This window comes from Bactrocera oleae, chromosome 5 (genome assembly GCF_042242935.1).
Source record: "Bactrocera oleae isolate idBacOlea1 chromosome 5, idBacOlea1, whole genome shotgun sequence".
Lineage (NCBI taxonomy): Eukaryota > Metazoa > Arthropoda > Insecta > Diptera > Tephritidae > Bactrocera > Bactrocera oleae.
Genome location: NC_091539.1, coordinates 37704385 through 37776473, shown reverse-complemented (window position 1 = coordinate 37776473; position 72089 = coordinate 37704385). Strand labels below are relative to the sequence as shown.

The 72089-nt window shown below is 35.8% G+C and overlaps 2 protein-coding genes and 3 pseudogenes across 2 annotated transcripts; all 5 read left to right on the top strand.

Moving 5' to 3' along the window:
• The first annotated feature begins 14595 nt into the window (after positions 1 to 14595).
• On the top strand, positions 14596 to 20990 carry LOC118681379 (odorant receptor 7a-like; annotated as a pseudogene).
• Positions 20991 to 23001: 2011 nt separating this feature from the next.
• LOC106625659 (odorant receptor 7a) lies at positions 23002 to 24862 on the top strand. The gene is made up of 3 exons (XM_036365676.2): positions 23002 to 24110; positions 24179 to 24536; positions 24618 to 24862. The coding sequence occupies exons 1-3, from the start codon at positions 23347 to 23349 to the stop codon at positions 24696 to 24698; spliced, it is 1203 nt and encodes a 400-aa protein (XP_036221569.1). The 5' UTR covers positions 23002 to 23346; the 3' UTR covers positions 24699 to 24862.
• An 8967-nt stretch (positions 24863 to 33829) lies between these two features.
• On the top strand, positions 33830 to 35323 carry LOC118681380 (odorant receptor 7a-like; annotated as a pseudogene).
• Positions 35324 to 39128: 3805 nt separating this feature from the next.
• LOC106623724 (odorant receptor 43b-like) lies at positions 39129 to 39898 on the top strand. Its single transcript, XM_036368689.2, has one exon. The coding sequence runs from the start codon at positions 39131 to 39133 to the stop codon at positions 39896 to 39898; it is 768 nt and encodes a 255-aa protein (XP_036224582.2). The 5' UTR covers positions 39129 to 39130.
• A 251-nt stretch (positions 39899 to 40149) lies between these two features.
• Positions 40150 to 71542, top strand: LOC138857517 (uncharacterized; annotated as a pseudogene).
• The last annotated feature ends 547 nt before the right edge of the window (positions 71543 to 72089 follow it).

The window sequence follows — 72089 nt, the reverse complement described above, 5'->3', positions numbered from 1 at the left end:
AAAAGCCAAGAAATACAAAAAAGTTGTGTATCGTTTACAACAATAATAAGCGCTACGATGAATACCGTTTTGGGTAAATATCGTTTGCTTCACAAGTTTCGTTTGGCGAAATGCTTATTTTTTTCTCCACACCACATGCTATCACCACCCACGAAAGGATGTATTGTTGTTGTACCGTTAAATGGGTGGCATGTTGTTGATTGTGGGCACTCAATGTTGCATGCCACCGCACTGTCAATTGTTCGGCGCATTGTTATGTATGTATCATTTTTATACAATATTTCAATCGTTTGAGTGTCGAATTGTTTGGCGCCTTTTTGTTGTAGTTGTTGTTGTTATTTCAATTTGATATTCTTTCCGAGGCGAGTATGTGTGTGTTTACTTAGTTATGCCGTCAATCACAATTGTTGTCAAACGTCATTTTGAGTGGCTTCATTTAGCGTGCGCGCGTCTCTGGTTTGTGTTGTTGTTGTGGCTGCTGCCATGCTGCGGTACAAACTTTCTGTGTTTGTGGCATTTGAGCGTGTGTTGTGGGCCTTTTATGGCAATCAGACAGTCATTCAGGGAGTTAGTTTGTATAAACCGATTGCGACTCATCAATGGATTTTTTGTGTATCATGAAGTGATTTATGCTTTGGTGTACATACGTATGTATATACATATGCATGTATATAAGAAAATGTCTACATAATGAAGGACGCTGACGGATATGCGACTGCACATGTATGTATGTGTGTATTTTTATCAATAAAACTTTCTGCGGAGATCGAATTTAGTCGTTGACACTCTTCGATTACTTCTTTTCCATGTGGGGGTTTTCAACACTAATTCAATGTTATTATGTGGCACGTCTTGTAATGCTCGAGTTCCAAGATCTGAGTTGCTTCTAACAGGATTTGAAAATCAATTTTTTCGATCAACATACATAAGTACAGGTTGGTTGAAAAGTTTTTGCGTTCGAAATGAAAAAATACAATTTTTGGTACGAAATAGATTGTTTTATTCAATAGAATCCCCCTTAACTTCAATACACTTATTCCAATGATCCTCCAATAATTTTATGCCATCCTTATTATGACTTTCCGGAAGCTGTGCAAAATACCCGTTTACGGCTGTAATTACTTCTTAAGTCGACAAAAAACGCTTTCCATGAAGGAATTGTTTCAGGTTTCTGAAGAGGTATTAGTCGCTGGAAGCCAAATCAGGTGAATACGGTGGATGCTCAAGTAATTCGTTGAATTACGTCACTGTTAAAACACATTAGTGAGCAGGTGCATTGTTTCGATGAAAAATGATTTTTTTGTGCTACAAACCAGGAATTTTCTCATGAATTTATTTATCCAGCTGATGCAAAAGGCTACAATAATTTTCAGAGTTGATTGTTTTACAATCAATGTTTTAAATCAACAAAATTCTTTTTGCATCCCAAAACCTGATGCCATATCCTTCTTTCCTGGTCGTTGTGACTTCATATGGTTTGGAGCTAAACAACCAGCTTCAGCTTTTTGTTGAATTGTTAACGTGTGCGGCACTAACTTTTTCATATGTAAGTCTCCATGTAAAATATGAAGCACTCGTTCGTCTGAGATGTCTGTGGCATTAACAATTTCACGTTAGTCAAACTTGGATCTTCACTAACAATATTATGAACTTGCTTAATGATTTCTCGTGTGGTTGCTGTTTTTGGTCGTCCTTCGCGTAGATCGTCTTCAAGCCTAGTACGACTACGTCTAAATTCACCAGCCCAAAATTCAAGGGTACGTGTTGAAAATGAGAGCCCCTTGTACACTTCTAACAATTGTTCATACATTTTCTTTGATTTTAAACCTTTCAAAACAAAGAATCCAATCACTGCGCGATATTAAATTTTTTCCATATTAAAAAAATACTCTGACACGTGAACTTCAAATGGCTTTTAAACAAAGAATTAATTGATAAAATGACTTGTAAATGTGCATGTGTTCTCACGACAAATGTACTAACTTTAGAAAACAAAATTAGAGCTAGTAATGCTATGTCTTGGTGACAGCAGACACTGCAAAACCAGCCTGTATATCTGTTTGTCTGCAGAAATATGTATCGTTTTGAGTGAGACTTAAGTTTCTAATTTCATGATAACTATGAAGCATATGAATATGTTTCGGAGGTTGCACAGATCAAATTGTTTGCATTGAGGAACTTCATCGGAAGCACTGGATGATTCAGAGAGAACATGATAGAGTGATGAAATTTTAGTCCCGCTGGGTTCACTATAGGCCTCCTAAAGGCCTAGGTGTGTTGTCAAACATATCCTTTTCTGTTATAAAGCTTCTGTAACCATTAACCTATTTTTCGATGGATCTATAGTCATATTTTTCATTAATTAGTATACGGTAAGTACTTTATGTGATCTATATTTGAGAAAAAATAATTTCTTGATTATTCATATTACATTTAAAATGTCGATTTGGAATATAATTTGGTGTATCGACACCCAACAGCGAACCTCCGAGCATTGATTACCAGTTTTTCGATACAATTTATTAGTACAATAATAATATGCTTCAAAAGAGAGCTCAGTATCGGCAATTTCTTTCCAGCGTTTTACTGAAGTCTAGAAGCAGACACTAGGGTATATTTTTATTGTTATCAATGATTTGAAGCATTATCACGTTTGTGAACTCACGCCGCAGCCACTTGGTGTGTATCCAGTATTTCCTTTAACAATGCATTCTTTGTAATGCCAACTATCTCAACCAACTAGCCACAAAGGCCATTTTCGTCGGTAACAGCCCCTTTTGAATGTATATTTGGTTCACCGTCTTCCGTTCTTATATGCATTCTCTTTTCATTTCCCGTAATAATTCAATTCACAAAACTATGAACTTTGTATTATACCTGTTATGTAGCAATAGACCGAACCACGTACCTAATAATATTTTAACTCTTTTCTTCCTAGGGTTTCACACGGACAACGTGGTTCAGAAAATAGATAGGCACGTAATCTTCTATAGATATTTATTTGAATCATCTTAAGGGATAATTCTTTCAAATAAGTTACAAAGTTAAACAATTGCGTATTCCAAAACAAAATAACTGTTATTTGATTCTAAATTCCATACATAAGGAGCTAGTGTAACACCAGCGGCATGTAACGGGTTTTCCAATATGATCTGTAATTTTTGTCATTGTATTCAGTAATGCTTACAATTTCATCATGGAAAGATATATGCAAGAACTACGTTTACAAACTTTTAAATTTTATTATCGAAATAATCTTTCCCAATTGCACCTTTTGGTGCTCTTTTGCCATTTTATGGTCGTATTAATCGTTAACATGTGCTCGCTATGCGTTGAATTGTTGAAAATTTTGAGCGTGCATTTTCTTTACATAATGTTCAAGTGCCAATAAGACAAAGAACCGCTTGAAGTAATTGTTGCTGTAGACCGCAATTTGTCGATTCCAAGAAGTTCTCAAGAATTGGGACTGTTTCAAACCACAACCTGGTGGATTTTGAGAAAGGATTTGCGATTGCCTCCGTATAAAATTGTTCTCACTCAAGAACTGAAGCCATTGGACCATCGTGGACGTCTGATTTTGCCTTGGAACAACTTGAAAACGATAACGATTTTTTATAGAAAATGATCTGATGAGATTCACTTTCATCTGAGTGGTGCGGTAAATAAACAAAACTGTCGATTCTGGTTGTTGTGGGTTATTTGAAGTTATTGTTTTTTAGCTATAAACCAGGCTGTCTACAAGCTTTAGAAGTCAATATTGAACGTGCTATTCATGACATACGGCTTGATTTAGTAGAAGAAGTACTCGAAAATTGGGTTCAACGAATTCGTTACTGCAAAAAATGGTCGTGGAGGCCATTTGAATGATGTTATATTTAGATAGTTAATTGCATCGATTGTACTCCACACTAAATAAAAAATATTTTAAATTGCTTAACAATTAATGTATTTTCTTTTTTTAATCATATCACTCTTATTGGAAAGCCCTTTACAAGTATACATCAACATATAATATTTACTTACAGGGTTTTATTCATAATCTCGTGTTTCACATGACACATGGCGGTAGGTGTGTGTTTTAGACGATGCTCGTTGACTGGGTTCATGAAACTCATTAAACAGTTATATCGAATTCATTAACTTTACAGCTCACAGCTCTTCATATCGATACTTGTCGGTGGTGTTTAGCGACTGAAAAAAGCAACCACAATTTTAACAGTAATACGGGAAAAAAATTCAACGAGCTCACATGCAAATGCTAATGACGCAGTTAAGAAGCGTCTTGCTGAAATGTGCGCCATTTGGCAGATAAATCGTAAGCTTATCAATTATCCTTGCGCATCTCTAACGTATGTCGAGTACTTAATATTCGATTCTTTTGCGTATTCATTTGATTTTTCGAACCATTTGCTTCGTTTTTCATCCTTATTCTGCACACATGCTGGCCCTTACTCTCTGCTGTCAGACAAAAACCAAATTTCGTAAAGTTCTCAACTGTTACCTCCAAACCGAAGAGTACGAACCGTAAACCGAAAATGTATCATTGCAAATAACCCATTATTGGACATTATTGTTAAAATTTCAATGGATTCTTTGATTCGCTTTCTTGGTTTTCAACTGATTCCACTATAAACACCAGTCGATTTATACATTAGGGTGGGTTAAAAATGATTTTTTTTTCGTTTTGTCTCTTTTTTCATCCCGTAACAATTATGCGCTCATACTTAGAGAGTATTATGTATCCTATATTGTACGTATGTAAGCATTGATACTCGTTTTAATTAAATAAGTACATACATATGTATGCGTTTGCAAAATTTATGCATGACTTTATTTGGCTTGAGAATCAGCTAGTAACGCCAGTTGCTGGATCTTGTCATAACATTTCACAATTCTAAAATAATTTGGAGAATTTAATTTTTAGTTGCAACCCTTGGTTTGGTCTACCATCTTCCCTTTCATGTATAGATTCTAGCACATGTGTTTTACCTTCTTATTACAACAAAATTACAATCTGAACAATCAGAATCAAGTTCTTATAAAAAACATTTGGTTCTTGGGAAGGGTATTATAACTTCGGTGCAACCAAAGTTAAGGTTATTTTGTTTTTATTTGACATAAAGCACATAAGTTTAACAAATTTTCTCAGAAATGGGATATCCCATATATAAATATTATGTGTGTAGATTGCATTCGCCAGCACAATAATGTATATGAACATATTCCTGTGATATACTTACAAACCTCTTTGTACATATGTATAAACATACATACCTGCTTGTATATACCATATAATCAAAAATACTGGGTAGAAATTGCTCATCATCTAGTTGGAAAAGTGGACCCAACTGGTCGGGTGGTTGTCTCTTTTCCACACAAACAAATGTAATTCTTACAAGTTGATAACGTATAAGATTTAAACTGTCAGATTTTGTCAAAATTGTACCAGTGTCATACTAGTTTAAATTTTAAAAATAAAAAAATACATAATTGTATTTGAGTGTTTATTTTGTAAAGTCGTGGAAAACACGTAAAATGACTCATAAATTAATCGTTTTTTAACTGGTACGAGTTTGGTCTTTATCCACAATTGAAATACGACTGAAATTACATGTGGTATTAAATCTGAAGGCGTCAACATTTCCAAACAATTTAGTGCTGACGACTGTAAATGGCGAGTTGAGTGGAGAAAAGAGAAAGAATTTTTACTATAAATGAGTTGCGGCAGTGATAAGAGAAACTAGAGCTCCTGCTGTTGGCTTTTTAGCTTCGACTATATAAAAGTCGATAAAATAAAAATACAAATCTTACAATACTGTTTTGCTTATATACTGCGTCTTTAAAACTATTTTATTTTATTTTGTTTTGTTAATATTCGCAAGTTTAGAAGTAATGAAAAATAATTTTTAAATTTTAAGAAATTGACTAACGATTTGATTTTGTGGTATTTTGTCACAAACTGTACTCGTTTTTTTGTCATATTACTAACCGAATCACATCCTTTATTTGCCAGCCCCAGTCAAAAATTAAAGTTGCTGGGAATATCAAGGAATAGCACAAAATATCCGATGTTGCTATATCCAAGGAGATGGAGGAAACTGGCATTGCAAAAGTCCATCTCAAACTGTTTGGAACTTCTTCCAGAGAGTAATTAAAATTAATAATTTAGCGGGTAGGTACTTGTATTATGCATATTGTTCTACCATATTCATGGTAATTCATTGCAAGCAAAATGTGTGACCATCATCTCAACATACAAATGAAATATGCAGCACGCAGTGTTGCGCAGTCGAACCGCACAAATATTTGTGAAAAGGAATGCAGAAAAACTAGACTCGAGTTGCTGGACTCTTTTTGACCGTGTGAATGCCCAGAGCGACACCAAAAGAAAATTTGAAAAAAATGAGACTCTTTTGAGTCCCCGTGTAAAAGCACACTAACTTTATAAAATACGAAAGATCCATTAGCGCGTTTCACTTGAACGAAGGCGAAATCAGTGCAGCGGTTTAGTTCTTATCAACAGTTCTTACACGACAGTTGGGAAGCGACGTCATTCTGAATAGAGTGTGTATAAAAAGCTATAAAAAGTTGCGATATGGCCAGTAATAAGCATCCGTATGTTGGCATAGCTGAATTGCCAGGCGAAATGAGCAATGCGTCGGCACCGCCACCAGCCTACATGCAAACTGACTATGTACCTTTTGCGCAGCCGAGCAATAGCGGTGTACAGATGACAAGTGAGCCTCAGATGCCTAACTTTTCGATAATACTCATGAATCCAAATCCGCCGGTGGGGCCAGAATCTAGCCAAATACGGTGTCCACAATGTAAATGCACCGTGAAGACGACTGTTAGACATCGTTCGACCACAAAAACTCATTTGGCTTGTATACTGCTTTCGTGGACTTGGTAAGGGTCTTATTGAAATATTTACGCTTATATACTCGTATGTACTTATATCTACATTCTTAATGTAAATATGTATATATGTAATTGTTATATATTTTGTATACAGTTGTTGTTGCTGTTTGCCGTACTGTATGAACTCATGCCGAAATGCGAATCATTTCTGCCCCATGTGTGGCACTTTCATAGGCACCTATCAATCATAAGTGCGCATAAAGAGAGCAAAAAAGGAGAGCTTACCAGTAAAACGTGTTATCAATATGTTGTACATGCTAATATATGTACGTTTGTGAACATTCAATAAATAAACGATTATATTTCCATACGTATGTGTTTTTGAGTTTTATTAAGGTAATAAGTTATTTTTATGTTGCTAATTCCAGCTCGACTTGTTTCAAAAAATTTTATTTACCAGTAGTCAGCATTTTGCATGGCATACCGTTAGTATAAAACTAATCCAGATGTTTTTTTTTATAAGTGATAACTGCTATGGCGCTCAAATCCTTTCTTACCTTGAGGAGATTAATATTGATATAATGCAATCGCCAATTTAGCTTCGAAATCGGCATGAAGCCTCTCAGTGGGTTATTTTTTTTTTAAATGAGAATGACCCCTCGTATTCCTAGAGGCTAAATTTATTGGCATATACTTATGTACATATGTATTTACATAAACTATCGGACTCAAAAAACACAAACAAACGTAGTTGACTTTTTGGCAAAAGATTTTAGCTTCAGAAACTTGAAATCAAAAAAAAATTTTTTTTTTAATTCAAAATGTGACATAATGGCAACGATTTAAAAACAATTTTAACCTTGGTTTTGAGAACCACTAAACTAAAAAATCTAAAACTTTTCTTAAAAAAAAAAAAGAGATATGTTTTCAAATTGTATTTTACCTGTGAATACCGTCGATTTACCGCAGAGAATTGTGTATATTGTGTAGTATTGATGCCTGTCTAAATCAGAACCTGAGAGAACAGTTCTGTAAATTTACGTGCTCGTAGCTTTTTAATTAAAGGCAGGCCGGAAAATTAAATAACTGAACAATCGGTTGTGTAGGATATATGAGATATAGGCTTCCGATCCTGACATATGATCAAAAGAATATTAAAATGAACCCATGCACTAAATTTCATTCGGACATCTCAAAAACTGACGAAGAAATTTTCATAATCTTTAAAAGCTAAACTTCCGTGAAACATTACCCTCATTCGCGATACCAATTGCATAGTAACCCTAACAAGATATGTATACCCCACAAAATCGTATACGATTTCAACAAAATTCGAAAGACACAAAATTCTAAGTCACATCTGAAAATTTCTAGAGCGAAATAAATCCTCAGAAAACATAAAGTACTTAGCCGCACGTTGCCGCCACTATTCCCTAGTACATTCTTACAGACGGCTGCTATCAAAATTGCAGGCGAATCGGACTCAGAGTTTTGGTTTGATCGCGAGTCCGTGGATTTTAGAAAAGGAAAAAAGCAATATCGTGCCTCACTTCTTGTTTTTGGAAGATGCTTACCTCATTAAAGCGATACAACCTCTTGCTCTCGGCATTTGATTTTACCGATCTGTTTTATCTATATCAGTCGGTTGTTCGTATCGCTACTCTCTAAGGCTTAGCGAGTTATAATCCTGCAAAATTTTTTGGGAAATATGGCTCACTGGAGTTCATTACTTATGTTTATATATGGATTACTCTATGATCCGCGTGAAGTAAACCTTTGAAGCATTTATATTGTACGGGCCATTCAACAGCCAAATGCAAAGTGCAAATAAATACGTCAGAGACATTAAATTTTACACTAATAGGAGCTGGTGTAAAAATTGGACGGAGGGCGTGGCACCGCCCACTTTTAGGTGAAATCACATATTTCGGGACCTACTAGACCGATTTCAACCAAATTCAGTACGTTACGTTCTTATGATATTTATATGTTACAGCGCAAAATGGGGGAATCGGATCACAATCCCGCCTACTTCTTATATAACACAATTTTAAATACTATATGATTCCTTCACTTTCCGGTATTAAAATCAAGAAAAGATTAATATAACGAGATAAAACTTTGCACGAATAGTCCCTCTAAAGTGTGCCACCTTATGACCAAAAATTGCCGAAATCGAACCGAAAATGTTCAAGCCCCTAGGTACCGAATATGTGGACCCCAGTGCCTATAGTTGACTTTTTACCGTAAATATCAGTCAATGTGTGAGATATATAATTGCAATTCGGAGAGAATATTTTACTAATGATGGTATGTCTGAGTGTCAAAAATGGGTTGAATTCGGTCAATATTTTTTTAATAACAGTGTATCCTTGTACATAAAATAAGTAAAATCGGGTGAAAACTTGCTCTAGCCCCCATATCACTAAACATAAAATTTTCAAACATTTGGTTGATTTTACTCTATATATGTTGGTGACGGTATGTGAGGTAGTTTATCCTACGAGACAGAAATTGTCAGATTTCAAGCAATTGTGTCCAATATTTCATATTTATGCTTAACCACAGATATATGGACTGATAAAGGTATGAAAAGCATGATTTAAAATAATTAGGGGTGTTGCGGAATCTGATAGGTGTCGGAATCAGAATGGAAACCGATAAAAAACTGTAGTAGGTATGATGAATTCAGATATTATTGATTTGATATTCGAACCAGAATTTGTATCGGTTTTGATATCAGTAACAAAACAAGAAGATAAGCGTTAACAAATTTGAATATTGCGTTGTTATTTCTGTGTGCTGTTAGACGGTTGAAAAAATGCAAGTTAACCAATTAGTTTATTTTATTGTTACGATGTAAATTAACTTTATTTTTGTATGGGAAACATTAGAACAGAACACAAAACACTATAATAGTTGAATTTATGAAAAACAAGTAAGGAAGGGCTAAGTTCGGATGTAACCGAACATTTTATACTCTCGCAAAGTCAAATGGTATACTCGTTTGAGATTTCTTTGTGGATTGACTGATATTTTCGGTAGAAGGTCAACTATAGGCACTGAGGCCCACATATTTAGTACTTAGAGGCTTGAACAGTTTTGGTTCGATTTAGACAATTTTTGGCCGCAAGGTGGCATACTTTAATTGCATTATTCACGCAAAGTTTTACCCCGATATAATCATTGTTACCTGATTTGCATAGTGGAAAGTGAAAGAATCAGATGGAATTGAAAATGGTGTTATATGGGAAGTAAGCGTGGTTGTAGTCCGATTTCGCCCATTTTCGCACTATGACATAGAAACATGAAAAGAACGTTATGCACCGAATTTGGTTGAAATCGGTTGAGCAGATCTCAAGATATGGGTTTTCACCTAAAAGTGGGCTGTGCCACGCCCACTGTCTAATTTTGAACGCGGTTCCTATAAAGTCATCTTATACCATCTCAGGGATAAAATTTAATGTCTCTGGCGTGTTTAGTGCTTGATTTATCGCGCTTTTAGTAGTTTTTAACAGTACCGTTATATGGGGAGTGGGCGGAGTTGCCACCCGATTTCAACTATTTTCACACCGTCAATAAAAGTGCTAAAAACATTTGCTTCTAGTGAATTTTGTTATTATAGCATTAGCGGTTTAGGAGATATGCACATTAAACCTATTAGAGGCGGGACCACGCCCAAAAAAAGTTTTAACTGCAGATGCCCCTCCCTAATGTGATCCGGTGTACCAAATAACAGTCTTGTATCTTATTGCGGAGCTTAGTTATGGCAAGTTATTTGTTTTTGATTAATGGCGTTTTGTGGGCGTGGCAGTGGTCCGATTACGCCCATCTGCAATACCAACCATCTTACGGTACCAAGAAACATGTCTACCAAGTTTCATAAAGATATCTCAATTTTTACTCAAGTTAGAGCTTGCACGGACGGACGGACGGACGGACGGACGGACGGACAGACAGTCACCCGGATTTCAACTCGTCTCTTCATCCTGATTATTTATATATATATAACCCTATATCTACCTCGATTAGTTTTAGGTGATACAAACAACCGTTAGGTGAACAAAACTATTATACTCTGTAGCAACAGGTTGCGAGAGTATAAAAATCCAGACATATGAGGATTTATAAAACGCAATAAGCCGCTTATAGATTCATTATGGCAAGAATTAAGGGAATTCCAGGTCCGGAACGTAAAGATGTCAACGGGTGGAAAATGGTAAATAAATAAATTTCAGGGAAACTTTAACTGCAATTAAAACAAACTTATTTTTATAGGTAATAACTGAGTTGAAATGCGAAATCAAAGGAAATTAGCTCACAACAAAATTGAGAGTCGAGCAACAGCGCACTCAAAATGAAGAAACCATCGTGCGGCTTTGTGGCATTGCGCAAACCGTGGAATTTATACCAGGCGTTTCTCTTGGCACTTAACCCGTCAATGAGAATGTAACTGTCGCAATTGCAGAGGTGAATGTACGAGAGATAGATATAGATAGATCGTAGATATAGACTTGTCTTACTCATCGTTAGAGCACCAGGTGGAAATTTTAAGTTCTAATGTATCAACCGACAAAAAGATGTCGACGAAACACCCTCCACGTCACAAGGGCTGCCAGAAAAAAATGCTAGTGTACCTAGAGAGCAAAAATTACAGTACAGCAGATTGTTTAAAAAGGTTTTTAGATGAGGACACTAACAAAAATGGGGATATATTTTTTGGGGATAAAATTTGATGTGGAGAGTTAAAATGCAGTTTGAGGCGTATATAGTATATCAAGCAATAGAAAATAATAATAAAATTGTCGGAAGCGCTTTTAATGAAATGAAAGATGAGTTTGTTACTATAAGTACTTAATTGCTTAAATTTATAGAAAACAAGTAAGGAAGGGCTAAGTTCGGATGTAACCGAACATTTTATACTCTCGCAAAGTTAAATGGTATATTCGTTGGAGACTTCTTTATATATTTTAATAATTAGAAGTAGGAACTGTTGCCTTAGTTATTTACTTTTCACTCACAGTGAAAATAATTAGAGCAATTTAAACTAAATTTACTCAAATTATGACAAATCGTTCTTGTGCTTTTTGTATACGCTTATAATTGATTTTATATAGAATGCATTACAACTGTATTGAGAAGTATGAAAAGAAATCGTTTTTGAACAATGAATAACATTTTTTATTTATTATATCGATATTATTATACATGTTTAGCTTAAAAATAATAAATATTAGCAACTTTAAAAATGATATAATATTATTATATTAATTTGTATATAATATTTACAATATTAAAATAAATTTTTGTAGAGATTCTTATACATATATCCAAATTATATTTATTTTTTCCTTATACTATTTAATTTCTATCATATATTTATACAATAATGTCATATATAATAACAAATTATATATATAATTTAAATTTTCTTAATTAGATTATTTACATATTTTTCTTAAAATTGTCTTAAAAACTACTGTCAAAATTCCTATACCATTCCAATTCGATTATATTTGGAAAAAAAAATGAAGAACTATTGCACTAAGTCTGAAAACTTTAGTTCGAAATAGAGACACAAATACTGTCATGATAGCTGTGTACTGTCTCAAAAGTAATTGCATTTACTCGGGAAGGATCCATGTTTGAAAATGCCCAATCAATTTGTGTACTGGCAGGTGTAGTTGAATATTCTGCACCAAGCAGGGAACTAAAGTTTTTTTCTTGGAGCAGATTTCTTATTGCAGTCCCTGTAGACATTAAACAAATGTTAAAATCTCCAACAATTAGCACATTTCGATTGGCTAACTCAGAAGTAAGGACTTCCTGAAGTTCTACAATTAATTGAATTGAGAAAGCTGAATTTCTATATAGAACCAGAATATTAATATTGAAACATTTAAACAAAACCGCTTCGAAAACTTTGCGGCCTGAATAAATTTTCTTTACAGCCTTTGATTCTATAGAGCAAGCAATACTATGCTTTGCATGTATTATAATGCCCCGTTTATTTCTGTTGGTTGTTTCCGTGCTATCTATCCTCAGCTCGTTAATTGGAGTATATCAAAACTTTCGCAAGGATAACTCCAAGTTTCTACAAAACATAAAATCTCTGAAGATAGCATCAAACAGTCGCTTTTTATATCATTAATGTGAGCGTGAAGACTCTGAACATTATGGAATAAAATTTGATGTCCTGATGTTCGGGAAATCATAAAATTGAAACTTGTTGTCAAAGATTTATTTGTGTTCAATTCCCTCTGTTCCCTAAATACGGGATCCGATTCAAAAAATTTGTTAGGAGGAATGAAATTTCCTATGATGAATAGACTTTCTGCAGAAGTAGCTCGACTACAAGCGACATATATTGAAGCCCTAGGCATTCTGGGTCGAGAATGAACTACAACTTTATTATATGTGGCACCCTGACTTTTATGAATAGTTATTCCCTTAGCCGGAACAACTGGAAACTGATTTCTTTCAATTGAAATTTGTTCATTTCTTTTATATTGAAAAAATTTTAGAACTTTTTCAATTGGTGTCCAAGAACTTTCTAGAGGATGAGGCTTTTTTGATCGTGCTATCAAACCAACAGAAGGTTCCAAAAATTTAATCCACAGAATTGTTGGAAAAGAAGAATGGAAATCAATTTGCATAAGTTGTCCAGCTGCCCCATTAACCAAGCCATCACACGTGTTTATGTTCACTGTAATCATATATTTGGCGGAGGTTTTAGTGTCAATTCATAGGACAGTCCCTGCGTTTCAGAAGTTTTGAAAAGTTTAACTTTTTCCAAAATATTATCATTTTCATTTATACCAATTCCTTTAACTGGGCATGAGCACAAATCAAGTATTCGGATAATCCTTTGCATAATGAGTGCATTTAATGTTGCCATCTCGAATCCAAAAATTGTCGCAATCGGACCATAACTGTTCAAGCCCTTATATATCGAATATGTGGACCCCAATGCGTATGTCTGAATTTTGCCGAAAATATCGGTCAATCTGTGAGATATATGTACAAATCGCCCATTTTAAGCCGTCACACTAAATGTGCCTTTTAATTTCAATCCAGATTTATGAAGCACATTTCGTATGATGCCATTGATTAAAACTAATATTTCTCCACCCTCAATCAACGCCCGACAAAGTTTTAGAATCTGTAAAAAATCCTTTCACCGAAAGCAGTAATTATTTATTGTATATCACCTTTCAATTGCGTTAATATTTTTTCAATTAAATAATTTTTTTTTCTAACATTGCTAAAATACTGGGGTGTCTAAATCTTTATTAAATACAGTAATGTTAAGGGTTTAAATATTGTTAATTATTTCATGACTAAACCACTCTCTTAGTGTTTGTGAACTTGCCGATAAGAAACAACAAAGTCTTCCTCTGTTGCACACATTCTATAGTATGAAATATATGGAATGCATATACATAAGTATACGATAATTTACATAGATACAATTAGTATATAGTTCATGCAAGAGTTTATATCTGAGTCATACAAGCAGCGCTCCTCAAACACCAAGCCATCAATACTAAGCCGACTATTCTCGCTCAAATAACTTGATAAAATACGAAAGATCCATTAGCGCCTTTCACTCGAACGAAGGCGAAATCAGTGCAGCGGTTTAGTTCTAATCGGCAGTTCTTACACGACAGTTGGGAAGCGACGTTATTCTGAATAGAGTGTGTATAAAAAGCTATAAAAAGTTGTGATCTGAATATGGTCACTAATAAGCATTCGTATGCTGGCATAATTGAATTGCCATGCGAAATGAGCAATGCGTCGGCACCGCCACCAGCCTACATGCAAACTGACCATGTAACTTCTGCGCAGCCGAGCAGCAGCGGTGTACAGATGACAGGTGAGCCTCAGATGCCTAACTGTTCGACAATACCCATGAATCCAAATCCGCCGGTGGGGCCAGAATCTACACAAATACGGTGTCCACAATGTAAATGCACAGTGAAGACGACTGTTAGATATCGTTCGACCACAAAAACTCATTTGGCTTGTATACTGCTTTCGTGGACTTGGTAAGGATCTTATTGGAATACTTACGCTTTTACATGTACTTATATGTACATACATAATGTGGATATGTGTATATGTAATTGTTATCTAATTTGTATACAGTTGTTGTTGCTGTTTGCCGTACTGTATGAACTCATGCCGAAATGCGAATCATTTCTGCCCCACGTGTGGCACTTTCATAGGCACCTATCAATCATAAGTGCGCATAAAGAGAGCAAAAAAGGAGAGCTTACCAGTAAAACGTTTTATCAATATGTTGTACATGCTAATATATGTACGTTTGTGAACATTCCATAAATAAACGATTATATTTCCATACGTATGTGTTTTTGAGTTTTATTAAGGTAATAAGTTATTTTTATGTTGCTAATTCCAGCTCGATTTGTTTCAAAAAATTTTATTTACCAGTAGTCAGCATTTTGCATGGCATACCGTTAGTATAAAACTAATCCAGATGTTTTTTTTTATAAGTGATAACCGCTATGGCGCTCAAATCCCTTCTTACCTTGAGAAGATTGTTATTGATTTAATACAATCGCCAATTTAGCTTCGAAATCGGCATGAAGCCTCTCAGTGGGCTATTTTTTTTTTAAATGAGAATGACCCCTCGTATTCCTAGAGGCTAAATCTATTGGCATATACTATGTACATATGTATTTACATAAACTATCGGACTCAAATTTCGGTCCTATGACACCGGTTAATTGAACCAAAAGCTGTGCAATTTTTAATGTGCAATTATCCCGGGGTACTGTATATACCCAATCAGATTATTAGCTATGATGATTATGCAAAGTTATGCGCATGTTAATTTCACCTATTTAAGCTACTAGCAATGATAAATACATAACCCTCCTCTTTTATGCGAAATTTTATTTATTATGTACATAAGTAACATAGATATTACGGAACCGATTGCAGAAAATTTAAACACAAAATATTTCCTTTGACACCACGCAAAATGAATATATAACTTTTGTTCATCTAACGAATGTTTGTTTCTAACATCTCAAACTGATCGAGATAGACGTAAAGTTATATATACATATATATAAAAAAATGATCGGGATGATAATATAGTGTCTGTATGTTCGCCCGTAGGTCTATTCGTGAAAGAAATGACGAAAGAAATGATGAAATCGATGAAATTTGGTACACATGTTCTTCGGCACTATGACGAAAGGATATTGCAGATGGACAAAATCGAAATATTGCCACGTTCATAAAATTTCGTTAAGCGAAAAACTATAAAATACTTTATACTTAACTTAGCCACCAGAGGATCACCTTAGTAATTAAAACCTGTGTTCTCAAAGTTTCTAGACAGGGAACATGAATTTTGCATCTGGGACCATGTAAAAGTTCTGTATTAAACGAGAACCTGGGTGTGTTAGTGCCCACACTTTTTATTTTCATTAGAGCCTTTCGCTTTATAAAATATAATATAAATCAAGCACCAATAGAGATTTCGGAATAAAAATTTTCTCAAAATGGGTGAAATAGAACATAAGTTTTTTAAAACCCCAGATACCTCAATGCCTATCGCTAACTTTGAACCGAAAATAGCTGTCAATGTGTTAGATATCTTACTGAACTTAAGAGGAAATATTTTTCTGATAACAATGTGCACTGATGCTATGTGGCCCGTTGCTATGTGTTTACCCAAATACAATAACTTCTCATTAACTTCTCATTAGAAAAAAAAAACATAAATTGAATTAGCTTCGCTTTTATAATTCCACAAGTTCATACCGACATGTATGAGTAAATATGTGTATAACTTTTTCTAGTAGAAAAAATAATCGCCCGGCAGAGTCAGTCATTCGAGCAAAAATGGATCGGTTTCGCACCACGTTTACTCTAATGGATGATCTTATAGTGCGCACCGAAGACGCTATTGCTGCTGTGGAGCAGAGTATCGAAGATGACCCATCAATCGCGTCGCCCTTTCGGTGAATGGGCCCAAAACTAAATGGTCACCGAGGAATGATTAATGACTTTTTCGTGCCTGAACTTGGGGATGTTGATGTGGACGACCTTTGGTTCCAACAAGACGCTACATGGCATACAGCCAACGCAACAATAAATTTATTGAAGAAAACTTTTGGTGGGCGCAATATTTCGCTATCGTGGGACTTAACACTGATAGACAATTTTTTGTCGGCTTATGTGAAGTCGCTTGTCTACGTAGACAATTGATTGAGAATATTCCGTCTATTACTACTTCATATGTCCTCAATTGCTGTAAAAAGTGGTCGAAAATTGGGCCTCTCGGCTGGAATTTATTCGAGACAGTCACTTGCCCGAAATCATTTTTACAACATAATGGCAAACCATTATTTTCATAATAAATTTAATACATATCTTGAAAACCACATGTCTAAATAAACACCTATTTTTTGCGGGTAAAAATAAACAGAAAATGCTAGTTTACTTAGTTTTCCGCTAATCACCATATAGACGATGACTGTTGTTCTTTTTTCAATTCGATACAAAATAGTTTTAACGTTTTTCCCAAATAGGATATTAGTGACTTTCAACATATACTTTCAATAATGAATAAAAAACCAAAAATTTAATCAACTCATTAGAGAAATAGCATTTTTCTTAGTTGAGTAAGTACTAGCTAAGCTTACAACAGTGTATTTCGTTTTATATTGCTCTTAAAGAAGAAAATTCCCTCCTTTCTTGTTACGATGCTTGCTAACTATAAGTATTACTCTTTCGTCGATCATATTACTAAAGACTTACATATTATATATTTGCGGTTTATTAAATTAATTGCCCATGTATTGACATAATATTCAGAAAAATAATTTATCCAGAGCCTTTATTAACTTTTTAATATAGTACATATTTTTATACCCCTCCATCATGTTGATACAGAGTATGATAGTTTTGTTCACTTAACGGTTGCTTGTAAACTGGGTGATTGTCTGTCCGCCCGCACGAAATTATAGAAAAATTGTTTTGTAGTTCATATTGGTAAAGTTATTGTAGAGAAAGAAAAACTTGTTCTCAAAATAGTTTTATGGATTGCTGCTGTAATAAAAATCCAATGAACAATAACTACAATTTCCGGCTTTACGAACCTTTTAGCTTTTGGAGTCCCAATATGAAGCTATAGTAGCACTTGCGATATACAAGTATGAAAACGATTAACCGAAAGCCCTAAGCACGAACGCAAACCGCTCGGAAAGCGAATACAATAAAGTTTCACAAATATCTTAGGGTGTACATATGTACGTCGATGAAACTACTTAGGTGAGAACAGGGACGCTACATGAATGGGATATCATGTGCTTTAAGATCTTTAGTACTATACTGAACCGGAAAGCCTGAACAAAGGGGTGTGCTGTGGTGTGTGTACGAAAATATCTGATGCAGATTAAAGAGCTTGTGCCGGAACTTCTTTCGTAGAGGATACTTTATCCAAAGACATTATTGGAAATTACATGACATTTCATATAATAAATAAATAATTTTCATTAAAGGATATGTCACTTGCCACCCCACTTCTTTCAGTTGGACAAATGTTGATTAAAATTTTGCAATTAAATCCCGATGTTGCATACACATATAAAATTTTAATTATAGTCCTGTTATAGCGATATTGCTTGGCGCACTTTCGGTCTATTAAATCCGACCAACCATTTATAAGAGCATGTGAAATGAAAACGAAGTGTCAGAAGGGTTTTAGAGTCAAGTCATTCAGACTTTACTCAAGTAAAACAGACAGTGAAATTTATTGTTAGTGGCATTTTGTATATTAATTCAATTTCAATTCAATAGATTTGGGTTATCGAATTGTGAAAACATCATAAGAAGTCTGAAAAGATATCAAAGGTTCCTGGTAAAAAAACTAGCAATACATAATGTGCGAAGTTGTTGTGCTGTAGACAATATTAATACCATTAGATCCATTAAAGGGTTACTTGCAAGCCAGAAAAATTGTGTTTTTTTGTGATTTTTTTTTAAGATAATTAAAATAATGTACATTTACAGAATTTAATATAGACACTTTTCGGACACTCCCGTAGCCGATTTACAGGACGACCCTCGAAAAAGTTGTCTAGCTGCGAGGAATATTTTTCTGCTTGAAATTATCTCAAATCCAAAAAACAAAAAAATTATTATTACTATAAATGAATAAAGGTTGTGATCAAAGTACTTGTTAAAATTTAGATTGTTCGGAAAATAGCGGATTGCCAAAAAAAAAGTTTTGTTGTGAAAAAAAATAAAACTTCAGAAATCGATATTATTATTCTTGTCAATCGGTCAAGCCATTTCGGAGAAATTTATCTCATTGACTCTGGAAACAGCGTTTCGAGAAAATGCGTTTCAGGTTTTAATGTTTTATTGATATAAAGCAGACTTAACCTCAAATAACCTACACTTTTAGCTACTCTCAACCAGTTAAGTGAGATTTTGAATTCGTATTCATATTTGAGTACGTGGGTTCTTCTGGGCCAGGGAAAGTTTCAAGTTGTCAAAAGACGGTCTTTATAGTTGAAAATTGCTGGAATTGTCTAGAAGGAGACGCGTAAATTTATTTCTATAGACTTTTTGACTCTTCAGCTTTCGAAAATTTCGTCGACGATATTCGTCATAATTCCAATGAAAAAGTCAACATTTTTATATCCAATAGGGGTTAAATTGTCTTATTAGATATTATTATTCTCTCGGGTGAGGTGAATAAAGTATCACTGCTGAAGTGAGGTGGTATAATGTGTCACAGCAACAGAAAATATTCCCCTAATCATTTTCAGGAGTTCTGAAAATCCTTGAAAGGATAAAGTTTTGGATCTATACCGGCCATACATATATTGTATATTCTACTGTTGAAGAAATGGAGTAATAAGAAGGTCATCTTGCATTGCCTGAGCGAGATAAATAAATTATAGGTTAGATTAGCAATATAATTCGTTTTTGGTCTTATTAAGACGAGTTAGTTGAGCTGTGTTAACTTTTCTATCAACTAATCCATTTTTTGGTCTATCTTTGCTTTTCTTGATATTTCAAGCGTTTGCCGAATAGTTGTGTTTAAAATTCATCACTCATTCGAAGGCTGGTAAAATTGAACTCCAAACCTTGAGAAGGGGGAACTACTTAGCAAAAATTTTTTGGCGGATGCTTCGTTAAGTCTTATTTGAAACACTAAATAAATAACGGCTTGGTGAAATCTTTTCTGAACACTGAATGAGCGAAAGTTCTCTCTCTATTAAATTAAATTTTTCCATAATTATAGTTCTCTCCGACAGTTTCAGCTTTGTGAGTTTCAAGGAAGATGGTCCCTTTAGTCAGATATCAAAACTAACGATTATTTTCCATCGTTAATTCAATGTTGGGAGTTTACTGGCAGGAAGCTATTGCAACCGAAAAGATTCTCACGCCTATTTCATAACACTTTTAGCTGCGTTGTTATTTCCCTTAGTCCGATATCAATGGGTATTTGTATAATAAAAGCCATGAACGATTCATCGATGGCTGTAATACTGACCAATTTGCAAGCATAGGTTATATTATTGGTTAGTTTTGGTGTTTGCGCTCAATCAAGATACATTTTGGCTTCCTTTTATCGATTGGATACCGTATCAACCCATACGATTCTGTTGACACTTTATTTGCGAAACGTTTATTATACATTTCTTACTGCAAACCAATATGGCTAGTGATACCTTTCCGGTTATACATATATACATACGTGCCTTTCGTACGCACATTACGCTGTTCCGGACCGTGTAAGTCGTTTGGGCACAAATTTCAACTTAAACGACGAGCAGAATTTTCGGGAGTTAGTCAGTTGTACAGCATCGCAAAAGCAGATATTGCAGTGAGTGGTTCCACGTAAGAGTTGTATGTATATATAACATTATTTTATTTATAAGAGTGGCGCAACTCGCAATCGCCGCCATTATTCTATGCGTTAAGCATACATAACAAATTCATATTCGCCGATACGACACACACGGCTATCCCGATTGCAATCTAGATATCTGTGTGTTTTGATGCAAACTGTACCTAGCTGTTATCAAATAACAACGCTCGGGGCGGACAGCGCTAAGTTGCCGAACGCGAAATAATAATATGTGCATTTTACAATGCATATATCATTGTTATAAAAAAAATACTAGGAACAAAGTAGTTCATATTATTTTATAAACTCGTATACATCAGATGCATGCACATATTTAGAGATCATTGCGTACATTTTTAAAAAGTTAACTGAATAAGTCTGTAATTTTTATCTGTTATTGTTCAATTTACAAGATATAACATGCGATTTCATATTTCCTTATTCACACAAAAACTTGTTTTCTGAATAAAAATATGTTTGAAGTTCTTGTATATATTTAAAAATTCAAGAACTGAAAGAGTTACCATATTCATTCTCTTGCTCCTCAACATCAGCGTCATTTAAAACATATCCAATAAACATACGTATATGTATGTATGTATTCAATTGCTTTGCAGAGATACTAACTGCTGCTTATCACAATTGCTGTGAAATATGTATGTATGTGCGGCAATGCTAGATCACTTTTTTAACGAAAGTTTTTTGTACAATTCACCGGGGGAAGTTAAAGGTATGTTTTTTTTTCAATAACACATATTTTTAACCAATTATGCGGAGAAATCAATTAACCGGGGATCAATTAAGCTTGGGATACTGTAGTGTCTTTTAAAGTACTGCTTTCGAACTAAAGACCCCAGGTAATCTAAAATGTAACTAGAACTCTTAGTTTTCTCAGTACAAAAAAACTCTATAAAGTTTCGAAAGCTTTTTGCGAAAGATTTGTAAAGTGCAGTTTTTTAGAGGTATCGGATGACAAGAAGGTTTTATAAAGAGAGAAATATATAACACTATAACACTCAAACAAGGACAAATATTTTTAGCATCCCTGTCGACAGTGTGAAAATAGGTGAAATCGGATGATAACCCCGCCCACTTTCCATGTAACGGTTTTGTTAAAAACTACTTAAAGAGTGATAAATCAATAATTAAATGCGCCAGAGACGAATATTCCATTTGAGATGTGCCACCTTATGACCAAAAATTCTTCACATCGAAGAAAAACTTCTCTAGTTCCCAGACACCGAATATGAACTTTTAAAATATCGGCAAATATGTGAGATATATTATATTATAGAAATTTGGAAAGAAGCCTTTTATGATAATAGTAGGTCTATATGTCAAAAATGGGTTGAATCGAATCAACAATTCCCTTACCTAATAGAAAGATTTTCGAACTTCCAGCTGACTTTATACCATCTAATAACAATGTATCTTGCGCATAAGGTATTTCCCCAGCTTTGATCCTGGCAAGTTCAGTTACACCCGGACTTAGCTCTTCCTTACTTGTTATTTTCTTTGGGTTATATCTAAGGTTAATTTTTATAATTAAGTTACCTTTTGCTTAGTCGAAGTAGTTCTGTACGTTAATCGCTGATCGCGCGGGTCCATTTTATTAATTAAAAATTCATTGCTACTGGAATAAGAGTTGAATAAGTTTAAGAAATTAAACCAAAATAAAAATTATTTCTTATACTGTTCTAAAGTATTCATAATTACACAACATTTTTCGGCGCATTAAGATTTCTCCACCAAACACAAGGTGCTTTTAATATTGTTCTAGCAGAAGATAGAATCGAATCTTAGAACAAACTGCAGTCCAATCTAGTCAGGTTGAGATAAAGTATGCTGTACGTCAGCATGGTTATCCTTGAGTGCGGATGTGAAAGGCACAAGAAATGTGAGAGCTTGAAAGTGGAGCGTGTGCTGAAACCTGAAATAAATTATCAAAAAAGGTTGATCTCATGATTGTTGCGTTATTACTAGTAAGGTCAGGAGCTTCAGGATGGATTTGTGGATTTAATAAATTAAAGTTAATTAAAAAAGGGTATAGATCACTTAGATCATCTTTATTAGGCCTATAAACGTCATACATCGGTCTTGCTTAATATATACACAATATTTGAACAAATATTAATAAGGCATAAACCTTTCTGATTTCGAGTAGGAAGATAGCGACATCTAAAGTTAATGAAGCTACAGCTTGTCACTCTTGCGGAGGTTCTTTCTTGATAGCCGTACTTAACTAATGGTAAAACTAGTGGTAAAGGCGAAAATGGTTGACGGCGCAGTGAGTTTACAAATTTGGCTTCAAGCTAATATTTTTTCTACGGCTACATTAAACCCACAGTCTATATTGGAATCATGACCACAAAAGGCAGCCTTTCAATCTAGTTTCCACAAATCGATGCTTCAATAACAAAATTCAGATTAATTATGATTTTATGATGTCAAGGATGGTTTTTGTTCCTAGTTTTTGTTTTATCTTATTCTTTTTTATAAATAAGTATATGTTTTCGGAATATCTGTAAACGTTTCTTTTATTATTTTTATGTGGTACATCCAGAGCAAAACTTTCGAGAAACATGCGTACAATCTTGGATTTATATTATGGACGTGGTAATAAAAATTTCGAGACAAAGGAATCGTTTCAGCTTATATTTTGGTGTTGGTCACTAATGGGTATAAAACCATTGAAACCCTACGGATTCCGTCGATTATGGCCCATGGCGTTCGGCTGGACTTGGCTGCTCATGAGCCCGGTGGCTTTTAATGTCGGCGTCATGCTAATTATGCGAAATTCATCTATGACCGTTATATTAACTACTCTACAAGCGGCAATCAATGTGACGGGTCTACCGATGAAGGCGGTCGTTGCAGCCTGTTACTTATCTCGTCTACGTAGTGTCGACCCGATTTTCAAAATTTTGGATGCACGCTATCAGACTCCGGAAGAACGTTTAGCAATAAGAGAAAACGTTATACAATCGGCACGCTTATTTGTAACTTTTATCGTTTCATATTTCACTTATGCCACCATTTCTTGGCTACCATCGCTTTTTACGCACACTCAACCGCTAAACATATGGCTCCCACTTGTTGACTGGATTCAACAGCCGACCATACACTTTTGTCTTCATTTTCTCATCGAACTGATTTATATATACTTTTTGCTGACCATTCAATGCATGAGCGATCTATATCCGGTTGTTTATATCAAAGCCGTACGTACACATATTACTCTGCTTACTGAGCGCGTGAGTAGGTTGGGGGAGAATCCGAATCTCACCGACGAGGACAATTATCAGGAATTAATTGATTGCGTGCGGTCGCATCAGGAATTATTGCAGTAAGATTTACCTTTATGTGCTAAGCATTGCTCATTCATAAATCTGTGTTTTCTCTCTCGACTAACAGAATCTCTAGGATTGTTGGCTCTGTGCTATCGCTCACCATCTTTATACAGTTTATAATAGCTGCCGCTGTACTCTGTGTCAGCATGCTCAATATTTTCATATTTGCCGACGCGAGTCATCGGGTAATTTCGATTGTTTATTACCTTTGTGTGTTGTTGCAAACCTCAGTCACTTGCTATCAGGCGTCGATGCTCGAGTTGGACTGCGAAAAGTTGCCCAATGCGATCTTCCATTGCAATTGGTTAGCTTTGGATAAACGTTCGCGTCGTGTGCTGATCTATTTTCTACATCACGCTCAGGAGGAAATCTCTTTCGTAGCTCTTAAGTTTTTTAAAATTAATTTGGGAACTAATTTGTCGGTAAGTCGTGGAATGAGAGTGTATAAAAAACTCTCACAATTTTATAAGAGAGAAATAATTTCAATTCCTGTTTCTTTCAAGATCGCCAAGTTCTCATTTACCTTATATACCTTCATGAACCAAATGGGTGTCGAGCAGAATATAAAGGAGCAATTTGAATAAAGAAGCAAATATATAGTAATAATTTGAGTCAAAAGTGTTGTCTAAGTTGCAAATTATTGTAGGTTTAATAATTTCATTTGCTTTCATTTTAAACATTTTAGTTTTGTATAAAAGAATCGGAAAATGTAGAAATTTATTTTTCTGAAAAATGGATAAAATGTGAACTGTTTCTTTTATTTTGAAATACTTCTGTGATTTGCAGTTAACGTGATCGTTTCCCCTGTTTTTGGAACAATAAAATTAGTTCCTAAAAATCGTTATGCCTCTGTTCCTTCATCGCTTCTGTAACATTTTAAGGAATTTCGAGAAACTCCCCAATAACTTTTCGTCGTTTTTTTCACATTGTGACACCTCTAATCTAATTGATTCTCCACTTAGGTTGTTGTTGTTATAACGATTATCTAATCCCCGTTTGGGTGATAAATTCTAGATTCGTTGTCGTCGAGGTCATCTAACGGAAGGCCCAGGAAATGAGCTGTTTCGACGGGGTCGGACCATAGGGAAAGGGGTGTTAGATGAGTGGGGTTTGTAGGGCATGCAAAGAGGTGGTTAGTGTCATGCGGAGACTCATTGCATGCAGGACATGTGTTTAGTATGTCAGGGTCTATTCTGGATAGGTAGGAGTTTAACCTGCTACAGTATCCAGAACGAAGTTGCGCGAGGGTCACTCTAGATTCGCGAGGCAACTCGAGCTCTGTGTCTGCAATGGGTGGTGGTTTGACTCGTATTACGCCATTCACTGAAAGGGAGTCGGTGAAGGTGTTAATGGCTCCACTGTGAATGGCGGTCAGTGCTTGTCTGAAGTTAGTTGCGTCCGAAGTCTGGTCGACGTGCTGTCTGATGTCGTCGACGTAGTCAAGGAAGGACCTCTTGATGTTCCTAGGAGGCTGCTCCGCTGCAAGCAGGCGTCTGCAGGGGTGGTTTCTGCGAAAACATCCCAGCAGAAACTGCTTGGAGAGGAGCTCATTATGTTCTTTAACCGGAAGCATACGGGCCTCGCTATGTAGGTGTTCGATTGGGGACATCAAGAGGCACCCCGTGATAGTCCGGAGTGCAGTGTTCTGACAAGTCTGAAGCTTCTTATTCTGTCACTGTCTGTGTCACTGCATCCAGGCGACCATATTGCGGCTGCATAATTGAGGACCGGTCGGCCGATTGCCTTGTATGTTGCCAACAACGTTTCTTTGTCCTTTCCCCATGAGCTGCCGGCAAGCGACTTGAGGATTTTGTTGCGGCTCTGTACTTTGGCAGTTATCGCGGTCGTGTGAGGAATGAAAGAGCACAGACTGTCTAAAGTGACGCCTAAAATTTTAGGGTTATTTACTGTCGGAATTTTTGTGCCATCGACTGAAATGTTCAGGTCCAGTCTGTACTCCTTCGTCCAATTGGTGAAGATGGTCGCTGTGGATTTAGTGGGGGAGAGTGTTAAGTTCCTTGTAGAAAAGAAGCGAGAAAGATCGGAGAGGTAGCCGTTTACTTTTGAACACATGCCATCGATTCCATTGCCCGACGTCAATATCGTACAGTCATCTGCGTACGAGGTCATTGAAATTCCCGCTGGTGGCTGGGGGAGTTTCGAAATGTAGAAATTAAACAGTAGCGGGGAGAGGACACCGCCCTGCGGAACCCCCTTTTTAATTTTCCTGAGTTTGGAGTTTTGACCTCGAAATAGTACGGATGAGTGTCGACCGCTCAGGTAGTTCATGGTCCACCGCTTCAGCCCTGGAGGGAGCGTTGATTGTTCCAGGTCCTCAAGTAGCGTTGCGTGATTGACTGTGTCAAAAGCTTTTGACAAGTCCAACGCTACGAGGATCGTCCTCTCGCAGGGTGGCTTCTGGTTCAGGCCATGAACTATCTGGGCGTTTATGACGCTAAGTGCTGTGGTGGTACTGTGCACTTTACGGAAACCATGCTGATGGTCTGCTAGGCTCAGGTGGTGGGTGAATGACGGGAGTAACAAGGCCTCAAGTGTCTTCACTACTGGGGAAAGGAGAGTTATCGGGCGATAAGACTCCCCTTTGTTGGCGGGTTTTCCAGGTTTCAGCAGTGGGACCACTCTTCCGACTTTCCACACATCGGGTATTTGAAGAGTGGATATCGACAGGTTGAGGACCTTGGTGAGGTAGTTTACTCCCGTTGGGCCTAGATGTTTTAACATCAGCATGTTTATTCCGTCAGGGCCGATGGATTTAGACGATTTCGCCTTTTTGATGACACTCTGAACCTCCTCATCGGTGAAAGTAAGTGGTGCGCAGTCTTTTGGCATTTTGCGCAACCGTCGGGTAACACATCGTTTGGCCTTGTCGGTCGAAGGGTGCAGTATAAACTGCCGGCTAAAGTAGCTCGCGCACTTCTTCGGGTCCGAGGAGGCATGGCCATCGAATTGGATTTCAACCCGATCGTCATGTTTCCTCGGATTTGACAGGGTCTTGACAGTAGTCCAAAGCTTACTCACACCGGTGGAGAGGTTGCAGGACTTCAGGTGCTCTATCCATTTTGTCCGCTTATGATGGTTTACCATCTCCAAATTGAGATCCCTTATTCGGGGATCACAGGGATCGGCATGGCGTAAGGTGTCGCGCTCATTTGCTAATACAGCTGCTTCGGCAGGGAAATTAGGGCGGAGTTCCGCTATTCTTCCAGCCGGTATGAAGCGAGCTGTAGCAGCAGCGATCACCTTGCGGAATTGACGCTCGCCAACGATGACGTCCGTAGGAATGGATAGTGCGTTGAAGGTGCTCTCAGTAAATTCTGTGAAGCCGACCCAGTTAGCTTTGTTAAAGTTAACATAGGTGCGGTTATCCACAGAAATAAAGTCAGGAGGTTTCTCGAACGAGATAATTATGGGCAGATGGTCTGATGCAAGAGTTAGCATAGGTCGCCAGGTTATACTATTTATCAGACCACCGCTAGCGATGGTAATATCTGGCGAGCTATTACAGGTGCCCATAATTCTGGTGGGGGCTTCGTCATTCATTGTGCAGAATGTCGAATCATCTATCTGTTCCGCCAGCTCCATCCCCCTACGATCGTTTGACAGGCAGGAATGCCAAAGATCGTGATGCGCGTTAAAGTCGCCTAGCACCAGACGGTTTTCACCACGAAGTAGCGCATCTATATTCGGGTGATATCCTGTTGGGCAACATGTAACTGGGGGGATGTATATATTAAATATTTCGAGCTCGACATCGCCTGACCGGACAGCTATTCCCTGACATTCTAGGGTAGTGTCCCTGCGGTCGATGTCAACATCGATTAGACGATATTGCACGGTGTTGTGCAATATGAAGGCTAGGCCTCCACCATTATCCCGCTCGCGATCCTTACGTAAAACGTTGAAACCTGCACAACTCAGAAGATCTGAGCGGCTGTTTAACTTGGTTTCTTGGACCGCAGCTATCGTTACGCGCTCCCGGCTCATAAATGCAACTATCTCCTCGATCTTGCTCTGGAGTCCGTTGCAGTTAAATTGTAAGAGTCGCGTTTGTCGCGGGTGTCCAGTCGTGATCCTGGGGGTGCTTGTAGGTGGTGGTTGTTGCAGCTGTGCTATCCGCATGGGCGGTTGTCGCACTATGGTGTTGGTTGGCGACGCCACTGCTTGTGATTGCGGGGGCAGACTCCCACAGCATGGGGCAACATACGACGCACTCCACTCTCGTGTGGTGCGCAGGCCAGAACACGACAGAAAGTGACACCAGCCAGTACAAGAATTGCACTTGACTGATGTGACGTTCCGGCGTATTATGGTCTGACACACGGAACAGACTGTGCGAGGAACCAGGAGTTGCTGTGTGGTTCTCGCACGGGGATTGGAGCTGGATGAAGGTGGGGGGGGGGGGGGGGAGGTTGGTCAGATTGGGAGTTGTGCTGTCTTTGTGAGCTCCTTAGGACCGTGGAGGTCCTATCTTGGCCACTCGACTGGAGTGGCAGCGCAGTGCGCGAACATGGTGCAGGTTGCACGGCCGTTGAGGCAGACTTCGCATTATTGCGTTGACAGCATGGGGCCACGTAACTCGTGGTCCACTCCCTGTGTGTCTTAAGGCCCGAGCAGGTCTTAAGATGGCTCCATCCATTGCATGTATTGCACCTAACCGAGGTGGAATTTGGATGGAGCCTTTTTGCGCATACGCAGCAGTAGAATACCTCGGGGCCCGGGTTGGACTCGATGCCAGCACGGGTCAGGAGGATACGGAGCAACCCTGCTGCTAGGCGTTGCTCCAGTGACGACAAACTTAATCTAAAACTTACCGATCCAAACAGGGTTAGATCGTCGAAATAACAGCCCTTGGCCGGATAAAATCCGGGTCAATTCCGGTATCGCAGAACCGGCTGTTGTGGGAATTGAATTCTCCACTTAGGTCCTTCACCGCGGTTTTGTCTTCGATAAATCGTTTCAAATCTTGTGAGTTACTGGTTGTCTTCGATTCGCCAAGCGTTACTTCCCAGCGAATTGAACAAGCTATACCAGTTGCTCAAACAAACGGACAGCGCTTGTGGTACAACCTTGCACTAACGCATGCGCAATAGTGCTATGATGCTTTCTTAGTGGAGAAATTATTTTTTTAGCGTTAAAAAACGTTGATGTAACCATTTATTTGGGTGTTCTATAAATTATTATAATTGATTTTAAATTTGTAATTCCATTTGCCACTTGAACCCTTCACAATAGAAAAAGTGAACAAAAATATGCAAAACAAAACTTGGCAGCATTGCAGATAAAAATTATACTACTTTATAAAGTATCCGCATACACTCCTACTTCAAGTCAACTCGATAACTTTGTTGTTGCTTTTACATGTAAGAGAGCAGAGAAATTACCAATCAAACAGTCACCGGCATTCCTCCCATACTTACCGCCCGTATCAAACCAATTTTGTCAAAAGTAGTTGCAACGCAGAAATCAGCTGTTCTCTTTTGTTTTGATTTCACCAATGTTGCCATGTTCAATTGTATACAAGATTTTGCATACATTTAGTTTTTTAGTTATAATTTTTCATAATAATATATAATTTTCATTCAATAGCTCAAAACTAAAATCCATTATTTTAAAAATAGTCTACCTATTTATAAATAAATGTATTCGTCTGTGATTTTGAGTTATTTTAATAATATTTTAAATATATTCAAGTTCATTTTTTAATTACTACAAAATATCGAGATTGGCAACCCTGCGTTGCAAAAGATTGCTCTCTCACTCTCAGCTCCCTCGTTTCTACGGAAAAAATCCAATTTTCGCGGATATCGTACCGTACAGTCATGCATTGCATGGATAATATGATCCGAAACTCTTTGAATCGAGAGAGCGCTGTAAAAGTCCACATTTTTTATAACATTTGACAGTGGTGCCACTGTGGAAAGAAATAAGTTAGGGAATTTTTATTACATTTTTTGGGAATTTGTAATTTCCACACCACCGCTGAGGTATACAAAAGGCGAGTTACCGAAGTTAGTTTTGGGTGCTCGGTTCCCCCGTAGGCCTATATCACCCATATAGGTACAAAATAAAATCACAATAATTTCCAAAATTCACAAATTAATATAAAAATATACAAAATTCATCATATAAGAAAAAACGTAAAATTTTATAAACAAGATATCACATTCACATAAGTATAATAAAGCTATGGACAGCAAATATTTAAAATAAAAAAATAAATATAACTAATGCCTAATATTTACATATATAGAAAATATCCTACACCCAGTTTACAGTAATAATTAATTATTTAAAACTATAAGGACCGAAAAGAAAATAAGAGCTTTGAAAATAACTCAACTTTATATATTTACATAGGTATATGGGAAAAAAATTCAAAAAATAAAGTTTACACACATATGCTTCCGTAGGGATTTGAAGATATTTTACAACCTACTCAATTTTATTTTATATATAAACACACTATACAAATATTTTTAATTAACAATATCACACTTCTTACGAAAAATAATGAACTGATTTTGTCAGTTAATTTTAACGGGATTTTATCTGGCAGTTCATTGTTTTGGTTGTCATCTGTTTAGTAGCTCATGAACTCGTGGTTTTTCTTGGCAGTACTGAAAGTTCATGAGCTCTCTCGAATGGCAAAGAGATGAGTTTCGGATCATTTTATCTATAATGCATTGCGCTCTCATAAGATAGGTCTTAACAGCTGACGTACGGAAGGGAGGAATGTCGGTGACTGTTTGAGCTATTAGAGTATCCTTTATGCTTTGATTCGCTTTTATGATGTCATTATAAGTTGTCTTATGTGACTCTTCCTCCCTCATCATAAGGGTAAAGCGTGTGCGCACTAGATGATGATTATTTAAATTATTTGATCTCATGAAGCCAGCTGATTTTATAATTTTATTTTTTGTTATTAGTTACTAGATAAGTATTTATGGCTAGTTTCTAGCACCTACGATGTTTTTTGTTCCTAAAACTGGGATTCTAAGCCAAAGGAAAGGTACATTTTTTTTTTATTCATAACTTAGATTTTACCTTAAGTTAAGTTTTTTTTCGATAAATTAATGTCTTAGACAATGTATAATGTTACTAGTTATAAAAAAAATAAAAAATAAGTTTAATTTCTCTGATTTATCTAATAGGTTTTTAAGGTTACGCACGAAAATAAAAGTTAATTGATGAAAATAATATACACGGTGAGTAACTGAACTTTTTGGACATGTATTGTAGTACGTAATGCATATGGGTGAATATATCAGACGAATACTGAGGGTGGCTGAAGAGGTTTTACGTGTATTTAAACTTTCAGTCAACATTTTCGTAACAAAATTTGCATCGATACCAATAATTTCACGGACTTTTTCCACCTATTCAGCGCAATTATATTAGGTCAAGTAAAAGGTTCGTTCAGTTTTTATCTAAGAGATGGCGTTATTGTTCATACTACTAGTGTTACGTGTCGCATCATGTCATATCATGAGCGATCGTCAAAGATGGACACCAGCAAAAAGAAAATTCGCTATATTTTACAATAGTTCTTCGATTCAGGCGAAAAAGCAACCAAAGCGGCTGGAAAAATTAATTTAGTTTATGGGCCCGATACTGTAAACGAAAGTGTAGCACATAAGTGGTTTGCTAGGTTCCGTTCCGGTAATTTCGATGGCAAAGATGCTTCACGCGTCGGGAGGCCTGTTGTCGAAAATTGCGCGATAAAATCATGGAAATAGTGGAAAGAGACCATCACGTGAGCACTTATTTAATTGCTGAGGAACTAAAGATAAGCCTAAAAACCGTTTGGAACCATTTGCATAACTTTGGATTCAAAAAAAGAAGAAGAAGCTCGATGTTTGAGTGCCACACGAACTAACGCAAAAAAACATGATGGACCGAATTTCCATCCGTGAATCGCGGCTGAATCGCAACAAAATCGACCCGTTTCTGAAGCGGATTGTGACTGGCGATGAAAAATGGGTCACTTACGAAGGCAAACGGTCGTGGTCAAAGCTCGGGGAAGCGGCCCAGACGGTGGCCATGACCGGATTGACGGCCAAGAAGGTTTTGCTGTGTGTTTGGGGGGATTGGCAAGGAATCATCTACTACGAGCTGCTCCCCTATGGCAAAACGCTCAATTCGACCCTCTACTGCCAACAACTGGATCGCTTGAAGGCAGCACTCATCCAGAAGAGGCCATCTTTAATCAACAGAGGAACGAATGCAACCACCTTATAGTCCGGACCTGGCACCAAGTGATTACCATATTTTCCTGTCTATAGCGAACGCGCTTAATGGTGAGAAGTTGTCCTCAAGAGAGGCCTGTGAAAATTGGCTCTCCGACGGGAGAGACGCAGTCTTCTACGAAAGGGGTATACTGAAGTTGGCATCTCGTTGGCAACAAGTTTACGAACAAAACGGCGCATATTTGACTTAAATCGGCCAATTGTACACAAAGTTATCATCTTTTGAAAAATCAAAAAACAAACCAAACTTTTTACTCGACCTAATATTACTAGCTTCTGAACGACCATGACGAAATACATTATTTAAATCTTCACGGCCATTGTTGAATCACGTAAATCACTTATAAACTTAAATACGACTCAGACAATCATCACCATAAACTGATTTCATCAATACGAATTCAGCGAATTTAGTTTTTTGAAGTTTAACACAAAATTTTATATAATATTTTATATTAAAAATGTTATTCACTAAATCTTTAATGACGTCAATATAAATTATAGGCTAGATTAAGCCTCATCTCAAAGGCGGGATTACATTTTGGGAAATAGGTAAATTGTGGTAACACAACTAAATATTAACTTAAATTTTGATAAATCGATGAGTGGTCAGAAGGTCAGAAGGAAGTCAGAGGAAGTCTCACTCTGTAGATCTGTGTGGTCACTCAAAGTCATTACTAGTTGAGAAAGAGCTTCCAGGGAAATTTCGTAAATAGTTTGATTCGGCATTATTTTACTTTTTTCAATTTAAATAATAACTAAATAACTTTAATTAAAGTTTATGCCACTAACATACTTGTATATTAGCACTTCCTGAGTTACAAACACCAAATACAATTTTAATTAAAGTACTCTGGTAGCTGCTTATAGGTAGTCCTATGATAATGCTTGACGCACTTTCGTTCTTTTAAATTCGCCAAATATCCTGGATCCCTAACATTTATAAGGAAATATGAAATGAAAGGAAGTGTTAGAAGGAATTGAGAGACAAGCTGCTCAGAAGTTGACTCAAGTAAATATGCCAGAGAAATGTATTGTTGGTGCAATTTTGTAAATTTAAATCGAATATATTGATATAAAGAAGATTGAACCTCAAATAGTCTGCACTTGCAGGTTCTATTCATATTGCAACTTAATTTAAAACTAGCCATTATCTAGATTAAGTCTTACTGGTTGAAAACTGCTTCAATTATCTAGAAGAATGTGGATAGTATAAGCTCCTTACTTTTGACAGTTGAGTTTGTCAAATAGTAAGTATAATTAAAAAGTAAAATTTTTAGATAGTCTAATTAGAATTTAATATTGTCTTGGGAGAGGGCATTAAAGCATCACTGTTTCAGTGAGAAAATATGTTGTTATTTCCCAAATAATTTTGAGGAAGTCGGGCAATCCTTGAACGGATATAATTTCAGATTTTTACCGGTTATATCGATTCGCCTGTTGTAAAAATGGGGTAACGAGAAGATCGTCTTCATTGACTGGACGAGACAAAGTCAAGGATGGAAATCTCGCAGCATCGAGTGTTATTCTGTTACAGTTTAGTCTAAAATTCATCACTCATTCGAAGACGATTTTAAACTGGTGGGTTTTCTGTTTGACTCGTAAAATTAAAGCCCAACCTTTGTGGAGGAAGAACTACCCAACAAACATTTTTGGCCGATGCTTCGCTAAGTCTTATTCGAAATAGTAAATAAATAACGGCTTGGTGAAATCTTTTCTGAAGAGTTAATGAGCGAATGTTATCTCTATATTAAATTACATTTTTTCATAATTATAGTACTCTGCGACAGTTTCAGCTTTGATCAGAGTAGTTGAAAATAAAGAGTTTCAAAGAAGATGGTCCCTTTAGTCAGATATCAAAACTAACGATTATTTTACGTTGTTAATTCAATGTTGGGAGTTTACTGGCAGGAAGCTATTGCAACCGAAAATGTTCTCACGCCTATTAGATAACACTTTTAGCTGCGTTGTTATTTCCCTTAGTCCGATATCAAAGGGTATTTGTATAATAAAAGCCATGAACGATTCATCGATGGCTGTAATACTGACCAATTTGCAAGCATAGGTTATATTATTGGTTAGTTTTGGTATTTGCGCTCAATCAAGATACATTTTGGCTTCCTTTTATCGATTGGATACCGTATCAGCCCATACGATTCTGTTGACACTTTATTTGCGAAACGTTTATTATACATTTCTTACTGCAAACCAATGTGGCTAGTGATACCTTTCCGGTTATACATATATACGTGCCTTTCGTACGCACATTACGCTGTTCCGGACCGTGTAAGTCGTTTGGGCACAAATTTCAACTTAAACGACGAGCAGAATTTTCGGGAATTAGTCAGTTGTACGGCATCGCAAAAGCAGATATTGCAGTGAGTGGTTCCACGTAAGAGTTGTATGTATATATAACATTATTTTATTTATAAGAGTGGCGCATATCGTCGGTTCGATTTTCTCAATGACCATTTTTCCGCAACTCGCAATCGCCGCCATTATTCTATGAATTTGTATGCTTAACAATTCATATTTGCCGATACGACTCACAAGGTTATCAGATTGCAATCTAGATACCTGTGTGTTTTGATGCAAACTGTACCTAGCTGTTATCAAATAACAACGCTCGGGGCGGACAGCGCTAAGTTGCTGAACGCTATCTTTCATTGCATTTGACTGGTTTTAGATAAACGCTCTCACAAGCTCATCATCTATTTCATGCATCGCGCACAGAAGGAAATCTCGTTTACTGAATTAAACTATTTAAAATCAATTTGGCTACCAAAGTATCGGTTCGTAATATAACAGCTGGGTTCACATTTTTGGTGTAATGCTTTTTCGAGCATGTTCTTCTTTCATTGCAGATTGCCAAATTCTCCTTAATATTATACACATTTATAAATGAAAAGGGGTTTTGGCGAGAAATTGAAGAAACGCTTTGAATACACATTCTTATAAAATAAATAAAGTACTGTTTCCACATTAAAGACCTCAGATAATCTAAATTGAAAGTATAATTCTTAGATTTACATTTTTAAGAGCAAAAAAGCTACTAAAGCTTTGCATGAAATATTTGTAACATACAGTTCCATAGAGGTATCGGATGGTTAGGACGTTTTGTGAAGAGAAATATTGCGGAATAAATAATCTATTGTACGATAGCCCTACAAGGTAAACTGCTCATTGAAAAAGTTTTAGCCAAATCAGACAGTTAAGAGATTCGCTACCCTCCCCTCAGTAGTATTGTTCTGCAAGAATATCCAACTGATCGGCAAAGCAGCAGATATTGAGATTTGTCTGCTCTTTGCATATTAAGAAGAGTAAGAGAGACTTGGCAATATATGGCGTTTCAAATTAGTGCCAAATACCGCAGAGATGAAATGACAGTCCGTTACTGTGGACAATATTGAATTCGCTGAGGCGTTTACAGCACCCATCATTGATATAGTTGGGAAAGTTTTGGATCTTGATAGTTCAAACTTAAAAAATTATTTATATATTGTAGAATCATTCCACTGTACGGTTCGCTTAATTTTACTGAAAACAGGAAAAAAGAAACCTCCAACATTTAAGGATTTTGATAAGCAAATAAATCTCTCCCAGGTTTCATTGAGAGATATAATCTTTGAAAATTTTAAAAAAGTTCAGACTTCGGCATTTCTAAATACCAATACTGAAAGTTTAGGATCCCTGGATCAATATCTTAGCTAACAGTTCTAAAAGGTAGAACCTACGCTATCACATATAATATAATCTACAGGGTAGCTCACTTTGAAACCTGTAAACGAATCGGAATGTGTATGCTTTTCCCAAACGCTTGTTTGCTTTTAGCTCTAATAAGGGCGGAAACTGTGTAAACCCACATACGCCCCTAAAGCGCGAACACTAAAGTAGCCGAACATGCATTTTTAATTTATTTCTTTTCAAAAAGTTCTCACTAAGTTATACTAATAACTAAGTAATATTTAAATAATTTAGTTGCATTTTGCTTAGTTGAAATAGTTTAGTTTGTGGCTGACATGCGAGGTTGTATAACCTTAATTAAAAATTCATTGTTACCGGAATAAGAGTTCAATAAGTAAATTAGCATGATTTTTTATTCTTTCCTAAAGTATTTACAATTACACAAAATTTCTTTTGAGTTAACTAATTGTGAGCAATATAAATAACTGTACTTCCTTTTGGTTAGACAGTATTTTTAAAGGTTTGCTTTTGTTACCGACGTCTTTGCACAAAGTAAGGAGTGTCTTCAAGTGCAAGCAGCATACCAATTTAGCAACTTTGGAAGTTATCAATTGTTTAGTAAGTGGAAAGTATACGCAATTATGGATTATAGTGCTTTTCGTTGAGGCAGGCTTTATTTTAGAACAATTTTTGAATATTGTGATTCCAAGTTTTTTCTTATTTGCTCACAGTAATACAGTAAGAAAAACCTATATAGCAAAGGGTTTACAAAATTAGATTTCATCGCCACACAGAAGGCGATTCAGTACTATGTTAGCAGAAGACTATCTTATCTTAAAATATATTGAAGTAAAATCTAGTGAGGTTGATATATAGCATGCATAGCGTCAGCATGATCATCGTTAAGCGATACTATATATGTGAGGACTTGAAAATAGAGCGTGTGCTGATAACCTGAAATAAATTCTCAGACGAAAGTTTTTGGATGTTCCGTGATGATACTGTGATTTTTAAATCCAATAATTAGTTGAGTATCAATCAAATGGCTCAGTTGTAATTGGGCAAAAATTATATTATTGTAACTGAAAGAAGGTGAGAAGATTCTGCCTCAAGGGATCTGCTATCTGGAAGATGTTGAGGGACAACTAGTAAATGCTGCAGCTTCAGATCAAAAACCCTGTCGATCTAACAATTGAAAGTCTCTTTGAGACCTGCTACAACACAATATTTAAGGAAATATTCTTGTTATATACTGATAACGGATATTCGACTTTCAGATGCCCAAAACCTAAATCGTGGGTTGCTTTAATAGTTATAAAAACAAATCAGTTATGAGCTTTTCGCAGTTATTTGAAATATATTAGACGAAGGGCTTACTACTGGTTTAACTTACATGTAAAACTTAAAAAAGATCTCCGTGAAACGCACGATTATATTTCAAGGCCTCTTTGCTGCAACTTGTCACTCTTGAGGGGGTTTTTTCTTGATAGCCCTAGGTGACCATATTTGTCCCGGCGACATTCGGGACGGTGTTTTTATACTCTCGCAACCTGTTGCTACAGAGTATAATAGTTTTGTTCACCTAACGGTTGTTTGTATCACCTAAAACTAATCGAGTTAGATATAGGGTTATGTATATACAAATGATCAGGATGAAGAGACGAGTTGAAATTCGGGTGACTGTCTGTCCGTCCGTCCGTCCGTGCAAGCTCTAACTTGAGTAAAACTTGAGATATCTTTATGAAACTTGGTAGACATGTTTCTTGGTACCGTGAGACGGTTGGTATTGCAGATGGGCGTAATCGGACCACTGCCACGCCCACAAAACGCCATTAATCAAAAACAAATAACTTGCCATAACTAAGCTCCGCAATAAGATACAAGACTGTTATTTGGTACACAGGATCACATTAGGGAGGGCATCTGCAGTTAAAACTTTTTTTTAAAAAGTGGGCGTGGTCCCGCCTCTAATAGGTTTAATGTGCATATCTCCTAAACCGCTAATGCTATAATAACAAAATTCACCAGAAGCAAATGTTTTTAGCACTTCTATTGACGGTGTGAAAATAGTTGAAATCGGGAGGCAACTCCGCCCACTCCCCATATAACGGTACTGTTAAAAACTACTAAAAGCGCGATAAATCAAGCACTAAACACGCCAGAGACATTAAATTTTATCTCTGGGATGGTATGAGATGACTTTATAGGAACCGCGTTCAAAATTAGACAGTGGACGTGGCACAGCCTTTTAGGTGAAAAGCCATATCTTGAGATGTGCTCAAGCGATTTCAACCATATTCGGTGCATAACGTTCTTTTCATGTTTCTATGTCATAGTGCGGAATCGGACTACAACCACGCTTACTTCCCATGTAACACCATTTTCAATTCCATCTGATTCTTTCACTTTCCACTATGCAAATCAGGTAACAATGATTATATCGGGGTAAAACTTTGCGTGAATAATGCAATTAAAGTATGCCACCTTGCGGCCAAAAATTGTCTAAATCGAACCAAAACTGTTCAAACCCCTAAGTACTAAATATGTGGACCCCAGTGCCTATAGTTGACCTTCTATTGAAAATATCAGTCAATCCACAAAGAAATCTCAAACGAGTATACCATTTGACTTTGCGAGAGTATAAAATGTCGTTTACATCCGAACTTAGCCCTTCCTTACTTGTTTAGTCACCGATTTGTTCCATATTATAATTCACTGAAAATCGCGACATATAATAGGTGAGAGAGTAATATAATTTTATTTAATTCATCATTTATTTTTAATTTCTAAGCCCGGGACGGCCGGGCTTAAGACTGCGTCAACCCCACAGTTTAAGCTAGAATCATGACTACAAAAGGCAGCCTTTCAATCCAGTTTCCACAAAACGATGCTTCAATAACAAAATTCAGATTAATTATGATTTTATGATGTGAAGGATGGTTTTTGTCCCTAGTTTTTGTTTTATCTTATTCTTTTTTATAAACAAGTATATGTTTTCGGAATATCTGTTAACGTTTCTTTTATTATTTTTATGTGGTACATCCAGAGCAAAACTTTCGAGAAACATGCGTACAATCTTGGATTTATATTATGGACGTGGTAATGAAAATTTTGAGACAAAGGAATCGTTTCAGCTTATATTTTGGTGTTGGTCACTAATGGGTATAAAACCATTGAAACCCTTCGGATTCTGTCGATTATGGCCCATGGCGTTCGGCTGGACTTGGCTGCTCATGAGCCCGGTGGCTTTTAATGTCGGCGTCATGCTAATTATGCGAAATTCATCTATGACCGTTATATTAACTACTCTACAAGCGGCAATCAATGTGACGGGTCTACCGATGAAGGCGGTCGTTGCGGCTTGTTACTTACATCGTCTACGTAGTGTCGACCCGATTTTCAAAATTTTGGATGCCCGCTATCAGAGTCCGGAAGAACGTTTAGCAATAAGAGAAAACGTTATACAATCGGCACGCTTATTTGTAACTTTTATCGTTTCATATTTCACTTATGCCACCATTTCTTGGCTACCATCGCTTTTTACGCACACTCAACCGCTAAACATATGGCTCCCACTTGTTGACTGGATTCAACAGCCGACCATACACTTCTGGCTTCATTTTCTCATCGAGGTGATTTATATATACTTTTTGCTGACCATTCAATGCATGAGCGATCTATATCCGGTTGTTTATATCAAAGCTGTACGTACACATATTACTCTGCTTACAGAGCGTGTGAGCAGGTTGGGAGAGAATCCGAATCTTACCGACGAAGACAATTATCAGGAATTAATTGATTGCGTGCGGACGCATCAGGAATTATTGCAGTAATAATTAGCTTTAAGTGCTAAATATTGTTCATTCATAAATCTGTGTTTTCTCTCTCGACTAACAGAATCTCTAGGATTGTTGGCTCTGTGCTCTCGCTCACCATCTTTATACAGTTCATAATAGTTGGCGGTATACTCTGTGTCAGCATGCTCAATATTTTCATATTTGCTGACGCGAGTCATCGGGTAATTTCGATTGTTTATTACCTTTATGTGTTGTTGCAAACCTCAGTCACTTGCTATCAGGCCTCGATGCTCGAGTTGGACTGCGAAAAGTTGCCCAATGCGATCTTCCATTGCAATTGGTTAGCTTTGGATAAACGTTCGCGTCATGTGTTGATCTATTTTCTACATCACGCTCAGGAGGAAATCTCTTTCGTAGCTGTTAAGTTTTTTAAAATTAATTTGGGCACTAATTTGTCGGTAAGTCGTGGGATGAGAGTGTATAAAGCACTCTCACAATTTTGTAAGAGAGAAATTATTTCAGTTCCTGTTTCTTTCAAGATCGCCAAGTTCTCATTTACCTTATATACCTTCATAAACAAAATGGGCGTCGGGCAGAATATAAAGGATCAATTTGAATAAAAGCCGAAAATATAAAAAATTTAGTCATAAATATTATTTAAGTGACAAGTTATTGTTTTTTTCTTAGTTTTAATTTACGACTTTGAAGCCTGATATTGTCCTTATTTCAAAGCTCATAGTTTTCCAGTACGAGAGAATGGCATGAGTACGTTTTTTAGTAGATCGGGGAATTAGAACCTTTATTATTATATATATATATTATTTAAGAATTTTGTGAGTTACTATAAATTTAGATTATATAGGTTAGAGTAGCCGTTATGCTATGATATGAGTATGCTGATGCCATTATACAAGTTGTAGGTTGTCTTATATGACTCTTCCTCCCTTAAGTCCCCTTTATTGCTTAATTATATTGGTAAGGGTTTACTTAGATCAAGATTTTCAGAGATTAGAGTGATTTAAGAGCAGTAAGACAGTTGGTATTGTAGAGGGGCGTAATCGGACCACTGCTACAGCCACAAAACACTTTTAATCGAAAATCAATAAATAGCCATAACTCCCTAATGGCTTAGAAACTGCAATTTTAAAACTTTTAAAAGAGGGCGTGGTCCCACCTTTTAATAGGTTTGTGCATATCTCCTAAGGCACTAAATCTATAATAACCAAATTCACTCAAAGCAAATTATATAACGGTACCATATAATGGGAAAATTGAACAATAAGCGTGGCACCGCTCACCTTTAGGTGAATTCACATGTGTATATCGGGGTCGATCAATTTCAACCAAATTTGGTATATAAAATATTTTAAAAATTTTAAATTCCATATGAATCCTTCTTTTTCTGATATACACATCAAGAAGAAATATATATAACGGGATACAACTTTTCACGAATAGTGACTTTGTAATGAAAACATCGGTCAATGTGTGAGATTAAATTTAGAGAGGATTATTTCCTGATACTAGTTTGTCTGTGTGTTGAAAATGGGTTGAATCGGGTCAATACTCCCGTTAGCCCCCATATACATAATATAAAGATTTTTGAAATTCCGGGTGTATATGAGTTATTTCAATAAAAACAAGAAAGCGCGTTTTACTAATAAGAGTCTGTTTGCCTAAAATGGATAAAATTGGGCAAAAATATGATAAATAACTAATATCAGGATTTTCGAGCATCCGGCTGACTTTACTCCATATGATTGGTGATGTTATGTGTGGTTCTGAATGAAACCTAGAAGTATTTTATTAGGTTCTGGCATATTAGTGGTATGTAGTATTGGCAAATTGTTAAATTTGAGTCAATACTATGCCCAACTCTCATATATTATTGATATGATTTTTGTTATCCTAACAAGTTTTATGGCGAATATGTCGGTCAGTAAGTATTATTTATATATAAAATTGCTTCAAAGTATGTTCTCGAGTATAGCTGAGCAATGTCAATATATGATTTCCGTCTTTTCACCTGACTTTAAACCATTCCGGTTGATCAAAGTGTGATATTTTAATGAAACTAAGTGGATAAGTTTTCTTAAAAATTATGTAGTTTAACGCTGAATTAGAATGAAATTATTATATACCTTAGTCTAAACCTCACACCTTCATATAATGAATTCCGATTCTCTAGTTGACGTTTTCTATATAGCTTGTAATATTATATATATAAAATTTAGCAACTTTGGTCGATGATCTATGTGTGATTATTAAAATATATAAAGAAATCTCAAACGAGTATATCACTTTGCGAGAGTATAAAATGTTCGGTAACACCCGAATTTAGAACTTCCTTACTTGTTTCATATCTAATCATAAATATTAAATAAGTTTAGTGGGTGAATATCAAGAAATATACTTATAATTGAATATAAAATCAAATGTTCATTGATTCCCCACTGTCTTGAGAATACACATAAATATTACAAATATAAAGTTTTAATATTGAATACATACATTTTAGTTTTTCATAAATGTATTTGAATAATTGTGCTTATTGTTACTTCCGACTAATTATACCCTTGAGCTCAGTGTTATCCTTGAAACTTGACGGTCTCGCAATGCATCATTGCACAAGTAAAGACAACAATGCCTTGAGGAACTCGAGTATTTGTCACACTTGTTTCTTTAGACTTGTTTGTTTTATTGCACAGTAATATTCATATAGTGTATATATTATATATATATATATGTATACATACACACAAAACATGAATTTTTGAATACATTATTCAAGCGCATATCCACTTAAGTATTATATGTTGACGATAAAATACTTACGCCAACTATTACTATATATGTAAATTTGTATATAACCGATTCTCTGGTATATATATATATATATACCATATAAAAATGGATATTAGCGTGGATAAAAAAAAGAGTTCTTTTTCGCTTGGTATTCTGAAAAATAAGTTCTAAGAGACCTCTAAGAAAGTACGTACTTCCAATTATGAGCTCTTAATTGTAACGGGAAGGTCCTTCGTCTTACAGTTTTCTATTTTTTTTTTAATTATCAGATAGAAAAATTCGAATATCGCTTCGAACTACTTGAAAAATTATCTCGTTTCATAGATTTTGTTTGAAATTTATTGCTCTACACAAGAGTCTCGTAAATTTTTTTTTCGTAAATCTGGCAGTTTGCAAGATATTAACGCTTGAAGTTTGATTATTTTAAGGAATTTTTCATAAATCGGACACTATAGTTTTGTAGAAAATTTACTGCTCTACAAAATGGTCTCTTATTACCTTGAACGTGTCTAAGAACCTATTTTTTAGGGTATCAAGCGAAAAAGAAATTATGTTTTTTTTACCCACCCTAGTGTATATACTTACATATAGAGTAGTTGACTAGTGCGCACATCTGTCTGCATTTTTAATTCGCGCGAGAAAATCTACAAGTAATGGCATTTAGTTCGCCCAGTATTTGTTTATTTATGCGCACACATGCACATTTTTGTATTTAGCTGCTTACTTCTTAATTTCTATTTTCATTGCAAATTGTTAGCGACCATTCAGGCAGTTGACAGCTTTGTGCAGTGTTGCCAATCGTTATATTTATTTCCTATATATTATAACGTTTTTATGTTAAAACACAGTTGAACCGTAATAACCTTTTCTTTTATTGGCTGTCTCTTGATTGCCCAACAGCTGGTATCACTTTAATTATTTCATCCAGCCGCTCTTTATTATCTTTTGCAGAAGAATTTTCTTGTTTTCCTAGGGCTTTTTATTTTTGCTAGAACTTGGTCATATAACATTATAGCAAATGTTTGTCTTACCTTAAAATAGTATGAAATAAAATGAATTATAATAAAGAAATAAAGTTTGCTATTTACAGTGTTTTATGTTAGTTTTCAGACTTAAGGAGTTAGGTCAGTGTAGAACTCTAAATACGCCTTACTTTGACAATTTAATCCAGAAAAGGAATCGAATGTTCTTTTTGAGAATTCGTTAAATATGTGCTTGATTGTAATAAAATACGAATCGAAATCAACTTTTCGATAGTAACGATGATTCTAGTAAAGTTCGTACGTTTTCAGCTTCATATTAATTTTGGAAAAATGGCCGATTTGAAAATGCATTTTCTAGCAAATGTTGGAAAAACGTTTGATGTCTTGAAGCTGACTGATCCGACCACTTCGACACTAAATTGGATAGAATAAGGAAAATCAATTTTCCAATTTTGTAAGTTTAGGGCCTTAAAGTGTACTAAAAGCCAAAAAAATCGACTGTTTGGAAATCCTAGACCAGCATTTAAGTTTTTATACATATTTCAATATCATCAATATTTGCTACATTGGAAATATGGGTCGGACAACGTTCTTTCAATGATTTTCATGCATTTTTTTATAACAAAAGTTAGTATATATATTTTGTATAAAAATTAATAATACTTAAGAAAAGTTTATTTAAAAACCAAAGATATTAGCGACCACATAATGCAGGTCACAATCATATTCAGCATTTTTCGTACATGGTATTAATCAAACGAAGAGTGCTCGTTTACTTTATATCTTCCTTCTATATTGGGACTTATTTGAAATTGTGATAATACTCGAATATAAAGTTTATAAAGAGCGCTATGAAGATAGTAACTGCCCGAAATTAAAAAAAAAAACATCGTTTTGGATAAATCTCTCTTTCGAGACTTGCACAACAGTTATTCATCATACTTAAGTAGCTTATAACAAAAGCACGATTCGAAAATTTTATTAAACATTTGGGAACATATTTTTCAATAGTTTTACTAACCATTTATAAAATATAAAATTGATTTTTAAACCATCTAACCCTACCTCCCCTTAAAATATAAGCTTTCCATTTAATAACAATTTTTAACACCTGCAATATGTGTTTAACTATATCGACGAAGGTTCTCTAAACACTATCAAGACTTAAACACATTACTTCTAAATTTAAACGTATTGGTTAAAGGTGTATTTGAAAAGATACAATATTTAATCAAGAAAAAAAAAATCATGCAACAGTTTTTCGGCGAGTAACGGAACATAGGTTATAGTTTCTCAGTTTGAATAGCGATATATTGGACATTTAATTCAGAAGTCGCTGACAAAGAGAGAGCTAAACAGGGTCTATATAACAACAACATAACATATGTTATTGATATCTAAACGACAATATATCAGGCTTATTGGACATTCACTCTAGGTATAGCACTGTCAACAGAACTTATGTTTTTATGGAAAATACAGAGAATAATCCTTAAATACAGATATATAGCTATGGTAACTTTTTTTGCTACTTTCAATCAAAGACCGCAGCCCGCTAGATAACGCAACATGTTACACCTCCAATGATTAATTGTGTTCGGTTTGTTTTTTGGGTCAAGATATTAATTCAAAAATATTACATTATATAACGACTCGCTTCAAACTAATTCTAAGCAATATGGCAACCACGCATCTCGCGAATGCCTTATTCGCGTACGCCGGCAGACGATCGAAATCCGAATATGCTCTTACACTGTAGCTCCATTTACTCACAGTAGCACACATATGTGTGTGTATGTATGAGTGGGTAATGGCGCAAGTCTTATATGCCCTTCAGTAGCTCTACAACAACACTGCGTATGTCGATTGCAGTAGCTTTAGCCGCTTGCCAGTCAGTAGCGCCTCATGTTGCTAGATTAAGCGCTTAAGTATTTCGTTTGTCTGTCGCTTGACAGCTTGAAATGCTCTACGTAGCAATCTCCACTATAGATTATTGCATACTCCCCCATCAGCCCTCGCGCTCCGCCATAAGTTCGCTGTTTCGCATCCAAACAATTTAATCAAGTTGCATATAAATTCATGCTACATTTTTCATTATTGTTGTTGTTGTCTTTGTACTACTGTTGCACAGCTTAACTATTCAAGCGGCTGTTTAACAGTCGCACGAATGCTGGTGGCTACCCCGGCGCCGCGTTGAGTTTTTATCCTTTCGGTGCATTTGCAAGGCGAGATGTGTTGTATTGTTGTTGCTGTTGTTGAACGCAGCCCAGCTGCAGGTGAAACTCTACATTCTTGCAACACTCAGGCATCAACTCAACTATGCTTGCAATGAAATGCGATGCTGGATCTGAAAGCTGTTACCGTTATGTTTTTGTTGTATTCAATATAATTGTTGTTGTCGGTTTTGTTTGAAATCGCATTTGTGCGTAATGAATAATATTTAAAAATTAAAGGCATACATACATTAAGACCAGAAAGTTTCCGGAAATTGTAAATAAAATGAAACAGTTTTAATCTTCAGCAATATTTATTTGTCGCTTTTAAAATATGCTCCTTCTGAAGCGATCCCACCTCGATTTCCATTCCATCGAAACATGCCTTGTAGGCGCTGTCCGGGATAGCCTTCAACTCCCTTTGCGAATTTTCTTTTACGGTCTCAATCGAGTCGAAACGTGTTCCACGTAGTGGTAACTTGGGTTTTGGAAACAAAAAAAGTCTCATGGGGCCAAATCCGGGGATTACGGTGGTTGATCTAATTGGTATTGAACGAGTTTTTGGTCAAAATCGTTCATTCTACTCTATACCAGAAAGTTTCCGGAAATTGTTTTTTTTCGATATTCGCGGTTTGGTTCATGATGAATTCGTTCCAACGGGCGTTTGCGCGAAAACATCCGTCGTAAACGGCCGGAATTGTGGGCCGGAAACTTTCTGGCCCTAATGTATGTATCAGATAAATTCCGCTAAGTGCTCTACGGGACCACGATGATAATATGAAAGGCTTTTCACGCGAATCACGATGATAAGTTAATACTTAAGAACCTTTTCTTGAAGAATATTATAATTATAGTGATAATTGTCGTATGTTGTAGAGATGCATACTACCATTGAGTTGATCTCGGATTCGATTTGGATTTCTCTCGTAAATAAACGATGTAGAATTTGAGAGTGGAAAGAAAGAAATCTAATGATATGCCGGGTGAAAAAATTTACCAACATTCCGCAATACCAAAAAAACAAAATTTCCGCATTGTTGCTAAAATCCTTTCCAGTGAGTATTATTGAGGTTTGAGAACAAGAAAAGTCGCTGAGAGGCCAGATTTGGAAAATAAGGCTACGGCGAAAGTATATCGCGTCTTTTATTGATTTGTGACTTATTGCCTGAAATCCATTATTTTCAAATAGGGCAGTTTTTCTACGATTCCCTCCTTCTGGCGTTCCAATAATGATACACTTTGCTGTTGATAGTATTTGCCTTTTCAAGCTTGTTGAAGAAAAGTATATACATACATATACTTGTATATCATATACATTTCCAAAATATATAGACGCCATAACTTTGCGAGCTGGCGCTTCGAATTCAGTTTACATCCTATGTGCACTCTGGTGACCGTGATCGTCCAATGTTCAAATTCTGGTCTTCCAAAAACATTTTGTGTATTGTTTTCACCTTCAACAGCTTTTTAGGGATATTAACTGGAACGATGTCTTCGCCTGGCGCAGAACTCGAAAAACACTCATCAAATGGTTATTCTGAACTTGTTTACCGTAGTTTACCGTAAAAATAGGTGTTGTCATCACGTAATATTCTAGGAGATCCAATAAAAGAGTTGTGACGATTAGGTGTGTCAAAATGGATAGCAAATGGCTTTCAAAATATGCTGCTTTTGAGCCAGAACTAGCATGCCAACGCTTAATAAAATTTTCCATATTCCTGTTATAAGCTTTGGCTGGGATGGCCTTCAGAGCCTTCAGCGATTGACTCTTTAAATGGCTTTAATGAACTCATGCCGCGACCCCCGAAGCGGGTCTTTGAGTTTCGAAAACAGAAAAAAGTCGCAATCATGCTTGAGTGTGGCGGCACACTATCGTGGTAAAAAATCCAGGCGTTTACGACGAATTGCTTTACGTGGATGCTACAGAACGGCTAAGTAGTATTCTTTATTGACCATTTGACCGTGTAAAATCACGTCATACCCATAAAACCACGTATCGTCACCAGTAATGATGGGTTTGATTAATGTGAGGTTCTCAGCAACGTTGCTAATCATCTCTTTTGAAACCACTACGAGACGCCAAAAGGTCCAGGTCTGTTGATACGAGTCAAGCTTTGGCACGCTTCATACCCAAAACATTAACCAAAATGTTTTGAGTCGATCCATATGATATGTTGAGATCACAGATACACTGAATGCTTTGTGCCACTCGAATACTTAGGTATTTTGAGACCAATAAAGTGTTTATAGAATTTTTCCCAGCCACAATATTTGGCGTTTTATTGTGCTCGCGTTTCACGAAACCTCTCCACTTTAACATCTGCTGTAGATGATTGTTTGACATCATTTCATCTGTCAGGATATATTCTATATGACAAGGATATGGATATGCTGATGCTGAGAAACATGATATGGATATGGATATGGAATGATAAATGCTGAGAAACATGTCGGATCTTTTCAGTGTGTTGTAGAAAGTGTTTTTTTTTTTTATTTTACTGGGAGATGCTGTGTTTCAAGCAGGAGTAACAGGGGCTCACTGTTTCAGAAATTCGTTGCTGCTTTGCTCTTTGTTTGTATGTCGAGTGAAAATACTCTGAAAATTTGCTCCGAGTACTTTCGGGCGCGACTTTGTATATATTAAATTATTTTATAAAGGTTTTAATAATTTTACAATAAATATTAGTCTTTGCTTTACATCCTTAGTGTCGATTTTCGATGGAGAGAGTTCATTTGTTAGTTTCGCTAACCTACAATTTTTTCCTTAGTCTTACAAATATCATATGTAATAGGATAATTTTTTTAAATAATTATACCCTGAACAGAGTACATTAAGTTTGGCACAAACATGTTTGTAACACCCAAAAGTAAACGTCAAAAGACCCTATTAAGTAAATTATCATCATGACGAGCTATTCGTCCGTCTGTCTATCTATATATACGCGAACTGGGCCCTCAGTTTTTATTATATCGATTTTAAATTTTGTATCAAGCTGCTCATGTGTCGGTTCTTTAGTTTTATTTGTGAAACATTTTCGTACGTAAAATTTCTAATAAGGTAGCAATATATAATATATAAATACAATTGTTTACCCAGCTGCGAAGATCCATATTTAATTTGTCTTTAAGTTTGAATAAAGATACCTTCAACTATCAACAATAGTAACTTAAAGTAGCTTTAAGTTTAAATTTCGAGTTATGTGCTTTTCAAATCAGTTTCGGTTTAATATACATATGTTAGGTATATAGAGACACGTAAAGCAGTCTACGCCAAGCTGCGCTTATCAAAAATCAATTGTAGAAATCACTAAGAAAAACTTATCGAGGCAAATGCCGGATAAAACATATCTCTAAACGCCTGCACATAGAAACACATAAATAACAGCAGCCACGTTCTTCGTATTTAGGTCACGTACTTATTGCTTTTGATTGACTGCATAGATTTAGGAGCTAAGCCACTACAATAGGCACTGCCTAATTTTTAAACAAGCAATTTACTAACAACAATAACAGCAACAAAATAAGTCACTTAACGTTGTCAAGCCAGCGCTGGCAAGCGATTTTTGCTATGTTACAATAACAACAAATGTTTAGATGCAAACACATAAACTATAAATATTTGCATATTTCGAAGTTGTAAAATATTTATTGCGGCAAAGTTGCCCAACAGCAACACCAACACTAATGTACTCCGTTGTCTATTGAGTGCGAATGGAAGTTTCATATTCTAAAATAGCCTTCAGGTTGCGGCTAAGCGTGTGGCAACAGAGCGATGAAGTTATAAGCTGATAAGTACATGTGAAGGGACGATCAAGGGGTAGAGGAGAGTTACCGCCGATCGCAGATCTCATAAAAGCAACACAGACATTGGCGGCAATGAGTCCTTGGTAGCGTTTGCTGGATACTCCACCCCCGCATTTCTATAGTTTGCCAAATATATTTTTATTGTTATTGCTTTAGTTTTTTTTCATTTTTCCTATTTTGCTTTATTTTATTTTTCTGTTGGGGTGCCTAAGCAGCCGTGCAATGTGCGACGCCCTGTTAATAGCCCAAAATCGCTGTGGCAAATATTCACCAAAGCCAATGCTGTGTGACCGGGCGTTGGTGGTGCTGGCGAAGGCGCCGCTTGTGAAACGATGAAACAAGCTGCTTATCCGGCTTAATGCAATTTAAATAACGAAACAAAAGCAAAACGAAATAATGCTAAAGGGGAAATAGAGCAATCGGAGCAATGTAGCAAGAAACGATGAAATTCTCAGCAAGATGAACATACAAACTGCTCATTGCTGACTAAATGGGTGCCTCGCTGCTATTTTTAATTCCACTTTTTTTCTTTGGAACATTAAGTTCTGCGGGCGATGAATTTGATGCCACCCGAAAACGCAGACACGTGCAATGGTTTGGAAATCATCACTGATTAGGTGGTGGTGGTGAAGGCGGAAATGTGTTCAACGTTTTGTTTTTATTTCCGTTGTTATTTAACAATTTTCGACATTTAGCAATGCATAATTAATTTAATTGTTTTGGTTCTTTGGTGTCAAGGGTGTCTTGTATTACCCTGGCAATAGTAGTCTTCAGATACTTTTGTGGTGGGAAGTTTGTGCACAATTCTTGGAAGCTTCTTTTTTTGTAAGGAACTTGGAGGTCGAACTTTGCAGTTTTATCGGATCCGGGAATCCGTTAAATTAATATAATAATATTTTCCTTATAAATATTGAATATTTATATATATTTCTAACCTTCAATCAGATTTTAATGTATTTCTAACTGTTATCTTTATGTACAAATAAAGGTTAGATTAGAAAATTGAAATTTATTTCTCTAAGTAATTAACCAAGGATCAGAAGCACCTGGTGCAGACGTGAGAGCTACTGCCCACATTCAGAATTTAAGTGATCCTTCCAACCCAGCAATGTATCTTCCTTATGAAGAAAGTGCAGTTCGCATAGATGGGAGCACAGTTTGTTCGGATGTTGTGGCATTGCCTTGGATAATAATTTTGCGAAATTTTGCGAAGAAATCTTGTCATATAAAAAAGTTTTCCATACAAGAACTTGATTCCGATCGTGCAGTTTGTATCGCAGCTATATGCTATAGTGGTCCGATATCGGCGGTTCCGACAATTGACTAGCTTCTTGGAGAAAAAATGATGTGTGCAAAATTTCAGAGCGATATCTCCAAACTGAGGGACTAGTTCGCGTACATAAAAACAGGCGGACATGCCTAAATCAACTCTGCTCGTCACGCTGATCATTTATATATAAATATATTTTAAGGGGTTTCTGACATAATCAGTTTGTATGCTCTTGTTCACATATCAATAAAGAATACTTTAAAAATGTAAAATAAATACAATTACTTTACTTATTTTATATTTTAAATAATTTTGCAACGGTTTAAAATCATATTTTCTTTGCAGTAATATACAATTCAGTGCCATTTAAATTTTCGCATTTGAATATTGTGATGCAGAGTATTTATTAACTGAAAAAACTCCAAACGATAGGTTTTTTCGTTCATAGAATTATTTTTTGTTTTAATGAAAGTTCTTATACCATAATAGTTAATTTAATTTTACAGATTTATATTTATTATTTATTGTTATCCAAAAGGTTAATGCCGTCAGTTTAGTGGTTTTGATCACCTTAATCGTCAAATGTGTTGGTAGTTTATAAAATTGGTTGACAAATGAATGTATCAAGGGGAATAAATAACAACCGTGATTCATGCACGACTGCCTTACCCCTTTGCTTTGCGGCATAGTTCTTGTAATTTTTTCTCCTCAGTGTTCACGGAGGAGTAGATTATGTGCGTAGGAAAAACAAATGCACTCCCCATACTCCCACTACAACGGCGACAACACTCCTCTTGGTGTGCGGAAATTAATTTACTCAATAAAAATTAGCTCAGTCTCAATAAGAATTTATCATTTGCGGTTGATCAGCGGTGAAATGTCGGACCATTTCGCGATCGAAATGGAAAATAATAGTAAATGCATTGGTAAAATAAGTAAATAGCAATATTTGGTGTTGTGTAGATTTGTAAAAGCAATTTATAGTGAAAATAAAGTGAAAAGTAGTTTGATGAATGATAAAATGTGTGAAAATTTCAAGTGTAAATGTATAAAAGTTAAGTGCAATAATAAAATAAAGTTATGTCGACAGTGGATTTAAAGCTAAAATCGTTTTATTTCACTTATGATAAAATTGTTAATGCAAAGTGATACATTAAATTTATAAAAATAAATTAAATAATGTATGTTTATTTTCAAAGAAGGCACCAAACTATTTTTTGTGGCGTCCGTTTTTTTTTGTTTTTTTGTGGTTCGTCATTCGTTGCTCTTCGTTAATTTTATTGGCATTGAAGCTCAACAATGAATAAGATTTCAAATACTGTCAACAGGAGAGTGGAGTTACAGGGTGTTTGGATTCTTATTGTAAATACTTATTTGTTTTCTAACACAATACCACAGTTGGAAAAACACTTTGGATATTTGCAATAAATTGTTACACGTACTTTTCTGGAAAAAATTTGTTTCTGAAAAAATGGTTCAAAATTTTTGTAATAACTTTACCACTATTTCATAAGAACACAAAGCTAATCTCTATTTTATGTTTTTGCTTAAACAAGCTTATGGGTTAGCAAATCCGTAAATCCGCATACCCGTAAATCTTAATTGAAAATAATTTTTAAATTTCTAATCCCAAATACCGTATTAAAAAATATAGCAACTAATTTTAATTCCAAAATAAATATGAAGTTTTTAATTCTAAATACTGGATTTGTTAATTATAAAAATGGTAATTCCAAGTTTATAAATACATTTTTTGCGTACTTCGTGTCCTATTTTTTTGGTTAGTAACTTCATAGTTTAGCAATCCTTGTCTTATTTACATTGCAATTACAATACTCTTTGAATGTTTTCCAGTGAGTACTACTTATATATAATATAATTCTCGCTTCGTTTTTGCTACGAATAGAAACCAAGGTAAAGTAGTTACGGAAGCACTTATTTACTTTTGCCTGAGTATCTAGTTGCTTTCCATATATTTTTAAGCTCTTTCGTAATGTGTTATAGGACGTGTCAAAGCTTTTATATAGGCGATGCCAGCTGAGTTTAGTAGAGAGAGAAGGAGATATTGGATGCTTCAATGTAGCCCATTACTACACTGATAGCAAGCTTTCTGACAGCAAATCCATACTTTAGCTGTGGTGCTCATACAATACCACCAATTAATCATAAACTTGAAGGACTCACGCATTATATCAGCTGTTGGTATATATTGGAAATGCAGTCACATATGTACAATACTTGTATATAGCCATGCATGTTCTACTTCGTATGCTTCATATGTGGTACATTCGTATCGTTACAGTAACGCACAATTGGAGAACGGTATTCGTGCATCGGCTAGTGGCAATTATCGTTGCAAAGCAAACACAATTACCCAAACTTGTTTCTGTATATTTATATAAAGGATGATAGTGATGCCAGAATATTTTATTTCAGAAATGGAAATTTTCCACAGCAAAAAAATATAGCAATAATTATTATATATTAATTAAATTAATCATAGATACAATAGCATCACGATATTTACCTCGACAAGTACCAGTTGTTTAAAACAAAAAAAAAATATTATTAAAGGTGTCACATTTTGTTTTAATTAAATTTAATTTTAAAGGAAAACATTGTAATTTATTATGTCAAATAATTCGGTTGATTAATATAAATTTTGAAATTGTTAATATGGCAGCGCCGGATATGAGTGAGCGCTAACGTACTCGAAATAAAAGGAATATTGGCAGCAGTTGTTGGATTGGCATCGGCGAAATTCCTTAAAAGCATTTCGTTGTAGCTATTTTGCTATGCTCTCACCAATCTGCACATATTTATATTTGTTTATATGTGTGTGTTTCGTGGGTACTTGTGCCGCACACGCGTTGATGCATTTGTGGCAGCGGAGTTTATTGGTTGTCTTACTTTTTACAACACTGTTTGAGGATACTCGTGAAAGCCACAATGCGAGCAATAATCAATAAAATTTTTGTGCTTTACAAACGGAAGTACTTAAATTATTGTAACATATCTATTTTATAAAATATATTTTATTGACAGTAATATTTTGAACGTACTGATATCCTCATATAACGGTTCTGTTAAAAACTACTTAAAGCGCGATAAATCAATAAATAAATTCGCCAGAGACATTATATTTTACACCTGAGATTGTGTGAAAATGCTTTATAGGAGCCGGGGTCAAAATAAAACGATGCACCGCCCTCACTTGGGTGAAAAATAATATTTCACGATCTACTAGATCAATATCGACCAAATTTGGTATGTATTGTTACCTTAATATTTCTATGTTCCAGTGCGAAATCGGATTACAACGACTCCTACTTTCCTAACACTATTTTAAATTCCATCTGATTCATTCACTTTCCATTAATAAATGGAATAGTTTTATTAAAAATTATGTATGTGGTAAGCCACCACTGAGTATGAAAAAAATTGGTCTTAATCTCATATCCTTAATATAAAAAATATCGATCCTCTGGTTAACGTTTTCGACAACCCCTCAATAAATTAAATATAGCCTCTTCGATTGACCTTATAGCACATATTTCCCATTTAAAGATGATTTTAATAAAATTTTAGCTCACACAAAGTAAAATATGGCAATAGAATTAAACGATCTATATCTGCCCTATAATTTTTCGTAATAACGCATAAAATTTTATTGTAATCCATTCACGATTTCGTCGAATAATGAATGTTTAGTTTTTTCGCAATATTTTTAAAAAATAAAGTTTTGATAACACCTGAAGATTTTTACATTCTTTGATCCAGGCAAGTTGCAAGACTATGAAATGTTGGGTTACACTCGAACTTGGACCTTGATTAAGATTCTTGCGTAATTTTGGTGGTGGATCAGTTAAATTTTCTATATTTTAACGAAAATGAAAAGCTAAAAATGCATCGCGCTTCTGTACGAAGTACTTAAGTCTTTGGTAATAAGGAAAATTGAATATTCAAGCACGATAATGCAGCAGTTCATTCATCAAAAGCAACATCGAAATATTTGCGATCACAAAATGTACCCGTCTTGGAATGTCCCGCTTGAAGTCTAGATCTCAAGCTTATTAAGAATGTTTGGATATTTCTTTCTCAAGCTGTTTTTTAGAATGGAAAGCAGTTTGATAGTGTCTGAAGTCAGAAGGAGAAGAGGAAGAAGTGCAATTAACCAAGAAAGGATTAGAATTGATCACAGAACAATAAATAAATTAGTTTTCTCAATACCTCGATGGCAGCAAGCCATAATGAAAAGAAAAGAGGATCCAATACCAGTTATTAATAAATTTCTTTTACACGAGTTTTTGCTTCCTTATTAAAAATATATGACATGGGGTAAATGAGTTTGCTCTAAAATTACTTTATATGAAATAATTAGGCGAAATTAAAGATCACTGATGCTAACTTTTGTGAAAAAAAAATTAAATTTCGCTATAGAGACTCCTTGTTTCGTTACGATATCTCGGTTAAATTCCGAAATATCTTACAAAATCAACCAGACTGACGAAAACTGGTATTTTCATTATACATATAATGTATGTAGATTTAGACTAGACCGAAAGAAATAATTTTTGTACCAAATCACTTTACCAAAAATTAAACTAAATATTGTTGAGGTATTTAAGATTATGGGGGTTTTACTGATCCATGTCGGTGCTACTTATTTTACTAGACTTTTTATTTCTAATACAACAACACAAACAACAATATATAAATATATGGGGATCATGGGATTGTGTAAACCGATTTCGTTGATTACAGCGCTGGGTCTGGAAACCGCGAAACATTATTATTAATATTCGCATACTATCCCAAAATTAGCAGTGTGGCTGTCCTTACTTGCATATTCTATACTTGTAACACTAATGGCGTTTCAGAACGTCTGACTGTGGAATCTCTTATATATCCGTAGATGTGTATGTTTATATCTATACACCTGTCACTCGCTTTCATTTTGACCTCAAAAAGTGGGACATTCAACATTTCGAGCTGGAAAACTTTAAATGAATTTTAGTGACCTGGAATTCTTTGCTAGTAAAAAAGTTTATCGAAATTTACCATAAGTAGTTGGTGAGTTGAGATAGTTAGACATATTTAGTTTAGTTGAGGTATAGACATAGTGCCGTAGTTGCTTCTTGTGAGCGTTCGTCGCTTAAAGATAACTTTAAAGTTGTTTTATTACTTCGCAAGTAATTCTTAATGGTGACAACTTTGGTAAGAACTTCTTCGCCCAACACCTACAAGTAAAAAAAAAACATGTATGTAATGTTATGTATGCGGGGTGATAGTAGTTGTATTTTCGATAAAGGAGTATGGACAATTTGCGGTGTCGAGGTTTAGAGTTTTCAACTAATACATTTTTTAGGGCTTAGGGCCCATATAACCCTAATGTTATTTTTTGGTGGTACAAACTTATGGGAAATTACTGTATACACAAAGTTTTTAAAGTAGTATCTGTCCTCACTACCGATAGTATAAAGCTACTAGGCGGTTTTGAGGCGCCTGGATATAGCAAAATTGCTAAAAGCTGCAAAGCTGATGAGCTTATAAGGAAGGGCACCCTTATCTCGAAGGAACGAACTAGCTCTACGTTGTGCTAAACTAAACGTTCAATAGCTGGTTCCATGGACCTCGCGTGAGTTTAGCAAGCAGGGATGAACAACTAGTTGTTGTGAGACTGCGAGATCCTTCTGACCTAGATTAGAATGAAGGAGAACCACTGAACTTGCTCTTAGCAAGGATCGCGGAAAAATTATCCTTGCTAATAGTAAGTTCAGAGAATCAGGAGTTCTTACTGAAACCTATAGGCGTCAGAGGTAAGGTTGAAAATCTTGTCGGACGCTAATTGTCAAAGTTGTGTGGAGGAAGGTGAGGTCAAAATAGACAGAAACTGAGGAAGAATTATCTCGGCAGCATATCTATGGCGAACCTGGTGCAATATCCCAAATGTATATTAGCCGCCTACACACATTTTTGGCAGGCTCAAAGCGCTTTGTACATTTTGAAGGATCTATTAGATGAATATCGAAGAGTACTTAGATCAAATTCAAGGTTTCAGCTCGAGCTTTTAACTTAACCTAACCTAACCAACGATTTTTCGGAGTTCCTATGAAGAAGACTTTGCCACAATATTGTCTACCTGTTGAATTCGTCTAACTGTTTATATCAACTACCTTGCTAAAGTTAGTTATCTCCTAACTAAGATAATTTATCGTGACCAATTTTCTCTTGAATTGAGCGCTATTTCCATAAGATATGTAAACAACAACAATTTTCCACCTTGTTGAGCCACTAATTCAGCCTAAAACGTATATAAAAAGTTGGTTGTGATGAGCCTTTAAGTTGGCCATGACATCTTTTAAAGGATATTTCAGCAAGAGAAGCACGTACCATCAAGTACACTAACGCCAACACACACATATACTTGTAGATACTAAACAAGGCACGTATAAAGTGTAAAGCGTCATTTAGCAACTTGCAACCTACGCCTTTAAACTAACTTATGAACATTTCGTAAGCTTGTATTTGTGCACTGTTAGTGCACGTCCACAGTCACACGTGCCCAAGATGACAGCTAAAAGGGAACTCGTTTATTGCTTGCCATCCAAAAATGTGATGCGGCATATGTGCCACTAACCAACTAACTGGGCCTGTCACAACTGCCTAAATGGACCATTGACTGAACGAACGGATCATAAAGTATGTTTGGAGTAAGCCGAGCGAAAGGCATCGTTAAAGGCGGCACAGGTGGTGAGTGAGTCAACACTTTGACCATCGTACCAGTTCTTACAAAACAGTGTTGCCCCACAGGATACTAGCACATGTGAATGCCGTTACAACGAGAAAGCCAGTATTTTGTTGCTTTTGTCCCTTTTGACAGTCAGCTACGTTGGCTGACCGCAAATCGATGTTGCTGTTGTTGTTTTGTTCTTCTATTTCAACGTGTTGTTGAATGTTGAAGATGTTGGCGATACCAGAGATGATGATAATGGTAATGCCGTTGATGGTTGATGTAGATGCAGATGTGATAACGGCATTTATGTTGATAGTGCTGTGTCACTGTGACTTCTGCTATACATATTCGTACGGTTTGCCAAGAGTTGGCCTTACTTGATTCTTGATCCTTTGTTTCAATATTCCGAACAAGCTCCTGTCTTTGTGCGTCTTTAGCAGTATATGTCGTGCAATGCTTTTTTCACTCAAATATGTCGAACTTTGTGGTTGAAAGAGTGTTTTTGCGAGAAGTCTTCTTCATTAGGTTAAGTTTGGTTAGATCGTAGAGTTGATCCAATGTCGATGGATTTCTCTTTGATAAACATTTGTCCTTTGTGTTACTCATAAACTCCTTAAAGTGATTCATCAAATCCTTATGGATTGACTAGGCGTTTTGAACAAATTTACTTATACGGTTATTATTAATCCCCGCCACTTCGATAGGTTCGTTCGCAAAAATTATGTCTATCGAGATATTTCAATCTCAGTCTGGCAAATAGAGAATGAAATGACAGGGGGATTTCACCTTGCCTTCCTCCATACTGCTTTGGCAAAGAGCGTCCGACATGATATGTAGCGGGATCGCTTGTAATCCTATTGAACAGTGCTCAGTGTTCTGACACCAAGAATTGCGGCGAGATTGCATTTGCGGTTCACTCTGGCCCAGAAGGATCTCGCAGTCGCACAACATCTGTTTGTTGACCAGCGCTTGCTGACATCGGAAAACCGACTCGCTTCCAATCGTCTTCTTCACTACTTTAATATGCTCAGCCGAAAGTCATTGAGTTTTTGTAGAAGTTTATAGTGATTATGCTCTAGCTAATCGAATGTTCTGAAAGTGGTTTTCACGATTTAAAAGTGGTGATTTTGGCCGTGGAAGGTGAAGAACGTCCTGTACGGCGAAAAAAGTTTGGTATTATCGTAATTTATCTTCCCATTTTCGATAGTCTCTTGCAGTAGAGAACAGTAGCAGCATAGTTAAGGCAATGAAACGTACTAGTTTATGTGCCAACAAGTACTGTCTGTGATAGCCTATGACATAAATAGTGTCTATGTTACATAATACTTGTGTAGGCTTTAATAGATTTAATAGAATATGGCGCAAACCATACATTTTTACAGAGATGAGAGCAAATACAAAAATTTTACTCCATAATCTACTATTGACTGATTTTTGTCATCTGGGTACATGAATGGTATATGTCAATATATATAAGTATATACATATTTGTAAATGCACTTAGTGTCGAAAATATGGCATGTTGTGGAAGTTGTTAAGTAACCGCATTAAGTTGTGGCACTACCACTTGACATAGTGAGTGGTTGAAGTTCCATAAAGATATACTAATAACAACGTGAAAATTATTTGAAATATATATGGCATATACTTGTATAATATATTTTTAATGAAATGAAATTTTGTGTAGATTGATACCGAAGATGTGCTAAAATATACTGGGTTTGCAGTAAGGTTTCCGATAGGTTTAATTATTAAAATAAAATCGTACAAGCTTATTTTACTAGTGATTCCTTTCGTTGAGATAACTTTTATAAGGTGTTTACAACTTAACTATTGGTTAATAATTTAATTAATTACTTCCAAATCCAAATCAGCGGTGTTTTTGTTTTCACTCTTATGTGTTAAGTAATTAGAGAGCGAGTACTCATGTCTTGAGTTTGATAACACGAATATTTCAAATAAGAGCAAGATTTTGACATTAAACTTCTAAGCGTTTCTCTTTTTTTTGGCAAAAAATCGATTAATCGTAAATAAAAGTGTTTCGAAAAGGCCAAATTCTTTATTTCTTCTTTTTTCCAGCAATATACAAACTCATGAATTCCGTATATACAAGTATAATGTATATCCTCAAACTTATTATCTAAGCTAGTCTGGGTTTTTAAACTCATAATTTGACCAACGAGGTTAGTACAGCGATTCAACTGTTATTATTAACTAATTGACCAATTAGTATTTAATGCACAATAAATTTATACAAAAAAATCCATACAACTCTGTGTAGTGTGTTCAGTTTGAACGAAAAGCACCTGTTTTACGAACTATCAGCAAAATAAACGACAGAAATCTAAATTTTTGTTGTGTTGTTTGAAATAATTGTCATACAAAGCAATATTAATTAATACCCCATTATATAGACCGGAAAAGGTCAGCATTTATCTTGAACCAATAAAATTTGATGCTATGTGTTTGTCGATTTTATTCACAAGAAAGTTTTAACAAACGAAATTAAATTATATTCTGTATAACTGATAAGTACTAAATGTTTAAGCTTTATAACTGATAAGTACTAGTTGTTAAACTTAATTGAGTAAATTTGAACAACGAATTAGTTGTCTGAGCTAATTGACTAATTCAACAAGATATTTAGTTTAGATGTATACTTTTTCATACTTTGCTTAACATCCTTTATGCTCAATATCCCTACGCTGTAGGTAGCGATATGATCCAAAAAAAGTTTAATTGCGTATCGATTAATAAGGAGCGAGAAGAGTGTGCACATTATTTTTCAATATTTTTTTCGTAAATTAATTTTTTCCTTAAAAGTTCGTTGAAAGGCCAATCTTATCTTAGTAAGATTTTTAATATGCTCTAATTATCTAAACTTATTAAAAGAATTCTTCTTTCTTCTGATTGAGTATATAATCTTTCATTTATTTTTTACTCCTTACTTCTCTTTCTATTTTCTTCCATCCTCCTTTTCTTTGCAAATTCAATATATGATTAAAGAAAATGGCATCATTGTTTCTCCTGATTGCGTATTCATTGCGCAATTTATTTTTTTCTTAAGATCTAAGCATCACTCAATATATGGGACCGATATTAAAGGGATACATTTGATGTATCATAACTCATTTTAGAATTAAAAACTTTGGTTTAATCCGCTATTAGTTGAGTGAGTCCGATTGAATTGGGGTAGATCGTTTAACAAGCGATCGATTAAAATAAAATTTTCTTCAACGTATCTGCCAATTAGAGTTTTCTTTGTTCAAGATCATATTTTAAGTGCTTCCATTTCGTTGTAAATTTAAATTATACTTTAATGCGAGTGCTCTCAATACCTAGCTTAATATGACATATTTATTTTTGCTCCTTTCCCTCGGTTGACTTAAAAAATCGCAAGCTTTCGTGTCCCACAAATTCAATATACCAATGTCAGTCGGCAGAAGTTTCTTACTTTTTGCCTTTTGCATGCATTCATACATAATTCAGAGGTTTTTCACAATTCAATGATATTTCGCATGAAACTGCAAAGAATGCAAAGAAATCGCATGAAACTGATAAGCATTGGGAATGGAAATATGCTCAGTTGAAATCGACATCAACATCAACACACACTCGCACATATGCAGTTAGTTATCTTATGGAAAACTGAGCAATACTATTTGCACATTCTGATATTCGTACTTGATGTATGGAAATAGATACGAGCACTATCCCCATGTGGGAGTCAGCGCGTGAGAAGAACAAGGAAATTTCCCGGGTGTTGGTTGCCATATGCAAATTGAGCTTTTCAATCTAGTCGATCCTATGCAATTATTTGGGCAGGAAAAGGCGAATACATAAGATAAATGTAAAAAATTCCAAAGGCATATTTAGCTTGCTGAGGTGAGTCAAATCGAGTTTTTCGAAACTGAGGATAAAGATATTTATTGTTCTAGGTATGATATATTATAATATTAAGCCTTTTGGAATGGAAAGTAATGGTTTCAGATAAAATTGAATCTCGAAAATATATCTAAGGATATAGTATGGAATATTCTAGATCTCATTTTTACTTAGATTCATATTCATGCAAAAGAGAATTCTCGAAAATCGATGTCAAAATCAACTCTTGCATATGATCGCGTGAAGATCTATATACCACTTTCAATTGCTTGTGGGAACTAATATGTTCTCAAGGTGGTCCAAAAAACTTCCAGACTAGAATCGACTTTTTTATTTTCTTTGCACTACAAGTGTTTATTGAAATTTTACGAAGCGGACTTAAACTTAGACACTGTCTTCTATAATGAGTCGTGTTTAAGTATTAACTGTCCTTAAATACGATTAGTCGGTAATTTTAACGTTAGCTAAATTATTTAATTGTATATTCATAATAGCAAAAGGGTAACGATTATCACTTAACAGGCAATAGCAATTATCCGAGTGTCAATAATTTATAATACAATACATTGCGCCTATTTGTTGACAATACACTATACCATAACTTTTGTTGCCTACATTTAGGGCAACAATGCCGAAATTTCCTGCTGACAGATTTGGCAGAATTTCTTGCCTAACTACCATATTATCATGGGGAATATTATTGATATCTCGAAATTTTCCGAATATATATTATTATTCTTGATAAATCGAAGCTTTCCGTTCCATTCCGGTTTCACAAGAATTGTGCTAGTTTAATAGTTCACTTTAAAGGGATTCTCATATATTTATATGGTATATGTATGTACAATTTTCCATTTCTTCCAATGAAATATATCTTTGCGTTCTCATTGGAATAGGAATTATTTATGTGTACACTTCATATGCTACTCGTATAACTTGTTTTGATTTGAATGTCAATGTGTTAGTAAAAACGATGAAAGGAAATATTCGAACACATGTCACAGAAAAGCGATTTCTTTTCATATTTATGCTGTTATTAAATGACTCCATGGGCGATAGACAGTAAAATGACGAAGAAACGATTCCCATTAGATGAGATTCAATATTTCAGCAAAAGTGAAATCACGTTACGTGAAATTTTATGTTTTTAAGAACTTTGCTACTATATCGCACTTTGTTGACTCTCAATTTTTTTTACTAAGATGAGCTCAACTCAACTACTTGTGATATAGATTCTTTTCGTTGTTAAATCTTAAAAATTTTCAACTTACTTCTCCCCTCGTTGACTAGAGTATTCATTAATTATCGCAATTTCGTGAAGCGATGGATCCAAACTCCAGAAAACGTCTTTTCAAATGTATATAATAGAGATAACTCTACCCAGTTAAAAAGTCAATTTTTACTTCTCAATTTTCCTTATTTTTCAAACACGAATATAATAAAGACCAGTATTTGTCATAATTCCGTGCGACTTTAAACTTCTTGAAGCTTAAATCGTTAGTTAGTGTTCAACTGTGATACTTGATTATACATTGTGTCTACGTTCTAAATTATATTAAACATTTGTTTCAGATAGTTTATGTACAGTTTTGCATAAGGCACTTACATAAATTTTCTACTTTCTTCTTAAGAAATTTACATGAATCTCATTATAATCTTCCTCCTTTAGCCGCCTAAAGTTGACTAAATTTTTAAACACTCGCAACATTTTGCTACAGTGGATAATAGTTCACCTAACGGTTGTTTGTATCACCTAAAACTAATCGAGTTAGATATAGAGTCATGTATATATAAATGATCAGGATGAAGAGACGAGTTGAAATCCGGGTGACTGTCTGTTGGTCCGTCTGTGCAAGATGTAACTGGAGTAAAAATTGATATATCTTTATGAAACTTGATACATATGTTTCTTGGTACCGTCAGGTATTGCAGTGTAATCGGACCACTGCCAGGCCCACAAAACGCGATTAATCAAAAACAAATAAATTGCCATAACTAAGCTCCACAATAAGATACAAGACTGTATACAGAATCACATTAGGGAGGGGCATCTGCAATTTAGATTTTTTTTTAAAGTGGGCGTGGTAACTCGAAATTTACTTTTAAACTGAGTGGGCCGATTCTAGGTTCAAAAAATGTGGTGATTGATGTGCAGGTACGATGCGCACGCGGTGGCTGCCAGCAGGAGAAGAGGCCGTTAACCGTGTTGTATAGTCTTTTATAATAACAGCAGGCGTCCTCGAGCCTAACTGTTGACTATGTATTCGCTGTTCCGTTTTGTGTCGTATTCGTTTCAGCGTTCCTTGTAAGCCAGGATCAGCTGACTTGCTGACATGGTGTTGCCATGTTATATTGTCGTATATAATATTATATTGTGGCTCATCCCACAAAAAGTTTATTTTTTTGTCCAAAAATTTTTTTTTTATAATCTACAGATTTTACCCTCAAACAATTTTTTTTTCGCTCCTCCCTATTATATATTAATATATATATTATTTCTTTGGCGTATCAATACATTTTTCACCTTTTCTAAACTTTTGGAATAAAAGAGATACCGCTTTGCGTAAACTAGGATTTTAGCTTTCACGCTAGTACATACATTCGGTTATTAGAATTAAGACTTTGAAGGTTAGTTCAGTAGCGGATTGAAAAAATTGGAAAAATATTAAATAAAGTGCTATCTATAATGACTAGACGCAAAATAAATAGGCTAAGTGCGTACGATAACTCAAAAACGGAGGGAAAAGTTCGCTCATATACAGACAGGCATGACTAAATTAGCGCAGCTTATCATTAGACTACCTTCATTCATCAAAAGGACTTTAGAGACTTGTGTAGGTAAATATAATGATTTTTGTTTTTCTAACAAACCTTATGCCGATTTCGTTGGTCAGTGCGTGAGTTATTTATTTATAAAATTGCTAACGGTTAATACAACAAGCTCAGACCTTTTTCAGCCTCCAATATACTCTGTATAGTGATTTTCAACTTTCCAGCTGACTTTAAACCGTTTAGGCTGATGTGTGATATTTTAGTACAGTACAAGTGAACAAGTTTTCTTGGAAATTATAAAATTATATTAATGATTTATCGCTGAATATGTAAGGATTAGGTGTAAACCTACGTATAAACCTCATATCCCTTATAAAATGAGTTCCCATCCTCTGGTTAACGTTTTCCACATCATATCATCATATCAATATATTAATTTTAGCCACTCCAGTTCCGTTCACATATATCACATTCGAAGATGTTTTTAATATAATTTTAGCTGAAGGGCAGTAATATGTAACAATAAAACTAAGTGAGTCTATGACCTATATACATACACTATAACTTAATAAAATACCAAATTTGATTGTAATTCATTTAGGGTTTCGTCGAATAATGAATATTGGATTCTTTCGCAATATTTTTTAATAAAAAGGTTTGCCAACTCCTGAAGATATTTAGCTGGCTTTAATCCTTGCAAGTTGCAAGTGCATAAAAAGTTCGGTTACACCCGAACTTAGCGCTTCCTTACTTGTTTTAACAGTGCTTGTGTTTTTGGAGGAGGTAATGTTCTGCTTCGAGAGCATAATACTAAAATTAGTTGCCGCTCTCTCCTTCTTTTCAGCATTAATATTATAATTCAATACTATATTAAGTACTCAGTTAATTTTCCTAAGTTATACATATAACATATTAACCGATATAAAGCCAACCAGAAGTTTGAAAATTTTATATTAGGTATATATAGAGAGATAGGGGCAGTATTGACCCGATTTTATCTATTTTTGGCATTGCCACATACTATTAACAGAAAAAGATGTTCTCTGAGTTTCATTAAGCCGGGGGCTATGGCAAGTTTTGCCCGATTTCATCCATTTCAGCCACAAATATACACTTTTATTAGAAAAACACCCTTACTAAATTTCATTAAGATAACTCACATATTGGCCGATATATAATATATATAAGTCAATTGGAAGTTCGAAAATCTTTCTAATAAGTATATGGGGGCTACGGGAAGTATTAATCCGATTCAACTCATTTTTGATATATAGCCATATTATTATCAGGAAAGGATTCTTTCCAAAATTCAATAATATTAATTGACCAATATTCAGTCATGCGCACTAGGGTCCACATATTTGGCGTCTGAATTCTCAAAAAGTTATAGTCCGATTTCGACAATTTTTTCAATGTAAGATGAAATATCTTAAGGGCACTATTTATGCAAAATTTATCAGGATACATCGATTTGTTCTTGATTTTCGTACTGGAAAGGAAAAGAATCAGATGGATTTTGAAATTGTTGATATATGGGAAGTGATTTTTGTCTCATTTCATTTCATTTTCACACCGTAATGGACGAATGTCTGGATAATATAATATTACTCACCGAACTTAGTCGAAATCGGTCACTGAGTAACTGCAGAGCAACTGAAGAGAACAAACAGAAGAATGTCCGTTATAGTATGCAAATATGTTTGTATGTATGTGTATATACTTATATGGATGAGCATATTTGTATACGCTTTATATACGCATATACAAATATATATTTAAAATGTTGTATCTGAACATGCTTCCTTATTAAACTATAACTGCAGGCAAGTTGTACACATTGTAGTCAAAATAAATCCCACAACGCTCAATGCTCCACTTTACATACATACATTATCCGATGAAACTGAAATTGAGCGTTTCGCCTGCATTAATATATTATTGGCATATCGAGTGAATATTGCTGCAGCAAATGCAAATCAAATATATCTCAGATCTTGCACAATATTATGTAAACTTACTCACACATACATTTATACAAATATGTATATATAATATATTTATAAACATAGATACGAGTATGCATATACATACATATGTATTTGTAAGTTGCTACAATGCTTAGTAGCAAAGTCGCTTATTGGCTCGTCTTCAGGGATGCCAGTTAGCTGACTACTTGCTGTCTGCTTGGCTGCCTGTCTGTCTGTCGGTTGACTGCTTAGCAAAGCAAAAGCGCACTTGAGCAGCTGAGTGGTGTCTTAATATGTATGTATTTACGCCTGCAGCGGGAATAATGTTTAGTGGCCGACGCTTAAGCGTTTCTATTACCGAGGAAGTCGGAAGGAGTGAAGCTCAACCAGTGCAGGTAGACAGCTAAGGCTTCGCCGTTAAGACCCTTCTTATACATATCTAGCAGCTTCTCGAGATATTGTTACTGTTGCTCATATTGCACATGCTGTTGTTATTAGAGTTGTTGTGCTGCTGCTGTTTACTTTTCATAGACATGTGTCGAATGCGATTTGCCTTCATAATGCCATAGCCGAGCGCTGACGCAAATTTGTGTAAGTTCCCTAGGAAATTTCAATAAATCAGAAATTTCAAACATTTCAGATTACGTCCGAAAAGTTAGTTGTGCTGAAATAATGAAGCAAAAGTAAACAAAAACAAACACAAACCTCACATATATAAATATATATTTAATATGCTTTTGTAAATAACGAAACTTGGAGAGTTGCCGTATGAAAGGCCGAAAATTCGCTTACGGGCAAAATCCGAAATATGAAAGGGCCGCCACAAAGCGCATGGAATGGTAGGATGAGGTAGGGATAAATATAAAGTGCATGCGAAAGTATGCTGTTGTGGTGTTGGTAAATAGGTTTACATTCTACGGAGGTATCGTACTTACGCACTTACGTACTTAAAAGTGTATAAGCATAAGTAGGTTCAAGTGGTTGGCCACTTGTTTAATGTATTAAAAAGTTTTTAAGCAGCGTGATAGCTATGCAATGCCAATGGAATGGAATGAGATAAGCGAAAGCTGCTTAATTTTTTGGAAGAAAAGCTCTCAAATTCTTTTTGTAAGCATTTCAAAGAGCAATTCGTGCGTTTGCACTCATGCAATTGTGGTTACAGTGTTTCAGTAGTTAATTAAAGGATTATTATTTGTACCGTTATCTGTGAATAACATAGCGTTTCGTGTTTATTTTGACCTCTAGAGTTGTAAAAGAGGGTGTAAATTATTTATTTAAAGCAAAATGTTTCAGAACTTAATCTTAAAAACGTATGGTAAATATATTTTAAGATTATTTTACTTTAATGTGACTTTATTTTAGATTTACAATTTATGAATAAATTTTGAGATTCCGATTTTAGATGATTGTATTGAGAAAGTTTTTACTCTTTTTTTCTTTCATTGTGGTTAAAATGCAGCATAGTGACTCCGAAAAAATCCTTCCACCGCACTCATATCTAATATTTCTCTCAAGTTTTGTTTTGTTGTGTAAGACAGTCAAAAAAGGCCGATATGAATTTAACAAGTGCAGCTGCCAAATTGTGTGCTTCTAAGTAGAAAGTAAAGTAATTAAGGCAAGCCAACTCCATTATCTAAGAAAACGGAGGGGAATATTATACCTATTTGATTACGATTAAGTCTAAGAATTTTATACACTGCCTTTTCTGCATAAAAATTCTTTATTTTGACCTCTTAACTTCGAACCTTTCGTGTTCCATAAATAAATATATATTTTATTTGTAGTCTAAATTTTTGAAAATCACTAAAAAACAAAACAAAAACATGTTAACTTCGGTTGCATTGAAGCTTAATATCCTTCACAATTACAAAAGCTTTCTTACAAAGACTTGATTTTGATCGGCCGGTCTATGACGGCTATATGATATATAGTGACTCAAAGTGAACAATTTTTTTGGAGATTTATAGAGATCGCCTATTGTCTTGAATAATAAATTGACTCTAATTCAGTTTTTTTGCAAGCTACATGCTATAATTGTCCGTTCTAAACAATTTCTTTTTATATTATAGCGTTGCCTTAGAAAATAATCTATGCCAAATTTCTTGAAGATATTTCATCAAATGAAGAAGTTTACTACTTTAAAGTGGTATTCGCATACCCTTTTGTATCAATTCAATTCTTTCATTTTTTTTTTTTGCTTTTCATGTAAATTTTGTGACAAGAGAGCAGCGCGCAAAGATAGCGAGCAGAGAAGTGGCTATTCGAAGACGGCATATAGCTGAAGCCGATTGGTAGATGAAAGAAAATTTCCCAAAAATATTGAACAGTTAGGCAATACTCGTATACTCAAATATTGGAGTAACCGGTTGTTTTAACGGTGCGCAGATATTATTTTGGTTCAGTTCTTTTTATAACGAGCTTATTAACCTTGCTCTAAGAGAAGGATATGGGCTGGATAACTGAATAAGGCTGCTTTCCATACAGTTTGATATACATTTTTTTGTTCTGAAACCTGACGTTACTGAAATCATATTTTCGCAAATGCTCTTTTGAGTATAATTTTTTCCAGTTATAAGATATATAATTTATTCTTCTTGGCGTAAAAATTTTTACCACGATTTTGCAAACAGTCAAAATCATTTGAATGATGAGACGAATTAATTCCCACCAACATGTTTCTTAGCACTCGAAGTAAGTTGGTATACTCAAAAAGCGTACTCTATTCAAAACTAAGTAAATAGTATCCATGAAACTCAAGCCTGCCCACTTTATAGAATGTTATTTAATCATATTATTCTACGACGTGCAAGTTGAGAACACGAAGAAAAACTACATCTATTTTCTATATAATATTATTTGTTATTTATTAAAAATAACTTTAACTATTCTCAGCTATTCCCGATGGTCCAAGATGGACGATGAAGGTTTTAGTATCTCATCATGCTCTGCACACCCCCTGTATTCAGCTGATATTGAAGCTAGGATCTTAGAAGTATATAGTGGCCTTGTGATGATTTCTTTTTTGGTCTGTCAGCTATCAAGACTAGTCTACAGAACTTTTGTCGCGTGCCAGATGTACTAGTGTTCCAAAACCTGCGGTGTTCGTCTACAGTCCGTAATCAGAAAGATCAACCTAAAATCAATAAAAACGATATTGATTTAATAAGAAACATTAACGAAAGTCTATTAATGTTGAAAATTCTTATTTCAATGTAGAAAAACCTTATTTTGATATTCATCATATTAATATGGAAATAATATTGATTTAACATTGAATTTTTATCGAATCGATTTGTCGCCTTATTGAATTATTATGAAAAAAGTATTAAATTAGTACTAAGTATTGTTCATAAAAAACAGAACCAATATTAAATTTAGAATGTGAATTATTTAAATTAAATGAAAACTTTATTAATATAAAAACGCAAGTTATACTAAAAATTAAAACTCAAAAAAATATGCTTGGCAAAATTTTCCGCTGAACCCTCCACGAGGGTGCCGACTGGGAATAGATACTACAGGTTCACGACGTGGGCAAGGGCGAGCTGGCAGCAGTTCGCCCCTGTTGTAGAAGTGAGGTATCTAGCTAAGGTCAGGCTTCCTATCTGAGTGTTCGGTACTCTTCAATAGTGCAGCATCCAGATAGGAGGTCTTACCAGGGTAGGAGGTATATAAAGGACTCGATCAAGGTGTCATGCGACCCGTGCCGAAGATCAACCTGTCTGGGGGCCCTTAAATAGCCCAGTCTCGCACGGAACTTACGGATACCTGGCGTCCTCCGTAATAAGATAGCCTTACTTGCGTAGCGGGGGCTATGCGCAAGTGGACATACTTTCCCCTACACTCATGGGTCCAAAATTATGAGCCAAAACATTACAAATAAAAACAACAAAAACAAAAAGGAGTCCAGACCTCCTTCAAAAAGACCGGAGGAAGCGAGTTGGTCCCAGAGGAGAGCAGCGTTTGGCACGAGCTCGACAACAGCCAAAGCGAGGACAGGAGCGAAGCTTGGTCCTGGAGCAAAGGCAAATATTAAGTGGCAGAAGCCAAGACTGGCGCCAAGAAAGCAGCAGCGCTGGAGGAAGCCCATACCAACCCCTGTAGCCAAGGCTTGGCAGCGAAGCAGGAGAAGGAGGGAGATGCCAATAGCGATGCTGCCAGTAGTGGGTCAGACAGAGAATGACCTTCATTTAAGATTGACGACCCAGCAAAAGCGAAGTATGCAGAGAGGCGCCGCGCTGAAGAAGGTGGAGTTGCAACCGCCAACCAATGAGGAGCTCACAAAGGAGCTCCAGGAATCCATTGATTGCGCGAGAGCTGTTCTACCTAACTTCAAGCTAGAAGCGCCGGTAGTAGCAGCTAAAAGACAAAGGTCAGCTGAAGAAGCTAAGCCGTCAGATAAGAGACCGCAAACTAAGGGCGTGACGCCCGCAAGATCTTTTGCTGATGTGGCCCGGAACCGCATTGTCATTGGGGTGCTGGATGAGGGTGACCCCGAAGGAAAAATCCCCAGAGCCCAATGGAAATGGGTACAAGCCGCACTGACGAATGTGGCTTTGGAAGTGCTACTAAGCAATCCAGGTCCACCCCCGTCATGTGCGGATGCCGGATGGTATCAAGGGCAGATTAAGATGATAGCATTTGACGACGAGAGATCGGTCCAGCTATATAAGGCAGCAATAGCTAAGGTGGGGGAGGTCTACCCCGGTGCCAAGTTAGTAGCGGTAGACAGAAAATACATCCCATCCCGACCGAGGGCAAGGGTATGGATCCCGGCTACACCATCGCAGCCGGACCAAATAATGCAGCTCATAAGAGCCTGCAACCCTAATCTGCCAACTGGCGGATGGAGATTCGTCAAGGCCTTTGACGACCCCACATCGAATCTGGTGTGGAGACGAAACGAGCCGTAATGCAGATTCTGTTGCTTCTAACAAAAGAATCCGTAGAACCGCTAGCGAAAAGTGGCGGAGAGATCAACTACGGATTCACAAAAGTGAAGGTCATGACCTACAAGTCAGACGCCGATGCAGGAGAAAACTTGGCATCGGAATCGGAGTGCGAAGTCGAGGAAGATCCAGTGGAGTCCTCGAGCGACGCAGAGAACACAGATAAAGGTGAGTGTACTTCGGGGTCTGAGCTTGCGGACAGACTCTCTCAACTTTACACTGAGAGTGAGCTTTTAAGCGACTCTCATGATGATGCGGAGAAGACAATAACTAATGCGTCTTCTCCAAATTAATCTACACCACAGCAAACTAGCGTCTTTAGCCCTAGTTAACCGCATGGCAGAAGAATGGCCTGACTTCGTCCTCATTCAGGTGCCATGGGTTAATGGAGGGCGTATTTGCGGTCTGAGGACACCGGGATATAGTTTATACGCGAATAGTTGTGTAGATAAGCCTAGGACATATATTGGCTAGAAAAAAGCTTAATGTCTTTTTATTACACAGTTACAGTAGTAACGACACTACAGTAGTAAGCTGGGAGACGGGTGAGAAGAAATACCGGCTGGCATCATGCTACACACTATGGGGAAGCACGAATATTAATGAAAGGGGTGAGTTGCTATTTAATTATTTAATAGGAAATAAGCTTTTGTTATGTAACAAAGGTAGTACGCCAATATTTATAACCAGAAACCGACAGGGAGTATTAGATATAACACTGGTATCGGAAGAACTGGTGGACAAAACAACACAGATCACGCTACATTGAGTGTATAATTGAAGAAAATGTAGTTAGGGAAGAGAAATTTAGGAATCATAGGAAAACGAACTGGCAGATGTACA

What these genes read in the sequence shown, in the direction of transcription:
- LOC106625659 (XM_036365676.2), top strand. Translation starts at nt 23,347, where the DNA reads ATGCGTACAATCTTGGATTTATATTATGGACGTGGTAATAAAAATTTC. An exon ending in TCGCATCAGGAATTATTGCA is followed by an intron (nt 24,111 to 24,178) that starts GTAAGATTTACC and finishes CTCGACTAACAG; the next exon opens with AATCTCTAGGATTGTTGGCT. An exon ending in ATTTGGGAACTAATTTGTCG is followed by an intron (nt 24,537 to 24,617) that starts GTAAGTCGTGGA and finishes GTTTCTTTCAAG; the next exon opens with ATCGCCAAGTTCTCATTTAC.
- LOC106623724 (XM_036368689.2), top strand. Translation starts at nt 39,131, where the DNA reads ATGCGTACAATCTTGGATTTATATTATGGACGTGGTAATGAAAATTTT.